This window comes from Eschscholzia californica, unplaced genomic scaffold, assembly GCF_041429995.1.
Source record: "Eschscholzia californica isolate CP2 unplaced genomic scaffold, dmEscCali1.0.p SCAF_3, whole genome shotgun sequence".
Taxonomy (NCBI): Eukaryota; Viridiplantae; Streptophyta; class Magnoliopsida; order Ranunculales; family Papaveraceae; genus Eschscholzia; species Eschscholzia californica.
The window spans coordinates 56618966-56679913 of NW_028238420.1; the positions used below are offsets into that span (position 1 = coordinate 56618966).

General features: G+C 36.8%; 7 protein-coding genes and 1 non-coding gene across 13 annotated transcripts; all 8 read right to left on the minus strand.

Moving 5' to 3' along the window:
- Positions 1 to 10153: 10153 nt before the first annotated feature.
- Positions 10154 to 15787, minus strand: LOC147552214 (glutamate receptor 3.4-like). 4 transcript variants are annotated; one of them, XR_015238401.1, is made up of 8 exons: positions 15374 to 15787; positions 14650 to 14982; positions 12945 to 14293; positions 12559 to 12836; positions 12154 to 12185; positions 12021 to 12052; positions 11640 to 11926; positions 10154 to 10797 (listed from the first exon to the last, which is right to left on the minus strand). XR_015238401.1 is itself a non-coding variant. In XM_086671276.1 (7 exons), the coding sequence occupies exons 2-7, from the start codon at positions 14963 to 14965 to the stop codon at positions 10387 to 10389; spliced, it is 2799 nt and encodes a 932-aa protein (XP_086527402.1). In that variant the 5' UTR covers positions 14966 to 14982; positions 15374 to 15787; the 3' UTR covers positions 10154 to 10386. The 4 variants fall into 4 exon arrangements, 3 of the variants coding, with proteins under 3 accessions (XP_086527402.1, XP_086527404.1, XP_086527403.1); XM_086671276.1 differs by having other exon boundaries at positions 11640 to 12052; XM_086671278.1 differs by having other exon boundaries at positions 11640 to 12052; positions 12945 to 14321; positions 15374 to 15619.
- A 424-nt stretch (positions 15788 to 16211) lies between these two features.
- LOC147552215 (glutamate receptor 3.4-like) lies at positions 16212 to 21994 on the minus strand. 2 transcript variants are annotated; one of them, XM_086671274.1, is made up of 7 exons: positions 21740 to 21994; positions 20709 to 21067; positions 18930 to 20278; positions 18548 to 18825; positions 18074 to 18105; positions 17561 to 17970; positions 16212 to 16719 (listed from the first exon to the last, which is right to left on the minus strand). In XM_086671274.1, the coding sequence occupies exons 2-7, from the start codon at positions 21043 to 21045 to the stop codon at positions 16270 to 16272; spliced, it is 2856 nt and encodes a 951-aa protein (XP_086527400.1). In that variant the 5' UTR covers positions 21046 to 21067; positions 21740 to 21994; the 3' UTR covers positions 16212 to 16269. The 2 variants fall into 2 exon arrangements, with proteins under 2 accessions (XP_086527400.1, XP_086527401.1); XM_086671275.1 differs by having other exon boundaries at positions 18930 to 19753; positions 21740 to 21973.
- Positions 21995 to 23534: 1540 nt separating this feature from the next.
- On the minus strand, positions 23535 to 31598 carry LOC147552216 (DNA polymerase I A, chloroplastic/mitochondrial-like). 2 transcript variants are annotated; one of them, XM_086671279.1, is made up of 12 exons: positions 30950 to 31598; positions 28762 to 29644; positions 28469 to 28664; positions 27594 to 28285; positions 26636 to 27041; positions 26315 to 26410; positions 25954 to 26046; positions 25667 to 25861; positions 24922 to 25014; positions 24607 to 24822; positions 23917 to 24006; positions 23535 to 23809 (listed from the first exon to the last, which is right to left on the minus strand). In XM_086671279.1, the coding sequence occupies exons 4-12, from the start codon at positions 28205 to 28207 to the stop codon at positions 23648 to 23650; spliced, it is 1965 nt and encodes a 654-aa protein (XP_086527405.1). In that variant the 5' UTR covers positions 28208 to 28285; positions 28469 to 28664; positions 28762 to 29644; positions 30950 to 31598; the 3' UTR covers positions 23535 to 23647. The 2 variants fall into 2 exon arrangements, with proteins under 2 accessions (XP_086527405.1, XP_086527406.1); XM_086671280.1 differs by having other exon boundaries at positions 30496 to 31344.
- A 515-nt stretch (positions 31599 to 32113) lies between these two features.
- LOC147552217 (putative serine/threonine-protein kinase PBL23) lies at positions 32114 to 34776 on the minus strand. Its single transcript, XM_086671282.1, has 5 exons — positions 34173 to 34776; positions 33688 to 33866; positions 33305 to 33494; positions 32807 to 33198; positions 32114 to 32580 (listed from the first exon to the last, which is right to left on the minus strand). The coding sequence occupies exons 1-5, from the start codon at positions 34294 to 34296 to the stop codon at positions 32356 to 32358; spliced, it is 1110 nt and encodes a 369-aa protein (XP_086527408.1). The 5' UTR covers positions 34297 to 34776; the 3' UTR covers positions 32114 to 32355.
- Positions 34777 to 34884: 108 nt separating this feature from the next.
- Positions 34885 to 34956, minus strand: TRNAW-CCA (transfer RNA tryptophan (anticodon CCA)). The gene has a single exon. It is a non-coding gene; the product is annotated as a tRNA-Trp (tRNA).
- A 640-nt stretch (positions 34957 to 35596) lies between these two features.
- On the minus strand, positions 35597 to 38237 carry LOC147552219 (protein FATTY ACID EXPORT 5-like). The gene is made up of 3 exons (XM_086671283.1): positions 37915 to 38237; positions 36737 to 36824; positions 35597 to 35893 (listed from the first exon to the last, which is right to left on the minus strand). Exons 1-3 carry the CDS (start codon positions 38111 to 38113, stop codon positions 35818 to 35820), a joined length of 363 nt encoding a protein of 120 aa, XP_086527409.1. The 5' UTR covers positions 38114 to 38237; the 3' UTR covers positions 35597 to 35817.
- Positions 38238 to 40486: 2249 nt separating this feature from the next.
- On the minus strand, positions 40487 to 44365 carry LOC147552220 (purple acid phosphatase 18-like). The gene is made up of 5 exons (XM_086671281.1): positions 43675 to 44365; positions 42426 to 43094; positions 41387 to 41575; positions 41202 to 41290; positions 40487 to 40932 (listed from the first exon to the last, which is right to left on the minus strand). The coding sequence occupies exons 1-5, from the start codon at positions 43822 to 43824 to the stop codon at positions 40710 to 40712; spliced, it is 1320 nt and encodes a 439-aa protein (XP_086527407.1). The 5' UTR covers positions 43825 to 44365; the 3' UTR covers positions 40487 to 40709.
- Positions 44366 to 54339: 9974 nt separating this feature from the next.
- LOC147552221 (uncharacterized) lies at positions 54340 to 55452 on the minus strand. The gene has a single exon (XM_086664896.1). The coding sequence runs from the start codon at positions 55435 to 55437 to the stop codon at positions 54601 to 54603; it is 837 nt and encodes a 278-aa protein (XP_086521022.1). The 5' UTR covers positions 55438 to 55452; the 3' UTR covers positions 54340 to 54600.
- Positions 55453 to 60948: the final 5496 nt, after the last annotated feature.

Consider the following 60948-nt stretch of genomic DNA (forward strand, 5'->3'; position numbering starts at 1 on the left):
TCTATAAACACGATTGGGTATATATGGGTTTTGGGCACATACATGAAAAATAGCACTTAAAATGCACGTAGTGGATACGAACTCAAGTCCTCACAATCTCGCCATCACTCCAACCCTCACATAAACCACTAAGTCAAAGCCTTCTTTGTGTCATTTTATTACATCAGAACATAATTATTTATATATACTTATATATATTAAGAAATAAATTACTACTACCATAATTTTTTTAGGAGGACCCACAGGGTGCAGCCGCACCCCCTCGCACCCCTATGGATCCGTCCCTGCACGCGTACCATCTTTCTATAGTCTATATAATAAGTGAGGAAAGTATTTTTTTTTAAATACACTATTTCAATGGTTAAGATTACATCACACAAACTTATCTCCAAACTTTTTTTAATGACTAAGATTACATCTTCCACATTTATCTCAAAGAGTTGAGGTTATACCTCCCAAACTTATCTTCAAACTCTCTCTAATAGTTAAGATTACACCTCTCAAATTTGTTTTCATACGTTGAATAAAACTGTTCGTGCCCCCACTGACATGGGTTATATGTACAATATTTTATTAAAATTACAATTATTGTTTGCAGGCTAGAAATGGTTGGTGAAACAATAGTTAATTGAAAAAGAGTAGTCATACGCGTCTACCTGCCCTATGGGAGTCTGATATTTCTTTATATTTTATATGTTTTGAATTATAATATCCAACTTCAACCCAACACCCGTCTAGGTATTAGTCAAAATTAAGTTCTAGTTCATAATTTCAATTTTAATATGACCAACAAACAAAGTTCTAAAATATTAAAATTAGATCGTTTAAGATTGCAGACACTATTTTTTGTAATCTTAAAGCTACATATAGTTAAAGTGTAGAAAAAGTTTCTAATTGATTATTATTTATTTTATATTTTGAAATTTATAAATGTAAAGAGAGATTTTGATTAGATATTAATTATGCTCAACAATTTAAGTAGTTAATTAATTAATTAGAGTAAATTAGGATTAGTTGTGGGTTGCACATTGAGAAAAAAAATTGGAGGGAAGGATGGATAGGTTGACACATAAGGCCACTGGCCACCTAACTTCACATAAATTGCATATATTAGAAAGCCTAGATAGGGTTGGTCATAGGTGATATTTGTCTTACAAGCTAGGTAATATTAATATATGGTTAAGTAGTTGTATAAACCGGTAGTTGTGATGTCTAAAAAGTTTAGGAGATATGAGTCGATGTTCTTGAATTGTTTACGACTTTACATATCGATTTTACGTGTCTATTTATACCACTTGATTATGAAAACTGTTTAAGACCTCAAATTGACTAAGGACGGTGTTTTCGTTTTTTGAGATTGGATTCCAAAATTCATTACATTTGATGTTATTGATTTATCATGATTATAATATATAATACATCATGAATTTGGATGAGCACCATAACTGCTAATTAAGACATCTTGAGCCCTAAAAGACCTATAAAGACCCTTAAGGTCATCTTAAAAGACCTGAAAACCAATTTCTTTTATCCCGATTTTATTTTTTACCTAAATTACATAGGATAAATCTCATAATAAACTACTTCCACTAAGATTTGATTTCACGACTTCATGGACTTGAAAGGATGCCCAACTACTGCACCAAAAGGTGGTAACGACTAAGAACAATGTTGTGCTAACGTCCCTCTTGGTCTTTTTTGGACCGTGTAAAAGAAAAACTATATGAACTCTATTAAACCTCATGTATTATTTTTCTTCAACTTAAATGTCATTTACGGAATGGATTCTGAAACTGAACGATCAGAATATCACAACCCTTATTATGAGCGTACATGTTACACCAAGTAAAATCATATAGCAATTTGCAAAATCATATTACATTTCGTGAAGTTCTATAAGAATATGAGTTGTAATAATACAATATCTAAAATCTTATTACGGGATGTCTTGTTCTTCAATTTGTTCTATATCTTAAACAACTTTAAGATATAGAACTTTATTTGTTTATTTTGACTTTTTTGTTAAAATTTGTTTCTTTTGGTAGTAACTTATGTTATACTTAAATTGAATATTTCATGGGAAGATATAGGCACAGATATTTGAAAATAACAAGACTAACAATAATTGAGCCAGACGATGTCGACGGATCATCCGAAATCTTAAACATGGGATAAACTATTAAAAAGATTAGCATTGCCTATAAAACTTCTCAATACTTTATCATGTCATTCTGCATAGGAAGCGTAGTTCCACTGGTGCGGAATGGCACAAGATTGGTTAGATTTTATAAGCTTTTACGATTTTGGGAGGAAGGGTTTGTTTTGGGATGAAAAAGAGAATGAAGTCCTTAACTGTTAATTAATTATAATTTGCGAATGTAAAATAATAGGACTTCAGAGTAAAGGAACTAACTTTACAGTCCCAAATAACAAACCCTAGCACCAAAGGCCCTTCAAAGTAATATATTAGTACAAGAAAAGGTGGGATTTAACCTCAACTTTAGTCTAAAGGGAGACAATGCCTTAACCACTTATCAATTTTTTTTTTTTTGTTGAATTACCACTTATCAATTTAGGTTAGCATAAATATCAACAATTACTATAGAGAAAAGGGAGAAACATACTTGATACCTACCCGAAGAAATATTTCATTGAACATGAATAAATGTTATTTCATGCAACTTCATTTGAGTGTTGTTCACTTTCACTTGTCATTTTCTTTAGTTTGTTATTTGTTTCATTTTTCTTTTTATCCACGAATCTATCAAGTTCATGAAGCTAGATGAACCGCTTGGGCGCCGTGTAGTTATGTGCAAATTTTCTAATTCATCCCCTCTGGTGTACGTAAGATACTGCCATAGTATTTTACGGAAGAATACAAGAAGAGCAAGGATACATGATATACCACATATCACGAAGAGCCCCCAAAAGCTTTTCAGTGAGAGTCTCGAATCAACTTCTTCAGTCAGACACCCGGTATCGGGTAACCATTTGTCCAGGATCCTTTGTAGCTCACCGCTTTCGGAGAGATGAACGATTGCCGTCGAGAGGTCAACTGCAAGTGGTGAATCCTTCTGCACTTCACAACATTGGTTTAGATAACAACTCTTCACCAAAACTATGGTGGACAAACTGAACAAAGAAACAAAGAAATAAAAATCTCATACTCCTTAGGATTTGAACAAATCCTAGATTACCAAAGGCTGAAGAAGATAACCACAAACTAAATTGCTTCACAAGATTAATAATCTTCTTTTCTTCAAACCAATATTCTTCTCTTTCAATCTCTCTTGAAATAACCACTTCAGAAATCTCTCTTTCTCTGACTTCTCTTTGTCTCGAAAGTTGTTGTGAATAATCTCTTCCCTTTCATTCCCTTTTATAATAATAAATAGGGAGGTTTCTTTTACCAATAGAAATAGGAATTCTTTTTTAGGCTTGAAATAATAAAAGTTTTTATTTCTTCCCCAAACAAAGAATAAGGGAAATCCTATTCCAACTAGGAGTCCTTTTATTATAAGGGGGGACTCCAACACAAAACTCCCCAAAAGAAATTTAGTTTTTTTTTTTTGTTTCTTCTTGTGTCTGGCTAATATCTTCTTTTTTTGTTTTTTCTTGGGTCTGGCTAATATCTTCCTTTTTTTTTGGGGGGTGGGGGGAGATTATTAGGACTACAGGAGAGAATCTACTTTGGGGTTTTTCAACAAAAACAACAAATCTAGTTTTTTTTTGGGGGGCTGGGGGGGGGGGGGGGGGGGGGGGGGGGGGAGATTATTAGGACTACAGGAGAGAATCTACTTTGGGGTTTTTCAACAAAAACAACAAATCTAGTTTGGGTTTGATATGATTGAAAATGAAAGGCTCAAATTTAGTAATAGGATTGTATGTGAATTAGAACAAGTGCTATAGCCACTAAGCCACCCAAATTTGGGTGTCAGCCATTTAGACTTTTTTTTTTCTTTTGAAACAATAGAGCACGTAGATTAGTAATAGTTTGACATATCTACCTCTTTATTTTGACATAAAGTGATTCCTACTCAATAGGCCTCTAGCGAGTCCAAGAAATGACCGAAATATTTTGATTTACATATTTTTCAAAAATGAATTTAGTTACTTTCTCTTGCATAGTAAAATAATTAAATTTCAAATATTTTGATATAAATGATCAAAATATTTTCATTTCCGCACCTACTCTTGAGTGAGTCTACCACACTACTTCCACGTCAGGCATATACAAGAACGTCACAATTTGTGTCATACTGCATGAGCAATATTACCACCAAAGGATGATAGAAATATATTCAGTATCTAAGTAAAGAAATATCTTTTTCATTTGACATGAATGAGCGTAGGGTATTTACTTGTGTTTTACACAGTACAACTATCTATTTAAGCACCCTAACAAGAATCAAACAAATATTCATAAACATCAACAAAATGGGGTCTATTAAGTGAGATAGTAAAAACAGTTCTTTTCTTATTGCTTTGGTGGTGGTACTAGTTTCTGCCATGCTAAGGGAGTGTTCATCTGATTATATTGAAAATTAGAGAATGAAAATGGAAAGAATAATGTGAGAATCTTCAAAAATACTTATTATGCAATTAACTGAGGGTATTATTGTAAAACATTTCAAAATTACTTAATATGCAATTTACTTCTGTTTTAGTACGCTATACAATACAAGTACAGCTATCTATTTAAGCACCTCACAAGAATCAAACAAATATTCATAAACATCAACATCAACAAAATGGGGTCTAGAAAGTGTGATGGTAAAGACAGTGCTTTTCTTATTGCTTTGGTGGTGGTTATTGTTTCTCCCATGCCAATGGAGTGTTCATCTGCTTTACTTTTTCCTAAAGATCAGGTATATCACGTTCATCTACAAAATGATTTATCAGACATTACAAAACTATATGTTCATGGGCGCCTCTATAGGCGCCTCCCCGAATTGCTGTAGGGGCCTCCCAAGAGGAGTTGACAGTCCGACCACTTTAGGCGCCTCCAACTCGGGCTGGCAAGTCCGAGGCCCAAAGTATGGTCTCGGACTGGGCCAGCCCGAGAGAATTAGGACTGCCTAGTCCGATTGGTCTCGGACTGGGCTAGTCCGGGCCTTTGCTTTGACCCACAGACTGAACCAGTCCGAAGGCTACGGACTAGCCATTTTGTGAATCTTGAAGCTTGAAGGGATGAAGTATTTGGCGTTCGTGGGGGAAGTCTGTGTCATTAAATTTTTAGTGGGGTACTAATTCTCCTTGGTAAAGGTAGCAACAACAATCTAATACTACTAATTTCATTGATTTGTCTCTTTAAACTTTCTTGTTAGATAGATCACTAGAAAGAGGAATTTAGTTTATTCTCTCTCTAAAACTTGCTTTCTCTCTAGTCAGTAATCGTTCTTCGATGGTCTTGATCTTGTTAGTGTGTGAACAAATCCAAGAAGCACTTGTAAGAATTATCAAAGCATCAAGTCTTTCCATAGCTGGTTCTAGGGTTTTAGGATTTGAAATATCACCAATTAATATTTTTTCCCCTCAAATGATGGATCAATCACTTATTCTGATCTAACCAAACCACTAACCTCAAATTTGTTTAATCTTTCTTTCAAGAACAGTAAGCATTTTAGATGAATCTCTCATTTCTTGGAAGTAGAGAGAGAAAGAAAAATATGAAAGAGGAAAAGAAGAAGAAGCGATGGTGGAGCGGGAGGAGTCTTTTGGTACGGTAAGGGAGGCGCCAACAGAGGGAGGCCCCTACAGCCATTGGGGGAGGCGCCTATAGAGGTGCCCTATGTTCATTGCCAATCAAAAGATAACAGACTTTTTTTTTTTGTTGAACTAAAGATAACAGACTTTGGTAACATCAACTTGCATGAGTTTTTGGAATATAAATTCAAAATAAAATTTTTTGGGTCATCAAAGATTTGGTGTAATATTTGGTGGACGGACGAGACTTGGAATCTAATTAATTATAACTTTGACCTATTTGATGCAATAGGGGATGATGGCGTTTGTGTTAAATAATGTAAATGGTCGGCTCGTCAAGATGGTTTATATCAATACAAAGAGGAGCGTTCTAAGACATTTGAGTTAATGTATCGTTGGGGAGAGTGATTGCTTTTAGCACAACTGCAAGCTTCTATACAGATATTTGATTGTAATTTTATGTTTTTCTGTTGTTATTTTTGTATTAGAAGGAAATGAAGTATACCCTGCAATACATAGATTATGAATTTGGTTAGTTATTATTACTTTTCCATTAATTTTGCAAATTAGTTTTTCTACAACTTGAAATGGTGATTTGTCAGCATGCCTCGAACCCTTAAGCTCTAAAGTAGAAGACTAAACCTCTTTACTATTCCAACCAAGGGTTGTTAGCCTTGAAAGGGTGACTTGAATTCAAAAACTATATCTCGCTGAAAATATGCATTGAGTGTTACTACTTATCCAAACTCCAATCGAACACCACCTTCGTTACCGAGCACACAACCCTCAATGAACAGAGTACAAACCACCTCTTCTCTCTCTCTCTATTGGTAGTTGATTATCAGAGATGGTGGTGGTGCTCATTGTGAGAGATAAAAACTTTTCCACGACAAAATCCTGGCCAAATATGTAAGAAAATGTGCAGTCTGCATAACACCGCAATGTGGAATTATGGATTGTAGGATTGGCGGTGTCTATAAAAGTGAGGGTGTGTCTTTGGGCTCTCTCCATTTTACTCTGAGGTCCCTTTCACTCTTCGTGTCCCACGGATTAGGGCAATCTCATGGCACTCGGACCAAGTCTCAGCCAGTTCGAGACTCTCAAACTGCTCTCATATGCGGGCTCTCAGTTTCTCCTGTAGTGAGCCATTTGAGCTCCCGACCCGCATTTTTGGAAAGGTATCTGCTCAGTACGATGCCCACAGACAGTGACAACTGCCAAGAGAGGCATAGGCTAAGAGCAAAAGGACCGGACATCTTATAAGCCCATCTTTTATACGAAGACTAATTACCTTTGGCTGCTCTCGTTCGGCATTGACTTCCACACATGCGTATGCCATTCGTTCTTGTCATTGGGTGTGGCTGGCAAGCATAAGAGGTTTACCAATAACGCTAGCAATTTGACTAATACCCTTCGGATTCCAAAAAACAAGTGGGATATAACGCAAATTTATCCGCATCGGGACTGTTTTCATTTCCTGTAACTCCCTTTCAATATGTAATCGCCAAGGCCGAACAACAAACAATCTCCCGGCAATGAAGATAGGCTCGTGTTCCATTGAAGAGAACTTGATCACAATGGTCGAATTTCCATGAACGGTAAGTTTGAGTCCTCTTTTCTGGTTCCATCTTTTGACAAGCACATTATGAACCAGACCATAACCTAATCTTTCACCAATGAAGCTTCCGATAAGTACGTCTTCAAACGACTTAACTTGATCTTCATAGTCAGCAATATCAAGTTCAGCAATCCTCTCTCCATTTACTTCTTGAGGAGGGTAATAACATAGTTGATCCTTTGTGTGTGAAGCTGTTTTCTTGAAACGCGCCCAAGTTTCACTAGAATCCATATGATCGACTTGATCAGCAAAACTTGAGCTGGCCGGAACCCCACTGTCATTTGGAGTCTTACCCGAGACTAACTATAACTGTGGGTTAGGGTTAAAGACCCCATTTTCCTGCTGCTTCTCTAATGGCTGTCTTAAAATACTTGCAAACATATTGTTTTTAATCGAATCAGCCAATACATTATTGTTGTTACCTGACCGATCAAAACCTTCTCTTCTTACTTCCCGATTGACTGATCCAAGTATCCTCTAAAAATAATACCCTCATTGTCGCCTTCTCTCTCTGTTGATAGTAGGGCGGTTTTGTCAGCAGCCATCAATGGAGACTCTTCCTCCATCTCGTCTTTTTCCATTAGGGCTAGTATTCCCCGTCGCCTTCTCTCTCTCTGTTATACCAGTGGAGGTATCCTCTCTAACAGGTTGTCTTCTCAGTGACATTGTTAAAGATCGACGTACGCTTTGGTACCAACTGATGCAGCGCGTAGTAGGCAAATATTAAAAGTATACAAGTAATATTTTGAAACTACTAAAACTAAGAAAATATAGAACTCGAAAACTACTAAAAATAAAAAAAAATTCCTCTAGGTCATCCAATCCCAGACTTGTCACGGTCCCACTTAGCATAAAACCCAAATGCTATTTTGTCAGCTGCATCAAGAGGACAACAACGATAATGTGTCACCTTGAAGCGGTTTTCAAATGATGAACATGGGAAATGGTGAAAGGCCTACTACGGAGAAGAAAATGGTGACGAGGAAATCTGGTCCAAGGAGGAGTGCTAGCTCCATCCTAACAAGAGAGAGAACTGATAGCATACATAATGACTTCAAATCTCAACATCCTTTTTTCACTGTTGCTATAAAATCAGCCTATGTTCATCACAAATATCTGGTGAGGCTCGAATCTTATTGTACGTACGTATGTATGCATATGAGTATATATCTACATACATATGTCTCCCTTAGGAAGGCCAAGTTTCGAATCTTACTATAAATATGACTTGTACTTGTGTTTATTTTGTGCAGCCAATACCAACAGGATTCAAGGGGAGATATATAATGGGGAACATGAGAAGTATACAAGTTGAGGTTGCAGATGGTCGATCATGGCCGCTCTCAATCCTCCCGAGTGCAAGAGACATCAGGCTCAGTAGAGGTGTCGTTGATTTCATCAACGGCAATGAGCTAGTGGAAGGACACATATGTGTTTTTGAGATGATTGTGAAGTTCTCTTGAATGTGTGTTGAAAGCTCACATTTACCATCCTTGATCTACTTCAATGGTTCAACGCCACTAACTTGCAGTTTCAATTAGTATTTCGTAATTAGTTTCTTATAACAGTTTGTTGTGATGATTCCTGGACTTATTTCACGTTGTCTGTATTATTTAGTTTGGCTAGGGTTTGATCGTTATGAGTTGAAGTTGGTAATTACCTAATCCAAAATCAAAGTTCATTGAAGATAGTACGGCCCTGTTTGAAAAATATGTTTCTAAGCGTTGGCATCATTCATTCTGTGGCCTGAGTGCGTTGCGGGAGCAGTATACCCTACCACGAATTCTGACGACCAAGTCTTTGTTTGGTGCTCTTCGAATCCTCTCGGACTGCAAATGAATCAACCAAATGATAATGAAATTTGAGTTAGTAATCGCGTTTCATTTATGTAATGTTCTTAAACTACTGTTCGGGTAAGCAGTTGGGGGCAGGATCCGCTCGGGATCAGACGTGGTTTTATACTATTCCTGGCACTTGGGATGGGGTAAAAAGGTTCGGTTCTTTGAAATCAGCAGTTACTAGCCTGGAACAGCTACCTGGATAGACTCGTCTGTGATTACCATTTGATTCTACTGTACATATAAGGTCTGTCTTTCTAATTTAGAGCTTGAAGATTCCTGGGTTTGTCTCTGTCTTTCTAATTTAGAGCTTGAAGATTCCTGGGTTTGTCTCTGTCTTTCTAATTTAGAGCTTGAAGATTCCTGGGTTTGTCCCATTGTAGATTCGAGTTAATCTCGTTGACAAAGAACGATATGGGGTTTCTGACCTGGTGTTCAATTTGTTGTGTCATTGTCTACCAGAGAACCTGACCGAGGGCCATAATGTTTACACGAGCCAAGGAGAGGGGTAGGTGTGAAACCAATCGGTATGCCATTTTTGCAAATAAGCCTCATAGTTGCAAATAAGCCTCATAGTTGAAAAACACCTATAATATACTATCTTTTCGAGTCGATTTCTCATCCACTTCAGGAGATAGAGTTCCACATATTGAAATTCTCATAAAACCGTAACGAAAACTACCAAATTCTACTTATAGAATCCCTGATTTCGTTGGTATTGAGTGATATAAGTTTTCTAGAGGGAGAGAGAGATAAAAAAAACCTTGATGAAGTCATCGTGATTTTCCAAAACTACAATGACAATCAGAAATCTAGTTCCATAACCACAATTAAAACAGAAAACTTGGTTCCGTCCGTGCTGAATGATACAAGATAGTTAGCTTTTAAGATTTTGGGAGGTAGGGTCGTTTTGGAATGAATAAAAGAATGAAGTCCTTAACTGTTAATTAATTATAATTTAGGGATGTTTTAAAATAAAAGGGCTTCAGAGTAGAAGAACTAACTTTTTAGTCCCAAATAACAAACCCTAGCATCAAAGGCACCTTCAAAGTAATATATCAGTACAAGAAAAAGTGGGATTTAGTCTAAAGGGAGACAATGCCTTAACCACTCAGCTAAATAGGCATCCACTTTTATATACAAAACTATCTCCTTTAACAAAAAAAAAATATACAAAACTATCTATCAATTTAGCTAAATAGGCATCCGCTTAATTAGGTTATTTCATCCAATTTCATTTGAGTGTTGTTCACTATCACTTGTCATTTTCTTTAGTTTGTTATTTGTTTCATTTTCCTTTTTATCCACGAAATCAATCAAGTTCATGAAGCTAGATGAACGGCTAGGGTGCCGTGTAGTTATGCGCCAATTTTCTACTTCACCCCCTCCGGTGTACGTCCGGTACTGCCATAGTATTTTACCGAAGAATACAAGAAGAGCAAGGATACATGATATGCCACAGATCAAGAAGAGTCCCCAAAAGCTTTTGAGTGAGAGTCTTGAATCAACTTCTTCAGTCAAACACCCAGTATCGGGTAACCATTTGTCCATGATCCTTTGTAGCTCACCGTTTTCGGAGAGATGAACGATTTCCTTCGAGAGGTCAACTGCAAGTGGTGAGTCCTTCGGCAATGCCTGTTAACACAAGAGGAAGTATGTTATACGAGGAACGTAGAAGCTTATTTTGAGGATGACATTGGATATTTAACATGTTTTGTAATGATGTCACAAATTCTGTCAACAACATGAAACCTATGATAAACGATAGATGTTGGAAACATTCTTGGTAATGAGGCCCGTTGGATACATCACGTTCGACCCAAGTCATAGAATATATTCCTGCAGTGAGATAGAATATGAAAAGTCGGATTTCATGAGGGGACGGAGAGGGTCAAAATCATTCTAGGGATGTTAAGTTAAAGTATATGTATTTAGAGGGACGAGAGTAGGATTTTGATTATTTAATGGTTCTATCGGTAGCAGTGTTGATTTTGTGAGAATAATCCCATATATAGACCAAGAATATAATATTTAGGATCTCTCCACTCACTACAAATTGGTTTTGTCAAACGTCTACAAGCTTAACATGGTATTAGAGCTAGGGCCACACATGATAGGTAGACTCAATAGTCACACGAGAAAGTCGAGTTATGCTCAACCAATGCCACACATGAGAGGGTGTATGAGAAAGTCTCACATGGACAGGGGTATTCTCATTACCAACAATCTAGGATCTCTTTCCTCAATGCTAATTAGTTATGAGTTTTGGATGTCACAAAAGTAAAAAATCCAGAGTTTTCAAGCTTCTAATGTAAAAGTTAACGTGAGTTTATAAATTGATGGTATCCGAGGGTAGATGACAATTCATCACAGATCCATCTTGTTGTTCATAAGTTCTTTATGCATTCTGTAGTTCTAATTCTATTCAATATTCTACACAAAATGGAAAGAGACGTGGGGTAGTTTTTGGTACTTACAAATCCCCATCCGCTTAATTTGGTGAACTCCTGTCCGACAATCTTGAACTTGCACTTGGCGCCGGCCAAGAAGAGCTTGACGTAAGGAAGTTCATCTACAATAGCAGCGACTCCACCAGCATCTGACCCTAGATGAAGGGCATTAGTATATTCTTCTTCATTTTTTAAACTTTTAATCCTCGACTCGGGTATATTGAGCTCTTCAATCAGATAACGCCTTGCAAATGACCCGTCCTGGATTCCAATTGAGTCTTTACTCAAGATCAAGCTATTGATTCCATCAATACCTGATGAGAGTTGTTGGACAGTGAGGATGGAGGTCAAACTAGCCGTGTAACTTGAATTGATAATTAATACCACAAAGAGCCATATAAGCAATACCAAACGTCCAAGAGTACTTAAGGTGTTTTCTCCTGCAATGGGTCAAAAAGCCCAATGGACATTAGCATCAAGACCTGAAGCACAATGAGGAGAATTCACCCAACAAAACTGTAAGAGAGGAGGTTTTACTCACGGTGCAAGAAGAACATTGTTGATAAACTAAACCTACAAGAAGTTGAATAAAATAATTAGATGACAAGAACAAAATGTCAAAAATCCTGACAGATAAAAGTATTGACGCACCAAAGGCGTCGAGGGGCAATAGGAACACATTTCCTATTATAACGAAGCATCATATAATTTACATATGCACTAAGCCTTTTGGGTGGGCTCAGCGTCTAGGTTAATTCAATAGGGTACCTGGGGTGGTCTAGAACTCTAGGGCAAACCCCACACTGAGGAAAAACCCAGTATCATATGAAACTGGGTCGGATGGGCTTTGGTAGCACCTAAATCAGGGGCAATAGATGTAAATGTACATGATTTAAACATGCCAAAGTGTACCGGGTGGGTCTCGTGCAAAGTATGAGATACTAACCAAAAAACTGTAGCGAGTTGCTGGCACGGTGGGCCACGGAAATCAGTGTTAACCCGATGCTCAAGGACCCAGACAACAACTCCCACTAGCAGAAAGAAACATCCCATAACTAACCACATTTGATATGAAAATGGCTTCGCAAAAGCCCAAGCAGTTGAGTCCAGCTTCTTTACTGGAACAACCACAACAAGGCCAGATCCGGCATAAGGCTGAGTAAAATCTGCAATTCTTGTTCTATTTGTTGTAATAGAAATGTCCCCAACAGCTGCATCAAATATCTGAAAAATGCGGAAGAGAAATATCTCAGTACCAGAACAGATAAAAAAAAGATTTAGGTGTCAAATATCTATTTGAACCGTTTGCAAATTCAAAAGCAAAATACTCACATTATCAGCAACCATTTGAACTAGATCAGTATAACTAGGATTTCTCAAACCGTCACCAAACAGTATATATGTGTGGTTGACTGCATAAGGCAACAAGCTAACTGCAGCATCAAACACATCAATACAGAATCCCTTTACGACATTTGGGGCGATTTCTCTCCCAACAAATTCCTTATAACTAACTCTATTAGGAACCCCAATTCTTAGAGACTTCCCATTGTTAGGAAACACCCACCCACGTGGCTGTTTCGTTGTTTGACCAGGCCATATTACACTATAAAGTTTCTGACCACTCGAAGAAGTATTTGGAGGTTTCTGGTATAAAATTTCTGGAGCAACAACTGAGAGACCCGAATAGTTTGACCAATATCCGATCCTGCGAGATCCAGAACCACCAATATTGATAACATCATATGCTGGATGAATCAAGTTCTTCTCCAAGTCATATTGAAACTGACCAGTTAAACCTTTAAATCTTGTCGTCTTCAATTTGTGGAGTAAGCTCGGGCCTCCTTCAAATACTCGTAATGCTTCTAAGAAGTGTCGAACGCTTCCGTTAGTGTCGTGCTTTTGGGGATTGGTAGAGAAAGATATACTTCCTCCTTCATTCAAGAATTTATCAATAGCCCGAGCAACTAACCAAACAGAATCATAAGCATAAAATGCATATGAATTCAAGCTTGAACTAGCTTCTCTGTTCTGTCTCATGTTGTTCCATCGAGACATAAAATCGTTTCTAATATCTGAATCTGCAGTATGATGGCGAAGTGCAACTACCCCTTGTACGAGATTCATTGTCTCGAGGCCCACGGGCATGGATGAATCTAAAAAAGACGGAAGCCAATCAGTTGCAATCCAGACATAACCACTGCTCATCATGCCGAGCAACTTTGCAACAGAAAAAACTGTTAGTCCAGAATCAGGAGTTACATGTACGACATAAACTCGAGCTTCCATTGAATTTACATTAACGAGCAAATCACTAATCGTGTTTCTGGTAGCCCCAGGACTAAAGGCAGCTCTATAAGAGATCTTGAATTGTTTCTTTGCTAATGCATCACCTAGAGCAGATATACCGCTTCTTCCGTAGTTATTATCTACGTAAATGGCAATCACCTCTCTCCATTTATAGTAATAGACTAAATCAGCGACAGCTTGCATCTGAAAGTAGTCACTTTGTGTCGTGCGCAGAAAATAAGGGTATTGTAATGCAGAAAGAGTAGGATCAGTAGACCCAAACGATACAAGCGGGACATGAAGTTCGTTAACAACATGGGAAATAACATGAGCTATTCCTGATGATATTGGACCAATTATTGCAACAAGATCTTTCTCCATGGCTTGTAAAGCTGTACAAGGAAGCCAATTGTCAAAACCCTAAATGAAATACAATTGTTTCAGTGTCAACCTATTTGTTCTTATGATTCCCTAATTATCGTTTTTTAACCAAGATAGATATTAGTTCATCATTGAGTAATAATTTAAAGTCTAAATGAAACGATATAAACTCATGATGTCTCATTTGTCCCTAGAGGGATTTAATATTTTAGAATCTCCTTTTCCTCGTGACATACAACAATGTTTTAGAACTGATTTTATTTACTTTATCGTACAAATTCAAAGCTCTAGGAAGACTTCAAACTTAATAAACTCGATGAAGAATACAAATCTAACTTGTATGAGTGATAAATCCGAGAAAAGTTACCTTCTATTGTTCCAAGAAATTCATTGCAAACTGTATCTTGCATGATAATGTTTAGTTTTGTCCCCGACAGAATACTTCTATCAGAATTTACATCATCAACTGCAGCTAAAATTGCAGGTTTCGCCACTTTTCCAATGGTTGAATTAAATGTAAACAAAGCACCCACATTCACAAAACTCGGTCTCGATATAGAGCTACCATTAATGGGAACCAAAAGACAGAATAACACCAAAAGAAGTAGTCTTATAAAGTATAGATTGAATCTGGGCCAGATCATCAGTTGGAGTTCCATAATTGAAAAGATTGATAGTCTCATCAATTCTTGAGGTTAATCTGTGCTAACAAAACAGATATCAATTATCATTATGAATTTTTAATATATCAATCAAATCAATAAATCTAGTTCAATTTTGAATTGATCAAGAATTAGAACTAAAATGTGAACTACCCACTCCCAGACAACCTTATAATAGAGAAAAGAGAGTATGAAACTACACAAGGACAGTAATCTAAAACTAAGAAAGAGTTATTGAAACCATGAAGATAGGTCAGCAAAAGAAAATGGCATAAAGAACCATTATAATAACTCTGATTATCACTATTCTTCAACTCAAGTACAAAAAATCAAATATTTTTTTAGAGGAAATTAGCAAAAACTTAGGGTAAGAAGAAAGATAACATAAAAAAGTTGTGGGGAACCCATTGAAAAAGAAAGTTAACTAACCTTCATATAAACCTTGATAGAATAATTGAGGGTCCAATTGGCCAGAAAAACCCCAACCATCTATTTTTCAGCTTCAACACCTAAAGAGTGAGAAAGTATAAGAATTACAGACAGTAACAATGTTATCAAATCTTCTTGTTCTCCAGGTAAAGAACAAAACTCCCCAAAAAGAAATTTAGTTTTTTTTTTTTTTTTTGTTTCTTCTTTTGTCAAAATAATATCTACTTTTTTTTTGTTGAAGAAGGTAATATCTACTTTTAGGGTGAGGGGTTTAATAGGACTATAGGAGAGTATCTACTTTGGGTTATTTCAACAAACACAAAAAATCTAGTTTGGGTTTGATATGATTGAAAATGAAAGGCTCAAATTTAGTAATAGGATTGTATCTGAATTAGAACAAGTGCTATAGCCACTAAGCCACCCAAATTTGGGTGTCAGCCATTTAGATTTTTTTTTTTTTTTGGTAAAAAGTAGAGACCATAGATTAGTAATAGCTTGACATATCTATCTCTTTATTTTGACATAAAGTGATTCCTACCTACTCAATAGGCTTGTAGCGAGTCCAAGAAATGGCCGAAATATTTTGATTTATATATTTTTCAAAATTTTCCAAAATGAATTTAATTACTTTCTCTTAACATGGTAAAACAATTAAATTTTGGAATATTTTGATCTAAACGACCAAAATATTTTCATTTTCGAACCTACTCTTGAGTGAGTCTACCTACCACACTACTTCCACGTCAGGCATATACAAGAATCATCACAATTTGTGTCATATTGCATGAGCAATATTACTATCAAAGGAAGAAAGAAAGAAAGAAATATATCCAATATCTACATAAAGAAATTTTTGTTTTCATTGGACATGAATGAGTTTATTGTACAAACTTTCTTTAAGTAAGTGATGAAGATGGAACTTCATCAGAGTGTTGTTTAGTATCACTTGTTTTCTTTTTTAGTTTGTCCTTGATTTCATTTTCCTTTTTATCGACAAAATCAATCAAGTTCTTGAAGCTAGATGAACGGCTTGTACCTTGTGTAGGTAATCGAGAATTTTCGAGTTCAACATCTTCTACTTCATCCCCTGGGGCGTACCTACGAAACTGCCATAATACTCTACCAAAGAATACAAGAAGAGCAAGAACACATGATATACCACATATCAAGAAGAGTCCCCAGAAGCTTTTTAGTGAGAGTCTTGAATCAACTTCTTCAGTGGATTTCGTCGAACACCTAGTATCAGGTAACCATTTGTCGTGGATCTTTTGTAGATCACCGTTTTCGGAAAGTTGAAGTATTGCCGTTGAGAGGTCAACTGCAAGTGGGGAATCCTTCTGCAATGCCTGTTAACATGACAGAAAGCCTGTTAGGCAGAAAAAGAAGCTCAATTTTGAGGATGGCATTGGATATTTTAACGAGTTTTGTGATAATATCAAAAATTTGGTCAATGATAATTACTATGACATGAAAAAGCTATGATAAATGATAGATATTGGAATTACTCTAGGTGTCAAGGCCGATTGGGTACATTTGGTTCAACTTGAATCGTCAAATCGATTCATGCAGTAAGATAGAATATGAAGAGTCGAATTTCATGAGGTGTCAATAACATCTTAGGTTGTTATGTTAAAGAGCACATTGTTCTATGTTAGAAAAATAATATTAGGATTTGATTATTTAGGGCTTCTGTTGGTAGTCCATAGTAGTTTTAATTTTATGAGAATAGTCCCACATAGATCAAGGAAACACTTGTGACCAAGAATATAATAGTTTGGACGTTGTTCACAAACTTAACAAGGTATAAGAGCTAGGTCAACTCGACAACACGTAATAGATTCAACACCAGACAAGCCATAAAGACACTTGTTGGGCTCAAAAAATGCCATATGGGAGAGGGCGTGTGAGAACACTCTCATTACTAATGGGGCTTGAGATAGATGTCCACAAACTTAACATATTTAGCAACTTGCTACAGTTTGTAATTTAGAAGTTACTATGAGCCCATAAATCTACAAGAGGTTACCTATTAGTTTTATGGAGTTCAGAAAATTCCTTTAGTAATCATAATTTTAGCGATTTAGTGTTCCAAGGTAGTAATACAAGTTCTTTAAGCATTTTCTTTTGCTGTTTCTGTTCATATACTCAGCACAATAAAAAAGAGCAAGGGTAGTTTTTGGTACTTACAAATCCCCATCCGCTTTTAGTGAACTCCTGTCCAACAATCTTGAATTTGCACTTGGCGCTGGCCAAGAACAGCTCGACGTAAGGACGTTCATCCACAATAGCAGCAACTCCACCAGCATCCGGCCCTAGCTGAAGGGCATTAGTATATTCTTCTTTGTCTTTCAAAGTTTTAATCCTCGACTCGGGTATATTGAGCTCTTCAATCAGATAACTTTTTGCAAACGAACCGTCTTGGATTCCAATTGGGTCCTTAATTGAGATCAAGCTATCGATCCCTTCAATATGTGATGAGAGTTGTTGGACGGTGAGGATGGAGGTCAAACTAGCCGTGTAACTTGAATTAATAATTAACACTACGAAGAGCCATATGAGCAATACCAAACGTCCGAGAGTACTTAGGGTGTTCTCTCCTGCATAACGTCAAAAAAACGAATTAACATTAGCATCAAGATTCAAACCACATAGTAGAAATCATTCAACAAAACCGTACGAGAAGAGGTAATATTTACTCACTGTGAGAAAAAAACATTGTAGAGAAACTAAACCTGCAAGAAGTACAAAAAAGAGATGATTAGACAACACAATAAAAATATCAAAATGTTCACCAAAAGATGTATCAAGGCCCTGATATTGCATACGAGGACCTTCCGCCTTATACGGCAGCACGGTATAATCTACATATTTGCTAGGCTATTTGAACGGGCTCGCCACCTAGGCCAATCAGATAGGAAATATGGGGTGGTCTAGGCCCTCTAGGGCAACCCCGTACTGAGGAAAAACCCAATATCATGTGGAATTGGGCTTAATGGGCTTTGGTAGTGCATAAATCAGGGACAATGGTATTGGATGGTTGTTACATCACCAAAAAACTTATCTACTTAAATGAGAAGAATTTTGAGCATTCTCAGAAAGGAAATCTACATAATTTGGAAATAACGACAAAATAAATACCTCTGACGGGTCTTGTGTAGAGTTTGAAATACTAACCAGAACACTGTAACAAGTTGTTGTCTTGGCGGGCCGCGAAAATCAGTGTTAATCCGATGCTCAAGGAGCCAAACAACAACTCCAACGAACAGAAAGAAAGATCCCGTAACTATCCACATTTGATACGTAAATGGCTTTAGAAAAGCCCAAGCATTTGAGTCCACCTTCTTTACTGGAACAACCACAACAAGGCCAGATCCGGCATAAGGCTGAGTAAAATCTGCCATTCTTGTTCTATTTGTCGTAATAGCAATGTCCCCAATTGCTGCATCAAATTTCTGAAAATGTGGAAGAGAAAATTTTCAGTGTCAATACGGATCGAAACTATTCATGTGTCAATATCTATTTGAACCATTTGCAAAACCGAAAGCAAAATACTCACATTATCAGCAACCATTTGAACTAGATCAGTATAACTAGGATTTCTTGAACCGTCACCAAACAGTATATATGTGTGCGGAACTGCATAAGGCAACAAGTTAACTGCAGCCTCGAATACATCAATACAGAATCCCTTTACGACATTTGGGCCTCTTTCTCTCGCAACAAATTCCTTATAACTAAATCTATTAGGAACCCCAATTCTTAGAGGCTTCCCATTGTTAGGAAACACCCATCCACGTGGCTGTTTCGTTGTTTCACCAGGCCATATTACACTATAAAGTTTCTGACCACTCGAAGAAGTATTTGGAGGTTTCTGGTATAAAATTTCTGGAGCAACAACTGAGAGACCCGAATAGTTTGACCAATATCCGATCCTACGAGATCCAGAACCACCAATATTGATAACATCATATGCTGGATGAATCAAATTATTGTCCAAATCAAATTGGAATTGACCAGTTAGACCTTTAAAGTTTGTCGTGGCCAATTTCTGGAGTAAGCTCGGGCCTCCCTTAAAGACTCGTAATGCTTCTGAGAAGTGTAGTACACTTCCGTCTGTATCGTGCATCCGTGGATCGGTAGAGAAAGATATGCTTTCTCCTTCATTTAGGAGTTTGTCTATAGCTCGAGCAACTAACCAAACGGAGTCATAAGCATAAAACGCATAGGAATTCAAGCTTGAACTGGCATCTCCATCTCGTCTGAAGTTGTTCCATCGAGACATAAAACCCGTTTTAATATCAGAATCTGCAGTATGATGGCGAAGTGCAACTACCCCTTGTACAAGTTTCATTGTGTCGGGGCTCACAGGCTCGGACGAATCTAAAAAAGACGGAAGCCAATCAGTTGCTATCCAGACATAACCACTACTCATCATGCCGAGAAACTTTGCAACAGAAAAAACTGTTAATCCTGAATCAGGAGTTACATGTACGACATAAACCCGAGATTCCATTAAATTTACATTAACGAGCAAATCGTTGATTGTGTTTCTAGTGGCACCAGGACTAAAGGCAGCTTTGAAAGAGATCTTGGATCGTTTCTTTGCTAATGCATCACCAAGAGCAGATATACCACCTCTTCCATAGTCATTATCTATGTAAATGGCAATGACCTCTTTCCATCCATAGTGATCAACCAAGTCAGCAACAGCTTGCATCTGAAAGTAGTCACTTTGTGTTGTTCGGAGGAAATAAGGATATTGTAGGGCAGAAAGAGTAGGATCTGTTGACCCAAACGATAAAAGTGGCACATGAAGTTCATTAACAACATGGGAAATTACATGAGCTATTCCAGATGATACTGGACCAATTATTGCAACAAGATCTTTCTCCATGGCTTGCAAAGCTGTACAAAGAAGCAAGATATAAATGACCTAACATTTCTATTAATATTGATAGTAATATTCGTGTAACGAGATATAATTGTTTAAGGATCATAACCTCTTTGTTCTTATGATTCCCCAATGATTGTCTTTTGCTTAAAACACAAGACGTTAGTTCATAACTGATTGATAACATAAGGTCTTAATGAGACAAGATAAAGTTATGACGTCTCATTTTTCATCCTAGAGAGATTAAATCTTTTAGAAACTCCATCATTTCCTCTTGATATATGGAAATGTTTTAGAACTGATTTTGGGCTTTTAGTCCTACAGATACAAGGCACTCGTAAGGCCTCAAAATGGTTAAAATACATTGTTGGAAATAAATAACCTTTAAACTCGAGGAAGAATACGAATCTAACTTGTTAGAGTCATAAATCCCAGAATAGATACCTTCTATTGCTCCAAGAAATTCACTGCAAACTGTATCTTGCAAGATAATGTTCAGTTTTGTCCCCGAAAGAATACTTTTATCAGAATTTACATCATCAACTGCAGCTAAAATTGCAGGCTTTGCCACTTTTCCAATGGTTGAATTGAAAGTAAACAAAGCACCCACATTCACAAAACTCGGTCTCGATAAAGAGCTACCATTTGTAAACTGAGCTTTAATTTCTACTGGAACCAGCAGACAGAATAACACCAAAGGAAGCAGCCTTATAAAGTATAGATTGAATCTGGGCCAAATCATCAATTGGAGCTCCATAGTTGGAAAGATTGATAGTCTCATCTATTCTTGAGGTTCATGTGAGCTAGCAAATCAGATACAATTATCATTATGAATTTTAATATATTAAGCAAATCAGTAAATATAGTTCTCTCAAGAATCATCTTTAACTCTGCAATTTAAAGTACACTCCAAAATCACAAAACCATTGAAAGAGAGCATTGTAAAAATACAGATGAACAGTAACCTAGAACAAAAATGTGAACTACCCACCTCCAGAAAATCACAAAAAGAAGAACAGAGAGTTCTAAAACAATAGAAAATACAGATGAACAGCAATCTAGAACAACAAATTTGAAATACCCATTTCCAGAAAAAAAAACACAAAAAGAAGAAAATGGAGTATTGAAACAACACAGAAACATATGAACAGTACCCAATAACTAAAATTTGAACTACCCACTTCCAGAAACTACAAAATGAAGAAAGAGAGTACTGAAACAACACAAAAACAGTAATCTAGAAATGAGAAATTTAGTAACAAAAGAAAATAGCATAAATGAGCATTATAATAAGTTAATAACAAATGATTGTCAGTATCTCTCAACTCAAGTACAGATACTCAAATTTTTTTTTTACAAGGAAATCAGCAAAAGACTCAGGGAAGAAGAAAGATAATATAATAAAAAAAGAATTAATGAATAAACAAATAACAAGTCAAATTATAGTATAATGCAAGGAAAGTTTAACTAATAACCTTCATATAAACCCTGATTGAGTGATTGGGTATACTTTGTTCCAATTGCCTTGGGAAATCCCAACCATCTCTACTTGTGCTTCAATTTCAACTTCATATAGTGAGAGAAAGTATAAGAATGACAGACAGTGGGAATGTTATCAATTCTTGTTCTTTAGGTAAAGAATCAAACTCTCAAATTTTATTTTTCTTTTTGTCCAACACAAACATGTGTTTTGTGATTTTATCTACTTTGGGTTTAATTAAGGGTTAATTCTGTTTTAGCCCCCGATTTGTGACCAACTGGCCGTTTTGGCCCCGAATTGTGTCCGGCAGTTCGTTTTGACCTCAAAATATTCCTAAATGGCCCCAAATTTTTTCAACCTCCCAATTCTACCCCCATGGCATTTCTGTAATTTTTTTTTTTCTTTTTCTTTGTCCACCTCATCTAACAATTACCACATCACTCTGTCCACCTCACCCTTCTTCTCCGGCGAAAAGTCGCCGGCCGGAATAAAAAATTCCGGCCGGCCACCTTTACCAAAAAAAAAAAATCTTCATCTTCTTCATTTCTCTCTCTTCTTCATCTCCTTTTTTTCTCTCTCTTCTTCTTCATTTCTTCCTTCAAGGTCTGGTTTCCGGCGAAGGGCTCCGCCCCTTCGCCAGATTATAGAGAGAGAGAGAGGGGTTAGAGAGAGAGAGGGGGTTAGAGAGAGAGAGGGGGTTAGAGAGAGAGAGGGGTTAGAGAGAGAGGTAAAGAAAGAAGAAGAAGAGGGAGAAAAAAAAGGAGATGAAGAAGAGAGAGAAATGAAGAAGATGAAGTTTTTTTTTTTTGGTAAAAGTGGCCGGCCGGAATTTTTTATTCCGGACAGCAACTTTTCGCCGGAGAAGAAGGGTGAGGTGGACAGAGTGATGTGATAATTGTTAGATGAGGTGGACAAAGAAAAAGAAAAAAAAATAATTACAGAAATGCCATGGGGGTAGAATTGGGAGGTTGAAAAACTTTAGGGCCAAAACGAACTGTCGGACACAATTCGGGGCCAAAACGGCCAGTTAGTCACAAATCGGGGGCTAAAACGGAATTAACCCTTTAATTAATTAATTGAAAATGAACGGCCCCAATTTAACCACGGTTAAGTTACACACTATGGTGGGACTCATTTGCCACCGAGATCGAATCTCATGACCTCATGGGTTTAAGAGGAGTTTCCAATTGTTGCACTAAAGGATGGTGGGCTTATAATTTAACAATTGACGAAGAAATCTCAATCTTTAAAGAATAAATCAGAGAGGTGTAATCTAGACCATTGAAGATAAATTTTTGGAAGTATAATATTACTTGGGAGGAGTAATCCTAGCTATGAAGAAGACATTCTACAAAAAAGATACTTTTATCCCTTATTATATAGCTTATATGCTAATTAGACATAAGAAGTTATTGAGACACCTACCCCTGTTAGCGGGGTCCAAAAGATTATTAGTAGCAATTTGACATGCCTCTCCATTTATTTCTGACATTAATGACACCTAATTATCTAGTGGTTCACAGTAGGTTTGCACCCATGGGTGACCCATTGACGTCGAGTGGTGAGTCTGCCGCACTAGGTTCACGTCAGACATGACCAGTAAGTGTTGTAGTAGCCATATAAAAAACATCTCAGTCCAATTTGTATTGAAGGCAGAGCTGGTTCCCCCCGAACGAATGAGCCCACTTAGTCGGTTCAATAAACGGGAGGTATCGGACCCTTTTTAGGATCGACATGGCCTGTTCTGAACCACTACTCTAAATGACAAAAAACTGTTAGTTGACCATATCTTTGTAAATATCATTATCATATCAAATAGGGTGAGTATGCCTTTAACACATTATTACATCAACAATGGACTGTCTTTGGAAGTTAAATAAGTCAATATAGCCACCATGATAAGTTATTTGGCAGCAAACCAATTCTGCACAGATTTGACATCAACGGATAGATCTACCTTGAGAAAGTTTGAGCCATGGAAGGGTTTCGTCATACAATGAACGATAATACCCTTCGCCTCTTCTGCAAACTCTGTTGGTCCTTCCAAGATTAATTCATCGTGAATCTGTTCGGGGTAGAGAATTAGAAATGTTTCTTTTGTTTTACCGTACAACCGAATTAGGAGCTCAAGGGGCAACATAAATAATATACACCAGAAATCGCGACATTCACCTGCAAAAGAAGCCTCCACCCCAGCTCTTTCAAGCGAGCATTACTCGATATTTCTAGCATGGCACACATAGCTACATCAGCAGCACTGCCCTGTCAAATATAATAACAGAAATTTCAAGTAGAAAATTTTAGGTTTTCGTGATTCGATTTTGAATTCCTTATATATGATATACCGAAATAGTGGTCCATAAACCACGTTGAAGTTTGGTTTGACAAAGAAAGGCAGAGCCCCAACTGTAGCTCTCGGGCAACATGCCCGCAGTTCGACGGGTTTTTGGGGTTAGCTCGCCCTTGCGAGATAGGAACCCTTTGTCCCAGCTAATGTAGCAATGTGGTCACCGAGGTGAGGGGCATGTGATGTCAGCTTCACCTTCCAACGTCTTATCACCAGCAGTCCGTTCAGGGTTCTAACTCAAAGATGACAACTGAACACCAGGGTTCCACTCATTGAGGGACTTAACCCGAGATATGAGACATACTCAATTAATAATACAAGAAAACGGCCAGATGGGTTGTTGGAATCCAAGAATAACAATTGAACACTTGAAGAAAATTAAATTTGTTGTGGAACCTCTAGACTGGCTCTCTTTCTGGGAATGTTCGCCCTCAGTAGGTCGAATATTATAAACCAAGTCGTTCTATTACGAAATTCAAAGAACAATCAAACGAGGAAATGCACCATAAGAATACCTGAACAGGGGTATTAATAGCTGCTCGTTCAATATGACTTTTGTGGGCTCTAGTAGCAGTTGTAGCCATTGATGGAAAAGTACGAGCTCGACCTAACAATGTGTAAACACGGTTGTCAGTAGTGGCCTCTTTCTTCCGCTCTTTTTGCCAAGACAAAACTTCTTGCCTCTGCTTATACCAGAGATGAACTGTTTTTCTAGCTTCCTGCACAGAAACCTGAGGAGAGGCGGTAATGAGCAAACCCGTGTCCACTATTTTACTTCAGTTGAAGATACGCAAAAACTGCAGACAGAGTTAAGTTAGTAGCAGATATACCTTCCAGTCCCGAGCTAGTCCAACAGGAGTTTTGCCATATGCAATGGAAAAGTTGAGCATTTTTGCCTTTCTTCTTTCGGATGCAAAAGCATCCTAAAGTTCATTGAAAACATAGATTATCTATTAATCAAATGATAAGGGTTTGGTTGTCTCAAATTAAACTCAAAAAGAAATGCTAACTTGTATCTATTTCAGTTCATCAAATTAACCACCTAGTTTATCAGATTAACCACCTAGTTCTTTCACCATTTATACTATTGTTTTCACACCAATATAATTTCCCAAAATTTTCTCTATAGATTGTGTGTATTTGTTTCGTAAAAAACAAAAAAATATTTTCTTCTGAACAACAGAAAGAATATAATGAAAGTGCATACAAATACAAGAAAAAGCTTGAGGATTCACGAAGAACCCGGAAAACACAAAAAGCGCATCCCTATCGCAATGTTGCTATCAGATCATTCCAATTCATCACAATATTATTATAGCAAACGTTCTTGGCCCTATGTTTCCTTCACAATATAATGTTTCTAGAAAGCTAAAATTTAACGACTCAAAATTTAATTTCATGTTCTTCAAATTTGCTACATTTCTTCCTTTCCGCACGATCCAAATTGACGCATGTTATTAATGTCCAAATTTCAGGACCTGTTATTGCCAAGGCAAAACACCAGAGACACCACAGAAATGGTTGGGTACTAGAACTCTCAGTACGCAAGTGCAAGAAGAAGTTGCTGATTATTACCTTTAATAGAGGAACTGGAGGTATCTCTTCACCGGGCTTGGGGTGCCATTCAAGAAGCACTTGTTTGTTCTCTACAGCTTCACGAATATGTGGGTACATATTCATGGCTGTCCTTGAATGGAAATCTCCACCAGCTTTGAAGGCCTCCAACATGCTTTTACAGTTTGTAAGATGTGCTAAGATTCTAAGTTCTAACTGTAATTAAACAAGCAAAATCAAATTGATTATAAAAGCAATCTTGAAGAACCAGATTTTACAAATAAAGGGATGAGTTTTGAATCGATTACCTGCCCATAATCAGCGATAATGAGGGAATTTCCAGGTGCAGCTACAAATGCCTGGCGGATCCGGTATCTGTCCTTCTCTAAAGCAGGTTGATTCTGAATTGCCAAAATCATGAAGAAGAAAGAAATATGAGCTTTTAGAAAGAGATGACCTTTAGCCCCCAATTCAAGCCTATGAATTGAGTAGGATTCTAAGTGTGATCTTGTTGTAACATGTACATTTTACTAAAGAGGTTCTACGTTTAAGTTTTAACAAGTACATTTTATTGAAGAGGTTTTAACATTTCTGAATCACCAAACTTATTCTCGAAAGTCAACATTATTAGAACTGGCGTTTTGACCATAAATGCAATGAAGGATCAACCTGTAAATTTGGCCTCCTTGCTGATAACCGCCCAGTCTCAGTATTGATATTTAGAGAACAATGGATACGCCCAGTTTTGCCAGATATGTTATTGCTCTGTGCCCATCAGGAAGCGAAAAAAATATCACTTTGATCAGTTGCAATCAATAGAATACGGGAGACCCTTGTATGCTTCCGAGCTAGAGAAACCTCATCTTTATTAAGAAATGAGGTGAAGCTAAATGATGTAAAGACATACACAACACAAATAATTTTGTTTAAAAACATGTTCCGTTAAGATACTAATATAGAACGGCGAATATATAAATCATAAGAGATCACCTGCAAGGGGAGAATGAAGTAGGATATTAAAGAGCCAATTGAGCAGACTTCACGTAAAGCAGCTATGGCATGGCAAGCTTCCCTTCCCTCCTTGCCTCCTCCGAAGGCAGCATAAGCTGTTCCATATGATAAGAAGTCGCTCTCATCCTTGTGCAATGTGGGATTATATATCTCACCATTCCAATTGTATTCTGAGGACACCTTGCCTGCGAGAACATTTAAAACATCTACACTAACTGAAGGCCAACCAGTGGCTGTAAACACTTCAGTTTCAATCCGCTCACCAATTTTACTTAATGTAATATTTCGAAATTTCATGGCAACCTTTTTACCTTTCTCAATCACCTTTTCAACATTAGGCACCTTAAAACTCTTTTCTTTGGGAAGCGCTTTGGTTTCGTCGTTCCTATCAAAAGGCAACCAAATGAAATGTAACTGAATAAAATACACTCGACAATTCTAGCTAACCATGGCATTTATTGATTCACTCTAAAATGTTGACCTTAAAAGTTGTTAAACTTTAGCAATTTCTTCCAAGCAAATACTTCAATTTTCCTCCAAATTGTAAAACAATCAAAACCCATATTACTGAATATGTTGATCTGTCTATAGAGATAATAACAAGTAGTAGTCAAACTAGAAACAACATGTAAGACTCAAAAATCTTTAAGTACATAAAAGAGAAAGAGAGCGCTAAAGGAGAGAACAAAAAGAGAGAGAAGGGGGCGTCTAGGTTTCGACCGGAGAACGAAATGTGGGTCAAATTACCATGCACTTTTTCTTACTTGTTAGATACATAATACATAAACTAGAATAAATAGAGAGACACATTTGAGTATATATATATATATATATATATAAAAGGTAAGAATATCGAGAAATATATATATATATATATATATAAATATATATACACTTAATATGCTGACAGAAAAAGAGGATGATATTTCTAATTTACCTGTTAACCATGCCACCAAAAAAGAGTTGCCGTAGTTGTGCGTCACTTCCTACATTCATGTACAAAGCGTCATGGCAGTACCTAGATGCCCACTTACGAAATTTATTTCCAGCTACTTCTCGTTCTGAAACGGCCACCTTCTCCACTTCTGCAAGATATGCTCGATTAACAAGCATTCCCTCGGTTTCAACTTTGACTAAAAGTTCACCAAATGGTCTCCAATATTGCTCATAGAAATCGTACATCGATCCTCTGTGACTCTCATCTAGGTTCCAATGCATTGCCATCAACTTGGCTTTCAAGCTCTCAAAAAGCTTTAGAGTGCTAATTGAGTCCAAGGCAGAATAACAAATCCATAGTAACCTTTCTTCTCTTTGAAGCTCTTCAACAGGAGCAATGGTAATAATTTTACCCTCGTCTCCATCTTTCTTTAATTTTTTCTTGCCAAAGATGGTTCTCATTGATATCTTACCAATCAAATCTCCTCCCATGGACATTACCTTCTTTTTTCCTAGATCCTTGCCAGACATAACCTTTGGGTCACTTGTAAGTGCTTCAAGAGAATATCCACCATTAATTTGTCGAGATGAATCCCACAGCCGTGCCATATGCATCGTGTCAGCATGAAATCCAGAAACCTTTAGCCCGTAATTCTCTATAATGTGACTATCAAAGCTATAGTTGTGCCAAACCTGTAAAATCGAACACACATATTTTGATTCATGTTTGTTTACTAAATTCAAAAGAACAATAGTTATGGAGACATTAAAAGATGCAGCATCTATGCAGAAGAGATAAATACATGATTATCTTCACGTTATAACAAGTTCAAATATTCACTTGGGGAAAACTCCAAAGTCCAAAGAACGGTACACTTAACTTTTTGATAGATGGATTTTCAAAAAAAGGAGCAAATTCCATGAGAATTTCCCTGCCACCACCATCTAAAACATCCACCCATATACAGAACTTCCCACCGCCAAAATTAGCTCCTTCTCCGGAAAAGATGCTGAAACATATCATTTCTCCATGGCCAACAGGAGTTTCATGTCTGGCATCTATCTTAGCTACCTGTAGGTATTTCATACCAGCAACTACAGTAAGCTGGTAGAATCTTATACTCATATAGCCACTAAATAAGGTACATTAATTAGAAAATAAAACCTGCCTCAGTATCACATGCATGCACAAAATGCCTGTACTTTGTTATGAGCAATTTAACAATTTCTTTTGCCACTGAGATGTTGTCAACTACAAGAACTTTCTCATATATGCGACTTAGCCTTTTGCGATGCTCGGCCTGGCGAATAATACATTCTTCTCCAGTTAATATTGGTTCAATGTGAGTTTCATTGAACGCATTCAAGATGGCATTAGTTTTCGCTTTCGGTGAACTGATTTCATCTGTATCATTGGGTAGATCTCCAGATAACACCGAGCATCTTCCTTGATCCTGTCTGGATATATAGCTCCCTATCTTAGAATTACCATTGCGGCTTCTCAAGTGTGGACCATCAGTTTTAACATGTGAAGCAAGAACGTCTTTACTAGTAAAAGGTCTTTCTTGTTTGATTTTGTCAGCTTCTCCAACCCAATCATTTCTGTTTCCTTTGACTCCAGGAAAAGTACTATGAGGACTCCAATAATTTCTGAACCTAGAAACGGAAACATCTTCGATATCCCTTACCAAATCTTCACGGAAGTATCTATTGATTGTTTTATTTTCTTGGTCCATAACTTTCAAACGTACTGATCCACCTGAAGCGACCTTTTGGGCATAAACAATCGACCTTCGGTGCTGTTCTAGTAAAACTCTTTTCAGATAGATGTAACCCGGTAACATGCGATATGGTGATCTAGAAAGGCTATTTTGCTCCAACCATAAAGCTAGCTTGGAATAAGTAGGTGATTGATAATCTTGTCTTCCACCATCAATGTATCTAGCATCCTCCGTAGAGAATGATCTACTGCAAGTAATTAAACCTCGACTTCTTAATAGGGTGATCACGGGAGAAAGGCTATTTGCTCCATGGAGTAGGTGAAGGTCCCTCCTACCATCCAAAAAATATGGAATTAAAAAAGAAATATGATCAAGTAAGCTAAGGATGAATAAGAAGTTTTCGATATTAAAAACGGTAACAAAAATGAGACAAACACATGGAAAAAGGTAAAATCAAGGACGTAGTTTTAGTCTAAAAAACGCTATGAATCCTTATACTAGCTGATTAAAGTGATATGCGCTAAGAATACTAGTATACTACAGCTCCAATATTTACATAAAGCTTCTCAGAACAACTCCAACCCAAGGTGGCTGAGGCCCAAAATTCGAATTTTGGGCCTCAGCCCCTTGGGTCCAACCAGGGGCGCTTGGGGCTTGGCTGAGGCCCAGCCCCAAGACAGGCCGTCGACTCTACTTGACTCTACAATTAGAGTCGACTGAGAGCCTTCCCCACATGACCGTTGGGGTTTCAATGGTCATGTGGGGAAATCCCCTGGCCGTTGGAGCTAAATCCAGCGGCCCAAATTGGGTTGGTTCTCTATTTATAGGGAACCAGCCCATAATTTCCAAAAAAAAGGAAAATTTTGAATTTAAAAAAAAAAACTAGAAGTAGTTCATGCGAAGATCACACACGTCTTTCGCACACCCACAAAAAATCCACACACGTGTTTCACACATGCACAAATTTTAGGCATAAGCCCCTCTTGGGTTGGAGTTGATTTTTGAGGTGGAGCCCCTTGATTTAATTATAACAAAAAAAAATGGTTTTTAGGCATAAGCCCCTGGAGTTGCTCTAATGATAAACAAACAATTGGAGTAACAAAAATCACAATTCCAAAAATTATATATTTCACATTGTCCATCTACTACCCATAATCCATTTCAATCTAAAAACATTGATACCTCAGAAACTGTGAGGTCCCAAGTCTTTGCAATTAACGATATTGTCCCCACTTTTCGCACCTCAGAGGTTTGGTGTTTTGTTCTTGGCAAAGACTCCCCGAACCTCCTCCCCCACCAAAAGGCCTGGCCACTTACTGATGTTGAGCGTTCACCTATGGCCCAGGCTCCGAACAGATGACGGACTATCACAATCCCCCACCCTCAGCGAAGAGCCGAGGAACCACTTGTGATGCCTCAAGCCTTAGCAATTAATATTAATGAGTAAAAGCACAGAAGAGCTGAATTTTGAAATATTTCCCACAAACTTTATTAAGCTAAAAACACAGGGGAATTTTAAAAAAATATGCGTAGAACCTTCATGAATCATGATCATACTAAAACACAGGGGAATTTTAAAAAAAAGTAAAGAAAATGGTAAAGAAAAAGAAAGTAAAAATAGGTAGAAAAAAAAAACCTGTGGAATGGTTTGAGGGAGAAGGAGAATGGGTGAGAAGAGGTTGAGGAGGGCACAATCGGTTGTGTCATGATAGGAGGCTGAACAAACCAAAGAGGGGAAGGAGTGCAAGGCTTGAAAGGGTTTCTTTCAGTGGAAACCCCCATTGCCATCTCTTCTGAAACTCGAGAGGAGCCGTGGGTGTGGCTTAATGGTTTGATATCAGTTAGGTAAGAGTGATAGTATCTTCCAAGGGATTATCCCAGTGTTTTCCTCTGTGACTCTAAAGCAGAGCATTTCGAGAAGAGAGAGATAGATATATATAGAGGGAGAGAGAGCTTGTGATGGGAGACTTGAGAGAGAGAGAGAGAGAGAGAGAGAGAGCTTCTCCGAGAAGATTGAGAGAGAGAGAGAGATCAGAAGTCTAAAACCTCTTGTTGTTGTTGTTCAGCTCAAACAGGCATTTATATGGCGGGTAAAGCAAAAGCAAACCTGTCATTGATGTTTTTACCCAAGCAACCGTGCTACATGTCCCCAAAATCATGCCCCAAGAATGGCTCAATGTTGTCGTAGCTTGCTCATTTTCTACTTGAGGGATACCACGTCGGCATTCGAGTTATGCACCAGCATTTCGTGCGGAAAAATGAACCCAACCAGACAAGTGGGTGGTGTGGTCCTTGGCCGAGATTGGCCAAACAACTTATCTCTTATGTGTTTGGCCAATCTCGACATACCAGTATGCCACATCAACCGTCATAGGCTATGATCGGTTCACCTTTCGAAACAAATATCACGGTTGATCTTTTCTGTAATTTTTAAGTTAATCGGGGAATTGCCTCATTTATGTTAATTTTTTGTGATTTTCCTTTAGCCTGATCCGTTAAACCAAGTACGTATATAAATAATGCTAGCTTCCACATCATATAATTAGTAATATTCTATTTGACCGTTCAATTCTATGCCACTTATAAAACCAATAAACAATACGTCCCTATACATACTACCAATTTAACTATCTAAATAGTGAGATTAAGTAACTAATGGAGCTGCGACCTCAACATGTATAATTTATCACATTGATGTAAAGAAAATTATAGTAGGAATGAAAAACTGAAGTGTTTATCCGCCTTAATGTTTCATATGATCGTTCGACATATCCTAAAACAATTAGTCATTAACATGTTCTTTATCATACTTCTAGATCTTTTATATATGAACTCCAAAACCATAAATCCATTTACAAAATTAAGTTTTGAAAATGAAGCAAAAAAAAAACAGTCTCGATTCATTGTGCAGGTCTATTATCTATATCCTGCAACACTTTGTCTAGACTTCATTATATGCTACAATTCATTCAAACCAACATGTACATGTTCCTTGGCCATCAAATGTATGGCTACTTTTATCAAAAGGTGGTTTTGGGAGTATTACTCGAGCTTCGGGCTTTCTACTTCTTCTCTTTCATCCCTTTCCGATAAATATTCAAGAGCCGTTACAACATCGCTAATCAAAGGACGGGTACTAGCTTCTTCTTGGAGACACATAGCTGCAATTGCAATAGCTTGGTAGAGACCTTTTATTGGGTAATTTCCTTTTAGCAATGGATCTGCCATTAGAGTGAACTTGTTTTTGTCTTTAAACATTGGTTTTGCCTGCAAGAACAAAATGAGAATCGTCGTCAAGACACCCCAACCGAAATTCATGAAAATATCACTAGCTGCTCCAATACCCATATTTGTTTTCTCATTATAACGATTGATCTTTTCTCGTCCATTTTAGGAATGTTTTCACTTGGACTTAGTTTTTCTAAAGTATTGCATTATTTGTTATATGAGATTCGAGCTAATATTGATGAAAGATAATGATAGAGAAACATACCCAAGTAACAAGATTCTGCTCGTTTGGTGGTCGAGAAGTATCAATAGCTCTTCTTCCTGTAATAATCTCAAGAAAAACGACTCCGAAACTATAAACATCAGACATGGTTGTCAATTGCCCTGTCATTGCATATTCAGGTGCACAATATCCATAAGTTCCCATAACTCTTGTCGATACATGAGTCTTATCACCTGTGGGGCCTAACTTCGCTAGCCCGAAATCCGAGAGTTTTGGATTATAATCCTCGTCTAGTAATATATTTGATGCTTTGAAGTCACGATAAATTACCGGGGGATTAGCCTTCTCGTGCAAGTATTCGAGCCCTTTGCCAGCTCCTAGAGCTATTCTCATTCTATTATACCAACCTAATGGCTTCTTATTTGGAGGTACACCTACAAAAATCAGAGGGAGATTGAGACAACAAGAAAAAAGCTATTTGAGGTCTTGAAATGATCTACATTGTATGAAACTCTACTTCTAACTAGTTTAATGGCTTACCGAGAAGATGATCCTCCAAAGATCCTAATGGCATAAACTCGTAAACTAAGATCCTCTGATCTCCATCTGCGCAATAACCGATAAGATTAACAAGATTCGAATGGTGAAGAAGACTTAGCATCAAAACTTCTACCAAGAACTCTCTATTTCCTTGTAATCCATTTCTATCAAGTTGCTTAACCGCTACAACCTGAAAAATCACAAAAATCAAACACGTAGGATTCGTATCAGTACGCGGAACCATTTGGCCCGACAAACTAGACAGACTTGGGTCGAGAATGGGTACTTGATTTTGCCAAAGTGTCTGACCCGATTAAAAAATTGGTTAGTTTTATGTGAAAGTAAAAGAATAAACTAAAGAAAAAGAGAATTTGAAATAACACTTGATTTATGCCATCAATGCATCCTTTGTATACTCTTCCAAAGCCACCTTCACCAACTAGACATTCCGGTTTGAAGTTCTTCGTGGCAGTTGCTAATTCTCGAAATGTAAAGGTTTTCGACTTGATTTTTCCATTTCCTAGCTTCTGTATCTCTTCCTTAATCTTCTGTTTTCCACTGTCTATGAAACAAAAATACATATATATGAGCTTGAAACCATGATATCGAAAAGAAAAGTTGTAACGACATAAAGCTAGATAGAATCTTCCCCAAGAGGATAACACAAAGGAGGTTTCAAGACTCATTTCAAATGAAACCCCGAATTCGCAATAAACCAATTTTGTTTAGGATAATTAAGATATCTCTTATGATAATCTTCCCATAGACATTATATCTAGGGTTACTTAAGCAAAAAAAATTGGTACTACATGAAACCCAATTATGTAATGAAGAAAAATGAAATCGTATGATATTTCCAAATACTTACTAGATTTGAAAGAGAATTTCTCAACAAATGAAACTAACGAATTCTTTTGTCTTTGTTCTTTGTTCTTCTTCGAAGATCTTCTAATTCTTATTTGTAAACTGCAACACCAGAAGCATCCAAACATCTTCCCTTCTTCTTGATCTTCTTCTTAACCCAAAAGTTACAGGCTATTTGTCAAAACCCCATAGCCATTAGAACTATAAAAAGATAGACCCATGTTTAATCTCTCTGATTAAAACAACACGAACCCAGATCCAAAAATGAACCAAAGAAATATGGGTAAGAGTTGAATTTTAATTTCTCAGTAACCAGAAAACTTTAGCTCATTAAAGAACAAAGTTTTCTGGTTTCTGAGAAACAGAAACAAGAAGAAGGAAAACCTAAAAATACCCAGAGAGTTTTCTGAATTTGTTGATCTGTCAATAGAGATAGATAATAACAAATTAGAATGAAGATATATGAATGATGTAGAAAAATGAGCTAAATTTAGTAATATGGTTTTTTTGATTGTTTTAGAATTTGGAGGAAAATTGAAGTATTTGCTTGGAAGAAATTGTTAGCTTTTGACTAACAACTATTTGGTTTATTCGTTCCAAAACCAACCGTTTTTTGAAAGGAAGATACAATTAAAGGATTTTATGGATAAAGGATCAATTAACTAAACTAACCGTTTTTTAAAGGTCTGGATTTGAAAAATTAAAAAAAAAAAAATTGAACCTGACGTGAATCGAACACGCAACCTTCTGATCTGGAGTCAGACGCGCTACCATTGCGCCACAGATCCAGTGTTGTTAGACATCCTACAATTAAAAATAAAACCTAAAAGAAGGCTGACTTCTAGAAAAAGATTTAAGCCCAAGAAGGTTGTTCACAAAATAATTAGGAGTGAAATGACTTCCGGTCAACAATGCTCATGTCAAAATTTGGTATCAGTTTGTGTTGAATATCGATCTTTCTCTTCACGTTCTAGGGGGTGAAACCTGCAAGAAACTCGAGAATCTCTCCAACGCTCAAGATAGTAAGAACGCATGCAGTTAAAATAATGAATACCAAGTGAACCTTGGAGGGTTACTCGTTTGATTGGGAGAGTTGGTTCCTTATTTTGCTCGTGTCTTCTTCGAGGCAAGTTGATTACCTTTTTATAGACTGTTTTGACCAACGCTACAAAGGCGTTGATGATGAAGCAGTTGAGATTCACCTTGTTGGGTTGAAACTGCTATTTCTTAGTTGGAAGATATTAGAGGAATATTTCTTAGTTGGAAGATATTAGGGCTCCTATTTGAGGTTATACGGCATCTTCGATATTTAGGAGATACTTTTCTGATTGATCATTTGAGATGATGATTTGATTAATTAGGGTGGGTTTTCGAGTTATGTTAGGTTGTTAGGTGTGCATTAGAGTGAAGAATTGAAAGAGAAATAAGTGAAAGAAACACATTGACCTGTTAATTTTTGTGGTAAAGTGATACAAACAATGTGATCCATTTATGATCAATAATACCCCTGGAAAAATCCCAAATACAGATATCTGTTACTATTGTAAACAAGAAACTATCCCCAAATAGAAATTTTGACTAGGGTAATGCCCTGATGCCCGAAAAAGCAATCCTCCCAAGTATCAAAGTTTAGTAATCAAAATATATTATCACTCTGCCTTAGGCGGAGGGATATGGTTGCCGCCAGTTGCAATCTTGTATAGATAAAACATGGTCATAACAGCACTGCAACAAGAAATTATACATCATAAGAACCTTCGACCAAAAATATCTCCGCGAATGCGAAAAGAGAAACATTGCAAATTTCACAGAAATGTACATGGTTAACATTAATTTTGCTATTTGCAGGAACATAAAAAGGGTGTGTAATATTGCACAAAGTCAACTAGTTCAGCCTTGCATTATCAAATCGAGCAAAAGCTTGAAACAATATACATCTCTAAAATTTACGTATATTTTTAGGGAGTAGATGTAGATCTCAGATATGTGCAAGGTTAGGTAACAATATGGTGGATACCCTTTATGGTATTCTTTTAACATGCTAGATATTCAGATACTTGTACATATATGGTAAAGCACATAGACCTGTGTGAACATATAGAGAAATTACAACACCCACACAAACACACACACACACACACACACACACACACACACACACACACACACACACACATATACACAAAAGGATATTGGTTTTCAAGAAAACCATTCAAGTCGACATCTATGACGAAAATCAGATTAGAAACAAGATGAAACATTGTTGAGTTTGTAATTATAATGATTTAACAGATAACCCACATTCACGAACATACCGGCAAATGTTATCACAGTGTGTGTTTATATATAGAAATATCTTAGTGTTCAAGCACGTAATTTACATTAGTATCTATGACCAAACCCATATTAGTTAATGACAACATTAAGTTTGTGAGTATAATGGTTGAGCTAGAACTATGGCATTAAACAAGTTTAATAGATACAGGTAGTAAAAACTATGGTACTTATATATTCACTCGAAAAGCATTTGAAGATGACAAAAAGATAGGTCTTAAGCCTCTTAATTACCTGATCGCAGCAACAATTCCTGCCGGCATTATCTTTGAGGATTCCATGTACCTTTGCCCCATAACCCATGTAAGTGCACAAGCAGAAACTGTTGAATTCCAACATAATATGAGTTCAGCAAAAGAATCTAGCAAAACCAAGTCTGGGATTGCTTTTTCGAAGTATACAAATACTTATTTCTTTTCTTTTTATTCTTTGATAGACGTTTGGTAAGAAAACAAGCGATTTTGGCGCAAAAAATAAGCAACTTCTTTCAAAGCAGAATAAGAGAATCAGCTCTTGCATGTTTCTAAAGGCTATTCACTTGTTATCTAAACATCAGAGTCAGAGAGGATGATTAGCCAAACGGGGACTGAGACACGAGCCAGATCCTAATGCGACCAGTAGTACGGAAATTTCTTCATATGCACTGGCAGACACAACCATCAAAGATGAAGCAAATCTTTCATTTCCAAACTGTCAAGACCTTCGCTGCCACCCCACTGGCCCACTCTAAACAAACTGAAATACTTCCTAAGGCTCTGTGCCCATAATCGTCTTCCAACCATGAATCATCCACACCACATAGGCACGTACACATTACGGCAGAAAACTTCTGCCCTCTTTGTCTTTTGCAAATGAAAATGTTCTTCATGTGCTTCGAGACTGGACAAAAGCGAAAACTGCCAGCCAGACCAATGCCTCGTTTACGTGGAGGTAGAAGGCTCACGGATGTTGAACTACATTTCTAGGAGAACATATAATTATATGAAAATCTTACGCCGATAACAAACTAAGGTGGTGCAGTTTTCTTACTCATTGCCTTAGCTGACTAGTCTGAATATGAAGATTCAGTCAGAACCCAGACGAGTCACCCATCACGAGTGGCGAATGACAAACATTCTTAGCGTTTAACCAAATGGAATACGTATTTATTATGCTTACATATAATTATTCATAACGCTAGATCAATTTCTATAAATTACAGATCAAATTGAAAATAATTAACTCATTCTTAGCATAATTAGAAATTACTAACTAAATTTCTACATCAGGGATCTGAAATCAGCAAAAGTAAAGACTACCCAAATTCTAAATCTTATATAGCAAACTTACCCCATTAATCCAACAAACTAGGGTTCCTGAAATTCCACAGAAAATAATGATATAAAATTTATGGAACAAAGAAATATTCATACCCGTTTCAATAATCAAAGCCAGATAAGAATTCTTCCTTTTCTTAAAAGCATTGAGACTCAGATAACCAGCAATTATGAGCAAAAAACCAGTACCCAAACCACCAGCCAAGGAAGCTGTGCTTCCTTTCTTAGCAAATCCAATTAGTCCTCCAGCAACTAAAACCAATCCATATGGAATTGTAAAGCAGAAATCATGCATCTTGATCAAATGAGTATCTTCTCAAAAACCCTAAATTTTTCAAATGAGAAACTAGGGTAATCAGAGAAACCAAGAAAAGTTAGGATTTCTACTCTGAAAAGTTAGAAGAACATGAACATTTAAAGAGAGGAAAATTATAAGGCCCAAAATTCGGGTCAAAATATCGAATGAAGCCCAACCCGGAATAATAATGCAAAAAAAACCCAAAATTTAAAATTACAAAACATTCATGAAAATTTCTGAACAAAACACAGTTTGCTCTTAACAATTTTGTATTTGCTCTCAACAATTTTGTAAATGTATGAACAAATTTGTTTTTGTTCACACATAATTATATATGTTGTCACAGTTTCAAAAGTGTTGTAACAGTTTCATAAGTATTGCCAACAGTTTAAAAATTGGGTTTTTTTTACATTATTATTCCTGAGTGGGTTTTTTTTCGTATTTGGGCCCAAATCTTGGGCTTTTCTTACATAGTTCCGACATTTAAATTGGGTATTATGGTCAACCGTTCCACCCGTCAGAATAGAATTCAGACTTCACTTTTTAATAATCAGATTATAATTTATACGAGTAGACTTTAACACATTATAAATACGAAATATTCTTAGATCTGTCCTAGAAGTGCTAATAGACACTCATTCACTCCAAAAGTTCATCCTAATTAAGATTAATTATTTATACTCTTAATGACAAAGTTTTGATAAATCATAGATTATATAATCTCCAATAAATTTTTACTTCAGTTTCGAAATAGCACAGTGAGTATCTAACCAATACACCAATAAATGGTAGAGACTTCCTGCTCTATCTCACCAACTTCGTGTTCCTTGTAATTGCTCTTTTTGGGATGCAAAAATGGCAAGCATATCCTACGATTTCACATAAGATGATCCTGCACTCTTTGAGGGGGGTGAGTTTCTTTCTTAGAGCAACTCCAACCCAGACTGTCTTAGGTCGAAAAAACTACTTTTTTACCCAAAATCTTTTGCTTCGGTTCAGCCTCAAAAATGCAGCTCCAACCTGAGCCGCTCTTGAGGCCAAAAATTTGTTTGTGGGAAATGCTTGTGTGACGTTTTTGTTGGTGTGCGAGAAACGTGTGTGGTTTGTGTATATACAAAACACGTTTTTGAACTATTTTCGAAATAATATTTTTTATTTCCAAGGTTGAAAAATTATTCGGAGACCGACACTTTCGTTCAATGTATTTTAATATTTTAATGCAAAAGGCGGTTTGTATTAAAACGACTCGGTATTGTTAAAAAAAGAGGAAGCAGAACCAAGTCAAGATGATAGGGATCAACCCCCTCTTCTTGCGCCAAAGATCTTATCATTTCCGAAGGAACTGGAGCTAACATTTGAATAAGTTTGATTCTTTATCGGATCGTAAAAACTCACTTTACGAAGATCTCTTCCTTCTCTTCGGGATCGAACATCAATTGCAACGATTCGATAGATGGTGATCTTCCAATATGCTAGTTTCAACAATTCTCGTTCTTTACATTTCTTCCTAGCCGCTTGGCCTATTATTATTATTAATGTTGGTTTTGATTTTTAAGTTATTTTTTAAGTTATTTTTTATTTTACAAAAAAGAAAGAGGGAGATCTGACCATTGGATAATCCAACAGCCAAGATCAGACCCAACAGGACCGTTGGGAGTCCCCAACGGTCCTGATGGGGAGCCTTCAGTCGCCCCTAATGTTAGGGGCGACTGAAGCATCAGCTGGGGCGGATGCCGTTGGATGGCCTGGCTGAGGCAAAACAATTTTTAAAAAAAATTACCTCAGCCAGGCCCGCATTAGAGTTGCTCTTAGCTCTTTCTTACTTCGACACCGACAAACATTGCCAAGGAGATAAGAAAATAAATTCATGTCCCATTTGGATGGTGGAAGGTTTTTAGGTGTAATCTTTAAGGCAAATGTATGAGCTTCTCCTGAAATCTGAATACTACAAATGTTTGCTGTGACGGAATAGGATTCAATTCTTTTTTTTATCTCTTTGGCAATTTATATATTCCTTCCTCTTATGTTAAGTCGGATGTTCCAACCTCATCCTATCAAAAGATGCACCTGACAGATCAAAATAATTTTCGGAACTTACAGGTGTTGCCCGTTTTTTTGTTAATCTGAAAAAAATAATGTGTAATTTACTTGTATAGTTTGAGTGCTTGCATGAATTTACTCTCTAATCAATTCACACCTTAAAACAAGTTTTCTTTTCAAATTCAAACTTGTTTTGAAAGTTGAAAACATCAAAAAAATTGTTTCAAAATCTTAAGATAAAAGCATGCAAACATATATAATTATATCAGATTCAGATCTAAACAGAGGGCACCTAAAACAAAAACATTTTCGCGAGTCTAGACATTCCTAGTTAATCGTGTTAACCATATCATGAAAATTGATCACTCCAAATACACGTATTTTTGTTTTAAGTGATGTTTTCATGAAAGAAGACTAAACAAACAGAGAATTTAAATGTTAACTGTCTCATAGATTTAACAGTTAGAAAATATGATCAAAGTATATTAGCATATAACTTCAAGATATATATATATATATATATATATATATATAACAGAACTGCTGTTCACTTTCATGGTGTTCTTAGAATCTTCATTAGTTCATCATGTCTCTTATCAGCTAAACACCCAGAACTAGCTAATGAGGTAATCCACACCTGATCTGATCTTACTGGTTCATCATCGTCGTTCCTATGCCATGTCCATAATGCATGAGTTGAATTTACGACATTGAGTTCACCATGACCGAAGCTTGCTTCACGAAAGACTGACCATTCTGGCTTTTGATTAATATATCTGTCATTCGATTTACCACTCTTCAGAACGAATTTTTTAAGATATGATAAAAGAAAAAAAAAATCGAAGGAATTTAAAGTTCTCTATTTGAATCTGTGGTAAGGAGTACCACTACCAAGTCAAACACTCAAACTGTAATTAAATGTTTTCTGAAGTAAAAGTAGCAAGACGAAGAAAAAATTGAAAAATTGAAACACAATCATAGTCTCTAATAGAATAATCAACAATCTATAGGATACAAATTTATTTTGCAAGAATTAGTGTATTACCTGTGAGCTAAGCCTTCGCTGTTGCCTCCATCTCCGATAGTTATGTGGACAGCTCCACAGGGGTCTGATTTTCCGTTGTTAACACGTTTCTGCCATTTGAAAAGCCATATCTTAACACGCGTATTTATATATATTATAAGCATATAAAAGAAAGAGGAGATTCCTGCTTTCCCAAACTAGCTCACCGTTCGTTCATAAGCATGCACATGGCCAGTAAGTACGATATCAACTCCAGCAGCATAAAGCAATGGTTCCATTGAATACATCATACTGGTACCTTCACCTTGATGTGCCTTATTACTGTTATACCATGGGACATGGAATAGAGCTAGTAACCATGGTGTCTGTTTTCGATCAACTTTTGAAAGATCATCCTGTAAAACAAACACAAGCAAACTCTCTTTATCAGAAAACAACTTGAGCCTTATTTTGTCTCCTTGGTTTATTTTCTTTCATCAACTAATCAACAACCAAATAAAATGTTCAAAAGATGTTTTGGATCTTGCCTTCATTTCTTTTAATGCCAAATTCTTGGTGGAAGCTGCAGGCCTGATCTCGGCCTTTCTTGCCCCCAAGTGATGTAGGGCCTCTCTCACGTCAAACGCTATCTCTCAGGGTGAGAGAGGCCCGAGACCACACTCACAAATGGTATCAAAGACCAGGTTTACCGAAGTCTTCCAGGTCCCATTGTGGAGGGAGAAGATAATCTTCCAGGCCCCAATGCGTGAAGGGAGAGATTAATGAAGTAAACCCACATTGGATTGAGAGAGTGTGGTCGTCACTTTGTAAGTGTGAGGGAAAGCCTCAAATTTGGGATAGCTTTAGGGGTGAGAGAGGTCCACAACCACTTCAGGGACGACGAAGGTCCAGAACCACATCTACACAAGCACTTTATAGTAGTGTTTTGGTACAAAATGGTTCTTGGCGTTGTCAGACAGGAAACTGATAAAAGAAGAAGGAAATCAATAAGACATCTTACTCCGAATCAGAACACTTGATTTTTCGATTCGGTTAACTTAGCTTCTATTTTCTTTAACTCATACATAGAAGGATAAATGATTGGATGTTGTTGAGATAGTTTGGTTAGGTACTAAAAAGATAGATTATTCCCTTCTAAGTTAAAAAAGAATTTATACCAACATCCAGTGAGAAGTTCCAACAGTAGCTAAAAGGATATTAAGGCAACAAATCTTAAATCTAGAAAAAAAAAAATGAAGAACTAACCTTCAACCAGCTATATTGTTCCGAGTACTGATCATGATCTGCATAGGAACCGAGCATGATTACATGAACTCCTGCAACTTCAAAAGAGTAATATAGATTCGAGCTCGACCCGCTCTCCTCAAAGGGCATCTTCCATCTTGCATTATAAGCTTCAAACCCATCTTTGAGTAATGGTATACTTTCTATTTCATGGTTCCCTTCTGTTACCATCCACGGCCTACTACTCGCTTGTGGTTGAACTAATTCACCAAATGTATCCCATTGATGTTGTCGATAATTAGCATATGAAAGGTCCCCAGGGAGTAAATGCATATCATATTTGCATTGCCCTATATGTTGAAGAGTCGAAGCTGTCCAGCCCGTTTGACCCAAATCACCAGCCACAGCAAAGGTAATAGGGAACCTAGATGGAGGGGTCTTAAGTTTGAACTCGGGGCCTTGTCCGCTACACCGATAATAGTAAACTTGGCCATCTTCGAGAGGCCCGATAACAGTGTGATGTATCTTTCCCGAGGTATAGAAAAAGTAGCTATAGTATGTGCTTTCTCCTTGAGACGAAAATGTATAAACTCCTGGTGATTTTCCATATTCAACTAGAGATGGAGAAGTGTTGTCCTCAGTAATCCATGAGACACGCATATGCTTATCTCTTGCCAACGAGATATGAACCTGAAAACACCATTAAACAGATCGAACAATATAATATGTTTCGAACAATACCACAAATCCACAATGACGATGAATAAAAATTAACAATTGAAAGTCATAAAACATCAAACTTTCCAAACCAAAGAAAATCGCTACACTTTTATACCAAATGAACCCAATTCATTCTAGGGTTCTAAGGGCACATGTTAAATCATCATCTTTACACATTTAACAAGTTAACTTCGACTCCACTCAGTGATTTATCAATTATAACATTTCTCGGTTAAAAATAGAAAGAATTGATGTTATATCGGTCACATACTAGGAAATCATTTATTTTAATACAACCCTAACAATCAATTTTGTTTCATGTCATTAAATTTCAACAACTATGATGTGATATATATAATTGGAATAAAACAAATTCGCGCCAAAAATGATGATGATGGAGACTAATAAAACTCATTACTAGAACATTCAAACCTGATTAAAACCTAAAATTCAAGGTAAGTTTCACACAAATTAAGATGGAACTAGAGAGATAAAGTTTTCATAAGTTAAAAGAGAAACAGAGAGAGATTTGATGAAAAGTAGTAGTAACCTGTTGAGGATGAGAAAAACCCTTGGGCTTCCATGGAAAGTTTAGGGTTTTACGAGGCTGAGGTCGAACATAGTCAGATTTTATCACAGTTGATGTGAAAACCACATTCATGAAAACCACCATCAACGTGAAATTAAAAAGCTTCTTCATCTTTTGATATCTGCAAATTCTAGGACCGACAAGAGTCTTTCAGATTAATACTCTAGTATTTAAACAAGAAGAATAGGGATGTCTATATACGCCCAGCCTAATCACCGTAGGCGCCCTTTCATGGCCAACTTTTGAGGAGATTTTAATTTTTACTAGGGTATATCCTACTGCCGGCACGAACACTTGAGAGGGAGATTTTAATTAGTTATTATTTTATTGAGAGAGACATTTTTATTAGTTATTATTTTTTTGTATTACATTTTTGTTTATTTTCTCTTAAATTAGTTATTATTTTATTAAGAGAGAAATATTTTAATTTTTTTTTAACCCTTTAAATTTATTTTTTTTCTTTTTTTTCTTAAATTAGAATTTTATTTCTAAGAAAGAAATGATTATTATTTTTTAAATAGGTAATTTTATTTCTACGAAAGACTATATTTTAAATTTTGAGAAAGACTTCTAGACGATATCTTTTATTAAAAAATGATGTTTGTCCGAGTCATTATTTTCCCTTCTGTTTTATATACCGTAATAGATGTGTCTACATGGTTCAATTGGTAAGGTGAAAAAGAGAAAGGCTCTCTCCTGCCAATCCTTTGAACTTTATTGGAACCGTCTCTCTCTCTCTAGTTTTCTTAAGGTAAATCGTCAAATTGGAACCCTTGCCGGCTCCGGCGAGGGTTCCTCTCTCCCCCTTTCTTGTTCCTCTCTCTCTCTTTCTCCTTCTCTTCTTTTCTCCTTCTCTCTTTATCTCCTTCTCTCTCTGTACTTAGTTGATTGTATGTGGTGGTGTGTTGTGATGTTGGTGGAGACAGATCTGGTTGTGGCGGTTACCGAAGTGGTGGTGGTAGAATTCGGATCTGGTGGTGGAGAGATTTCATCTATTGATTGAATCTGGAAGTGGTGGTTTGGGGTTTCAGATCTGGTGGTGGTATAGGGAGATGTTTGGTGATCGGATCTGGTGAGGTGGTGGTGGTGGCGGTGGCTGGGAGGTGGTGACGGTAGGTTCTATGGTTTAGTGGCTGGGTGGTGGTGTTTGCGTGGATTATGATGAAGATGAATGCGATTATGGTGATGGCGGTGGTGGTGGAAAAGATGGATGTAGTTCTTGACAGTGGTGATGAAGTTTGTGGTGTTTTGTGGTGGTGGTATGGGCTTGGCATTTAGTAATGGTGGTGTTTATGTTTGGTATATGGTTTGTGGTAGTGGTACAGAGATATGTAGAAGATAAAGGATATTTAATTCTTCTCCGGTGATGCGACGGTTTCCGACGATGAAAGCAGTTTTTCCGGCGACGATTTCCCGGCGACGATTTTCCGGCGACAATGGCGGTTTTCCGGTGTTGACGGCGGTTTTCTGGCGACAACGACGGTTTTCCGACGAAAGCGATGGGGATTTAACTTTTTATTTTCTTTATTTTGTATTATTCAATATTTTGTCGACCTTTAGGGTCTTTTTATTCGCGACCTTTAGGGTCTTCTCATTCACGACCTTCAGGGTCTTCTCATTCTCGACCTTTAGGGTCATTATATTGAGTCAGTGTCTAGTCCCATTTCTTTCTCTTCATGAGGCACTTTGCATTTAAAGGTATGTAACTCTCATCAAGTTTTCAGATGAAAGAAATAACAATTATCATCCTTGTATCATTGTGATTTTATCACTTATTAATGGATATGTTTCCCTTGGATTCAAAAAAAAATAGATGTGTCTACATTAATTATTTTGGGCGCGCTTGAATCTCCCTTCACGAGAGTGGGAAGCGAGAAACAAAAGTTGTTAAAGGGACCCAGTAGCTAGAAAACGAGGATCCATAATTAATGGGTCTGTTAACCTTTTTGGTTTTGGAATCGTTAGATTTGTGGATATAGTAGTAGGTTAACGGCAAGTATGAACACGAGGATGGTGAATTTATTAGTTATGTCTTATCACTTGGAAATATGGGTAGAGCCCATCATGTGTTTTTCACTTTACACTTTTGACAATCTAAGGAAGTCCCTCTCATTTCAACAAAAAAAAAAAAAAAAAAAGGAAGTCCCTCTCCTTTCAGTTCAACAAAAAAAAAAGGAAAAATGGGTGAATGGCCCAAAAAGCACTACCCTATTGTGGATAAGATCCACACCCATTTGAAAACTAGTTACAGGTCCAATTAGTCAGTAGTGGGTGGGCCCAAAGACAAAAAGTACAGCAGCAAATGTGTCATAATTTATTAATACCCCTAATACCCTCCTTCCCTTTATATCGCCTATTCACATCTCTCTCTAAAAGTCTTCAGCATCTCCCTCGTCCTTCTCTCTCTAAAAGAAGTCTACACTTTTCTCTCTCTCATCACAATCTCTCTTAGAAACTTTTATAAGATCTTATTTTTCTTTTATTTCTGAATCGCAATACAAACAAATCTTTAATAAGGAACTCTAATCCAGATTCGTTGAGTCTTTGAAGTATGATGAAAGGTCAGATTGGGTGTTCTTTTGTTTAATGGTGAAAAGTTAGATCATTGATTTCAAAGTAACATATCTAAATAGGAATAATATATCCAGATTCGATGAGATCTGAAAGTAACATATTTAGATTTAGGGTTCAACATATTGGATCTTGGTGAAAGAGTTAAATCGACGATTCAAGACGTTTTACCACGCAGATCGAGGAAGTTGTTACTCTGTTTTTCTTCTCTCTATTTGTGAATCCTAAATCCAGATCTAGAATAAGAAATCCAGATTCTTTAAACTTGAAAGTATGTCAAGAGTCAGATTCTTTAAACTTGGAAGTATGTGAAGGGTCGATTCTTTAATCTTGGAAGTATTGGATCTTGTTTCTTTTTCTAAATTTTCTCTCTAAAAATTTCAAAAAGTGTATATGACATTTCCTCATCTTAAAGATCTTCAATATTGTTAGATCTAAATTTTTTGTATTAAGATGTAATAGTTTTAGATTTGAAGATGAATTAAGTTTTTTCATATGCACAGTACATTATATGTTGGTGAGTAAATACGAACATACACTGGAAATCTTATAGTTCTGTAATACTTTAGTCAAACTATTTGTACTACACACAAGAAAATGTTCTATAAATTTTTAGTAATGTACTTAACGTTTTGGAATGAATGCGTAGGAAATTTTATCATGTATGGTACATAACAAAATGTACAAGACATTTTATCATGTACCGTACATAACAAAATGTACAGGACATTACAAAATATATAATTAGAATTTTTCGAAAATCCAATTAGGAGAAGGATATGTAAACCAAGTCAGGACATTCTAATATGTACAGTATTTTTTTTTCTTTTGAAGAATATGTACAGTTAGAATGCTTAAGTAGGTTGCCCAAAGTTAATGTTATATGAAATTTTTTAGATCCCGAAAATTGTGAATAAAATGAGATCTATTTCATTATGATATAAGAAATTTTTTAAATGTGGTTTATCATATTTAGTTTTCCTGAATCTGTGAAATTTGTTTTTTTAATGTAATCTACAGTACTGGACATTGGATTATGTATTGTACATAGCAAAATTTCCTATACCTTCTATTAAAAAAATGTTAAGTACATAACAAAATGTCAGTACATTATAAAATGTCCAGTACATAACAAAATGTCCAACGTATTTTCATTGAGATAGTTTTCTTTTTGGAAGTAATGTATAGGAAATTTTATCATGTACCGTAAATAACAAAATGTTCTATAAATTTTCATTGAAAATAATTTACATTTTAGAAAGAATGTCCTTAAATGCCCATCATATAAGGAGATAATGTTTGAGAGAAGGAAAGTTGTTAGGATTGGAGAGAGAATTTTTTTTTTTGAAGGAAAGTAGTTAACATTACAACACACTACTCATACAACAAATTTGTATACCAGAAAATTTATCACTCTTCCAACCTATCATCGGCGTAAGGTGTGTTTAGTACAACCTAGTACAACTTAGTATACAACAACCTCCCATTATAAAAGTGTCAAGTACATAACAAAATGCAGTACGTTATAAAATGTCCCGTACATAACAAAATGTCCTACGAATTTTCATCGAAAAAGTTTACTTTTTGCAAGGAATGTATAGGAAATTTTATTATGTACCGTAAATAACAAAATTGCTTATAAATCTTATTATGTACCGTAAATAAAAAAAATTCCTACAAAATGTCTCGTACATTTCAAAATTTTCGCTGCGGGATCTGATGGCCTGTTCTTTAGCTCTGTGACAATTGACCAGGTGGGTACTTGAGGAACATGAGGTCTATATGACTTTGTTTTCTTGCTCTTGGCCTTGCCTTTAGATTGCAGTCGGCTGCTTTCAGCAGGGGCTCCCTGGAAAGAATCATATGCACAGGAAATGTATTTTTGTACAGTTAACAAATACATGTATAATGACTATACTTGGGTGCTAGGAAGAAATTACTTTGTTACTTTGGTCGAGGCCTGCTTCAGTAACTGTCCCCTTTCCCTTCTTTTTGGCTGGTACTTGGGTGCTTTCGACAGGAACTTCCTGTAACCATTTTTCGGGTAGTTTATAATTAACTTGTGCGTATCTCTGGAAATAATCATATGCACTGAAAATATATTTTTGTACAGTTAACAAATACATGTATAATGACTATACTTGGGTACTAGAAAGAAATTACTTTGTTACTTGTGTCTAGGCCTGCTTCAGAAACTGTTCTCTTCCCCTTATTTCTGGCTGGTACTTGGGTGCTTTCGACCGAAACTTCCTGTAAGTGAAAACCATTTTTGGTTAGCACATTTTTTTATATTAACTCAATGAAATATACAGTAAATAATGATATAAACTGCACATATAATTATGCGCTGGAAATATATTTATGTACAATGAGGAAATTATCTTAGTACTTGGTTGTGGGGCTGCTTCACTTGCTTCCCCCTTCCACTTAGTTTTGAATGGTGATTTGTTGCCCTCAACAACAGCTTCCTATCATTGAAGACCATTTTTTGGTTAGCACATTTTACATTAACTCCATGAAATGTATAGGAAATAATGATATGCATTGGAAATATAATTATGCACTGGAAATATATTTATGTACTGTGAGAAAATTACTTTAGTACTTGGCTGTAGGGCTGCTACACTTCCTTCCCCCTTCCTCTTAGTTTTGGCTGGTGATTTGCTGCTCCCAACAACAGCTTCCTGTCATTGAAGACAATTTTTTGGTTAGCACATTTTACATTAACTCCATGAAATGTACAGGAAATAATGATATGCATCGGAAATATAATTATGCACTAGAAATATATTTATGTACAGTGAGGAAATTACTTTAGTACTTGGCTGTAGGGCTGCTCCCCTTCCTTCCCCCTTCCCCTTAGTTTTGGCTGGTGATTTGATGATCTCAACAACAGCTTCCTGTCATTGAAGACCCTTTTTTGGTTAGCAGATTTTACATTAACTCCATGAAATGTACAGGAAATAATGATATGCATTGGAAATATAATTATGCACTCGAAATATATTTATGTACAGTGAGGAAATTACTTTAGTTTTTTGTTGTAGGGCTGCTCCACTAGCCTCCCACTTCCCCATAGTTTTGCCTTGTGATTTTGCTGCTTTCAACAACAGCTTCCTGTCATTGAAGACCACTTTTTGGTTATCACATTTTTACATTAACTCGATTAAATATACAGGAAATAATACTGTTACATTACTAAGTGTCCATTCTACTCGTTGAAGTGTTCAGGAAGAAATCATATGCACTGGAAATATATTTATGTACAGGTAATAAAAACATGTACTTTGACCAAACTGGGGTACGGGAAGAAAATACCTTGTTACTTGAATCTAGTGATGCCTCACTAACTTTCCTCTTGCCTTGTGTGTTGGATGGTGCTTTGCTGCTCTGGACAGCGGCTTCCAGTAACTGACCACCATTAATTTGGTTAGTACATTGTTTGGTTAGTTTATATATACAGATGTTTAGGACATTAGACTATTTACCAGAAATATAATTATGTACCTAAATGGACTTTTAAATCCAATGAAATTTGTTTATGTAAGAGTACAAAACTTGTTTTCTGTAAAGATTTTTTTGGTTTTCTTGTGCAAAAGGAGTCCTCAAGGATCCTCTTGTACAACCAGAATGCACTTTGGGAATATGTACATGAAATAAATTTATGTACAGGGAATACACTTGTGTACTGAAATGAAATTTGTGGACTACTTTTAAAGAAGAAATGTAATGTCAAATTTTTCATGTAGGGTGCAATGTTTTATGTACTGTAAAATATTGTAAATAAAAGCAAGACTTGCCTTTTCCTTTCTGTTGCTTTTTCGTTTTCCCCTCTGTTCTTCAATATGATCTGATTTTGACAGAATCTTAGATCTTGTAGTCATTGGTTCAATGATCGTTACCCGTTTCGCCGTCTTTTTTGGAGAGTTAGGGTTTACCATCTGCATGAAGGAAAGGCAAAATAGAAATCCGAAACTCAAAAACAAACTCAAAAACCCTAAAAACAGAAACCCTAAAAACAAAAACAAACTCAAAAACCCTAAACTCTGTTACGAAAAAAACCAAGAACAAGATGTAGAAGTGAAGAGGCTACTCACTGTTCCAAGCGAAGATGATTTTGAAAAAATGAATGAGGATGCTGTTCGATTTTGGGTTCCTTTTGGTTTGGGATTAAGTTGTTTTGCCCTAATATCACTCTGAACAAGATCTTTGAAGAAGAAATTTTGTTTAGAGAAGAAAGATTTTAAGAGAACAAGAAATTTTTTTTGAAGAAGAAAGTGGTTCTACTTTTGTTTCTCACCCAAGAACAGGATGAAAGTAAAGAGATTTTTGGGAAGAAGAAAGGTTTTTAGAGAGAGAAAGAAAAAAAGGAAGGCGTGGGTTTGATTGAGGGGATGGGACGGTTGAGTGTAAATCTGGACGTGCGTCAGAGATTTGGGAGAGATTTTGCGCGATTTTTTTCATTGGGTTTTTCGTTATTTCTCGGAAAGCCTTTGCCCTTTTCGTAATTTATATGGCCACTCTGCCAGAGAGGACCTGCCCCTAAGAGTTATTCTGACGCGGGCCTGCATCTTATTGATGCTTTGTTTTTGGGCGTTTTGCCCAAGCCCTCAAAAAAAAAGTCCCTCTCCTTTATTTTTTCGTGATTATATTCCCATTAAGAAACTTACAATAGTTAAACACAAGAAGGTTATACATTTCCTATAAAAAAAAAGGGTTTTACATTTGTCCACGATCTTTGGGTGCAGATAAAACTTACAATAGTCGAAACTAAAATGAATGGCATGATAACTATACAGGGCCAGCCCAAGTTGATTTGAAGTCCAAAGCGAATTTAAAAAGGTCACGGCTTTGGGGAATAAAGATAGGTCTCCGGGGCATAAAGACACTTTTATTTTAGGTCCATAAATGTACTTAGTTATCTTTTACTCCCAAATTTTGATTTCTCTTTTCTTTTCGTTATCTCCTTCTATCTAGGCGTCTCTCTTTCTTGCTGCTCTCTCTCTCTCTCTCTCTCTCTCTATCTGAGATATCAAGAATTTTATAATTAAACGGTTTACTTTTTGTAGTTGATGATCGTGATTTGGATTTCATTTGTGTGGGTGGAAATGGTGGAATTGTTAGTAAATATGTAACCTTATACATGCATATAACCATATACAAATACCATTGAATATGACATGTATAATCTAAACTACACATACCTCCACAAGATTCAAAGAGATGAAACTTAATCACGGAAGCGTACCTTGATCCATAGCTAAAAGATGGTTGGGTAGGGTTGATCTTCCACTTGGTTCTTCTTCTCCTTAGAATCTCTCTTGTGATGAAGGGATTTCACACTTAACCAAAATGTTGAGATTAGGGAAGAAGCCCAAATGGGGACCATAACCCTTATTTATAGATTTTTATTTCTAATTTGGCCCCTCATCAAATTAGAAATCACTTAATGGTCTCTACACGTTCATTCCATGACACTTTGATACCTACTAGTCAAGTCAATCCATATTAGACCACTTTACGACTTGACAATTTACTGAGATAGCCAAACACATGTCTATACATATGTGAGCCCACATATATTGGAATTTCTTCCAACAATCTCCCACTTGGGCCACATATGCTATCTAGAAATGTGTACATCCTTATGAGCTCAAAATGTGCTATCAAATATTAGGTATCCCAAACAATCTGGTCCATCAGTTGTGCTAGTATGGGATTAAAGGGACTTTCGTAACATTCAATTGTCACTAAATCCATCAGTAGTCACACATACCAACATAACCAAATGACATAGATCAATCATGGACGCGTAGCATGGAAATTACATGCAATGTGATCTTACCATGTCTATTTCCAACTGGTCCTACCGAAACTTTATTGAGATCGACCTTAACATAATATCACAGAGTGTAAAATAACTGAATACCTTATTTCTGCAGAAAATATCCAAAACATAGAGCAATGTCTAAATAACACCAAACCATATGTGTACAAACTCCCACTAAACCTTATTACCATATAGTGATATAACACCAATGAGAACAATGTTCTCATTAAACACCTTCGGTGTTAATCCCTCAGTTAGCGGATCCGCAATAATGGAGTTTGTCTTAATATGCTCTATAAGAAACCCACTCTATGTTCTTTTATTCACAACCGAGAACTTTAAATTTTAGTTCTCATTGTTGTTAATATGAATCAGATGCAAAATAATTGTCACAATATGACTTTAATGGTATTTTAATACCCTTAGAATGACATTTTTAGTGACAAAATACTGCAATCCTAATCCAAAATTGGATGCCTTAAAACTGCTACAAGTTCTATTACATAATCCAAAAGAAGCTATGAGTGTTTAATTAACACTCTTCCTAACATAGCTCTTTCAGTAAATGGATCCGACTTCTTGTATGTGAGCATATAATCTTTATTTCTCTGTTAGTATCTGAAAACTATTTTGGCTGCTTTCCAGTGATCCATTCCAGGATCACTTAAATATTTGTCTAACATACCGACAATGAATGCTATGTCTGGACGTGTACAAACTTGAGCATACATCAGATTCCCAACTGCTGAAGCATAAGGAATCTGTTGCATTTCTTTAATTTCCAGATTGGTTTGAGGGCACTGGTTTAGACTGAACTTGTCTCCTTTAGCGACCGGGGTGTCTCCTAGTTTACATTCTTGCATACCATATCTTTTAAGAACTTTTTCAATATAGCTCTTCTGTGATAATCCAAGAATACCTCGTGCGCGATCGCGGTGTATCTGGATTCCTAATACAAATGAAGCTTCGCCAAGATCTTTCATATCAAATTTCTTTGATAGAAAATTCTTAGTTTCATGCAACATTTCCTTATCATTGGTAGCAAGTAGTATGTCGTCGACATATAAAACCAGGAATACAAAGCTACTCCCACTGAACTTGTGATACACACAATCCTCAACAATATTTGTCTCAAACCCAAATGAGACTACGACTTGATGAAATTTGTAGTACCACTGTCAGGAAGCCTGCTTGAGCCCATAGATGGATTTCTTTAATTTGCAAACCATATTCTTTGGATCACCAGATACAAATTTTTCGGGTTGCACCATATATATTGTTTCATCAATGTCTCTATTGAGAAAAGCCGTTTTGACATCCACCTGATGTAGCTCAAGATCAAAATGTGCAACAAGTGCCATAATTATCCTGAAAGAGTCTTTCGATGAAACCGGAGAGAAAGTCTCTTTATAATCTACGCCTTCCTTTTGAGTGAAGCCTTTAGCCACAAGACGAGCCTTATATCTCTCCACATTACCTTTCGAATCCCTTTTAGTTTTAAAAATCCATTTGCAACCAATGGGTTTCTTACCTTCAGGTAATGGGACAAGATCCCAAACTTGATTGTCTTGCATTGATTTGTATTCTTCATTCATGGCGTTGATCCATTTTTCAGAGTTAGAATCCTGCATGGCTTGACGAAAGTTGATTGGATCATCTTCTGTCAATCCACCAGTGTCCTCATGTTCTTGGAGATATACTACGTAATCATCCGAAATAGCACTTCTCCTCTCTCTGTTGGATCTCCTTAATGACACTTCCTCTTGAGGTTGTTGAGTTTGTCCTTCAGGAACAACTTCCTGAACTGGAGTGGGGAGTTGTTCAACATTGTCTTCTAAGGGTTCCAAATCTCCTTCTTCGACAATCGTACGCATGAAGATTGGTACATTGTCAGAAGTAGTACTAGGGATCACAATCGATTCCTCCTCAAAGACAATGTCTCTGACCTTATTTCTCCCCCCAAACTCAACATCCTCAAAAAATACTGCAGTTCCCGTCTCAAAAATAGACTTTCTTGTGGGATCATAAAATTTGTAGCCCCTAGATCGCTCCGAGTATCCAATAAAGTAGTTGCTTATTGTTTTGGAGTCCAAATTCTTTTCGTTCGGCCTATAAAGCCTTGCCTTAGATGGACATCCCCAAATATGTAGATACTTTAGACTTGGCTTTAGCAACTGCTTTAGATGGTACTCTATTAAGGATTTAAGCTGGTGTCTTTAAGGATGTATAGCTTATCATAAGCACTTAGGGAACCAGTACCACACTTATTTGAATTTAAAGAAAGACTAAACTGATTGTTTCCAAATGAACAATGATAACCAAATTTGTCCAAAATAGAAACTGAAACCAAATTTCGTCTGAATGACGGTACAATAAAAGTGTCTTTCAAATCCAAATAAAAACCAGTTCCTAATAATATCCTGAAATGACCCGTTGCCTTGACCTCTACCGCCTGCCTGTCTCCCACATAGATGTATCTTTCACCATCAATTGGCTTTCGGTAGCTCAGACAACCCCTTCTTGGCACGCCAAGTGGCATACTCGGTACATTCTTTCTTCATATGCCCAGGTTTTCCGCAAAAGAAACAACCGTTTTGTTCCTTAGGCTTCTTTTGCTCTGGACCCTTAGCAGCTTCATTATCCTTATTCCTTTTCTTGCCCTTCCCTTTTGAGGTACTGGCCAAATGAGCACTTTCAGAGTTCTCATGCTTCACTCTTTCCTCTTCTTGCACACAATTTGAAATGAGCTCATTAAGAGTCCACTTCTCCTTCTGACAGTTGTAACTGACCTTAAATTGACCAAATTGTGCAGGAAGAGAATTCATTACCAAATGCACGAGTAAGTCCTCAGACAGCTCAAGCTTCAGTGCCTTAAGTTTGGAAGCTATATGAGACATCTTCATGATGTACTCCCTTATGTTTCCCTTGCCTTTATACCTCATAGAAGTCAGGTTCGCCAAAAGCGTTCCTGTTTCTGCCTTATCGTTCTTTTCATACCTTTTTTCGATTTCGGCAAGGAAATCAATGGCCTTAGTTACCTCAGCAGAGATTGCGCCTCGAAAAGCTTCTGGAATGCCGCGCTTAATGATCATGAGACTCATGCGATTGGAGCGATCCCACCTCTCATAGTGTCTCCTTTCATCAGGAGAACTATCATCCGTAAGAGGGGCAGGTTGCTCCACCCTAAGTGCAAGATCCAGATCCATGCAGCCCAGAACGATTAGAACGCTCTCTTTCCAGTCCTTAAAGTTGTTCCCATTGAGAATGGGAATGTTGTTAGCATTCATTGGTATATTTGCAGCAACTACACAGAGAATAGACATAATAAATTTACATGTTCACATCATAACTAAAGTGAGATTTAAAATTTAAACAATAACTAGATACAAAGCAGATTACCGAGCACAACATTAGCATCAAGTCTTTGAACAGTAATACTAATTTGTAACTGGTATCTCTGTTGCAGTAATCAAACATAGACGATAAATCCTGTCAAACAATAAGTCTATCTTTGGACCGACTCATTATTCACATGGACACCTTACAATCATCTCACATTTATCACCGCAGGTGTATATGTAGTTCGGCCAAATATTAAACTACCTTTGGATCGACTTAATATCCGCATGAATTTACATACACACTACCTACTCCAACATTGTCATGGAACTAATCTACATAAAAGAGGTCACTTTGGCGACATTTTACTTCAATTAGTTCTATCGAATGTCGGATATTATTTGAGGGATGTATCAGTTATTAGTTGTTTAAATTTTACAAAATAAATGTTCAAAAAAGAACCTTTAATTTGGTCTGTAATTGACCCAGTCAGATCTGTCTGACTCAATAAGTCAGACCGGTCTAACACACTAAATGATCTGTCTGACTGAGACCAATCAAACATGTCTGACTCAACCGAGTCAGACCATTCAGAACTGTTTGACTCAGCCGAGTCAGATCTGAGTCAGGTCTGTCTGACTCTGTCCGAGTCAGATCTGAGTCAGATCTGTCTGACTCGGCCCGAGTCAGATCTGAGTCAGATCTGTCTGACTCAGTCCGTTGGACTGCCCACGTTCCAATATGGAACGTGGGCACTAATTGTCCCCACTTTAATGTGGGGATGTTACTGTAATAGTAACCCCACATTAAAGTGGGGTTGGGTAACGCACCCCACTTCATATTGAATTTCCCCATTGATAATGTTGGAATAACTACAAGAATATCTTGGAACTTGATGCTATTTTGTTCGTTTTCGATTTCTTTATTATCATCGCCATCTTCATGGTGGTCGTCTAAAGCCGGATGATCATTTCCATTGTAGAATTGCATTGGAGATTTCCACTGTGGGGTTTGATAAAAACTTGAATTCCATTGATTTTCTATGACATCCATAACCAGATTTCAGTCAAATTATTGGTTCTCAGAGAAAACAAAGGAAGAAGATGAATAGAAGGAGGAAGAAGAGAAGGTGAGAGAGAGGGGTATATAGTCATCAAATCACCATTTTTGTAATTAATTACTAAAAATTATGAGGTTCTTTGATTTGAATGTTCTTCCACTTCTCTCTCTCACTAGGATAGGTCGATCTCTCTTTTCTATCTCTCGTCTCTTGAAATTGTAGCACCGACTTCGATTGAAGCACTGACTTCGATTGATTCGTGTTCTTGAAATTGATTATGGCTAGGGTTTCCGGGTGTTTTTCAGATCTGTTTCGTGTTCTTCAGATTGATTAAGTATAGGGTTTCCCTGTGTTTTTTATTCGCATTTTTGAAACCTATTTCGTGTTAAACTTGATTAATCTTGATTTTGTTGGACAATTTAATCGGGAGATTCGAGTTTTCAGATTTCAAGAGAAAGATAGTGATAGAGAGAGACGAACATGAAAGAGAGAGATGAAGTTTAGGGGGTAAAATATAACAAAACTAATTTTTGGATTAAAAATGGAAATGTCAAAAAAAATTTATTCCCTTGAGAATTTTCTTTATTCCCCGAAGCCGCGGCCTTTAAAAATGGGACCTTTTAGGTACACAAGGAAAAGTAAAAGGGAGATTTGCTTGTTTGGACTCCCTTTCCTATAATCGACTTGCTGTTTGGACTCCCTTTTTCTAGAGTTGCATTTTGGATTCCCTTTTTAAAAATAAAAGGTTAAATATAACAGTTTCAAAATAATAATAGGTGAAAATACTGTTTTACCATCTTCTTCTATTCCTCTTTCTTTCTTTCTCTCACTAGAATTCTCAAATATGAATTAGATTGAAGATGTAGAATTGGAAAAGACCAATTTTCCAAATTAATCTAATTTCTATAATAATTCATTAGTATTGCAAAGATGAGAATGGAGATGGGACGAAAGACACATCATGTGGACAGAAAATTTTGGTTAACTAAATATTAGCCACGAAGTATGAACCAAATTGACCAAGGAAAACAAACATGGGTTTGGACCGTTTGGTTAGTGGTTCAATTTATATACAAGTTTAGAGAGAGAAAGTGTGTGTTTGTTTTTTTTTATTTCATTAGCTAGGTTGAGTGATGAAGTTTTTTACAGACAAGTTTAGAGAGAGAAAGTGTGATGTTGGTGAAAGTAGGGTGATGACTGTTAATGGAAGAAGAGGTATGTGGGATTTAATGAAAAACAATCTCTGAAGTTCTTTAGTTTCAGTTTTGGGTGTATGATGGATTTAATGAAAATAATGGAGTATCCCATCTCCATTATTGAACACTGAAGTGTTAATGTTGAACAATTCAATTTTGATTAAGTTTAGGTGTCGTTTGGCAACCAAAAGTATAGAAGTCATTTTACTTGTAGTAGAAGTTCTTTTGCTTTAAAAAAGTAAAAAAGTTTCAAAAGTATATTTGACAAAAATGTTACTTATAAGTACAAAAGTCAAAAAGTTAGTTTGGTAACTCAATTTACTTTTGATAATTTTATTTTTCTTTCTCATAGAGATACTTGATTTTAATTGAATTTGTTTATGATTTCCACGATTACTCTCGTATACGAAGTAGTGGTGATATTGGTTGTAGTGGTGGTGCCATGAAGGTATGGTTATGGGATATGGTGGTTGAGGTTTGAGCAGGGACGGAACTAGGAGTAGTAGTCAAGGGGGGCCGAACCAAAAAAAAAGTGAAAAATCTAAGTCTATGTGCTCGAACCCAGGTCTCTCACGTCCAAAACTCGGACCTCTACCATCTCACCCACGCTAAATATATGTTATACCTATGACTCGAACTTTATTTATGCGATAAATCAGAAAGCAATCAGCATTTCTAAAACAATTTACGGCAAGTCAAGGGGGGGCCATGGCCCCCTTTGGCCTGCATGTAGATCCGTCCCTGGGTTTGAGGGTGGTGGTAAAGGTATGATGGTGACAGCGGTGGTGATTGTGGTGGAGGTATGGGTAGTGGTGGAGGTATGATGGTGGCGCTGGTGGTGGAAGTATGGTGGTGGTGGAAGTACGATGGTGGTGGATAAGGTATGCGAGTGATATTGACGGTGGTAAAGGTGGTGGATAAGATATATAGGTGGTAATGATGGAGGTATGGTGGTGGTGGTGGTGGTGGCGGTGAAGGTACGGTGGTGGTGGTGGTGGTGGTGGAGGTACCGTGGTGGTGGTGGAGCTACGGGGTGGTTGTTGTCGAGGTATGGTGGTGGTGGTGGTTGTTAAGGTGTGGTGGTGGTAGTTGGGGTAGGGTGGTGGAGGAGGTGCAATGATTGTTGTGGTGGTGGTGGGGGTAGAATGTATGGTAGAAGTTTAGTTGTGGTAGTGGAACGGAGATAGACAAAAAAAATCATAAAGTAAAATTCATGCACGTCTCAAAAAAAAGTTACTTTACTTTGAAGTCAAAAGCTAAAAATTTTAACTATAAAAGAAAGTCAAATTTTAACTTAAATGAAGTCGGTAATTTTTGCGTACCAAACTAACTTTTCGCCTTTTCTACTTAAATAAGCAAAAAAATAACTTATTTTAGTGTTGCCAAACGACACCTTAGTGTCATGCCTGGTAAGTGTTTTAGTGGATTCATGGAAGAATCACAAGTTATGAAATTATTGTTTTTAATGAGCCAAAATTGATATTATCCATCATAATTAGCCATCCTCTTACTTTATGGTGATTGGGTGGTTTTGGGTATTAGGGTTTGTATGGTGTGTGTTCTTAAATGGAGGAAGAAGATGAATTAATAAATAAGGGAGTCCAAACTGCAATATTCATAATGTAAGGACAAAGTTGGAATTTTTTTAAATATAACTTTAGAGACGGAATATTCCTGGATGATTCCGTTAAAAGGGAGTCCAAAATGCAACTCTGGAAAAAGGGAGTCCAAACAGCAAGTCGATTATAAGAAAGGGAGTCCAAACAGCAAATCTCCCAAAGTAGAACACAAAACTTCATCTTGTTTGAAGGCGTTTTCGATCCTCTGTCCATCACCACAAAAATTAAGTTCCAACCAACTGAGCTATAAGTTATTTTTTATTCAAAGTCTAGTTCTAATTTTATCTATTTGAGTCAGAGAAGCCTATTAAACTTAGAAGTAAGAGGTCTGCAAGTATGTCGGGGCCCAAAGCAGCCGCTTTTACTTTTTCTATCTTAAATTCATTAAAAGGAAAATAAGAAGCTGCTTTGGGCCTGGGCCGCTCCTGCAACTATATTAAAATTCTATTAAAATGTTTGTGTTTTACGCTTTTACTTTTTCTATCTTAAATTCATTAAAAGAACAAATTAGGTGGTGTTTAATTTTCAATAGAGATATATATATATTTCTATCACAAGTGTGAAATTTTATTTTAATGTTATTTGTCTTAGCACTTCTATCATCAACAATATTATCTAAGTAAGCATTGGATGAGAATGTTCCACTTGTGTGCATAAAATACTGTCACCACCCCACTTCTTTTTTTTGTTGCAATTTGTTCCTTTGTTTTTTGTTTTTATTGTTGAGATTTGTTCCTTTGTTGATAGGCCACACAAGCTCTAAATTAATCCATATTTTTGCATTGCACTTGTATAGACAACACATACCAATAGGCATAATTTTATTTAGTCCTAGTGTTATATGACAAATACCAATAGTTATAGGTTCGTTGATGTTCATCTCAATAAAAAATACAGTACGTTTTTCTAGTACAAGTTATTGTGTTAAGATAAGATATATTCAATGTAATATATTAATAATAGGGTTATTTTCCTAACGGCCCCCAACTTTGTGACCAGCTTCCCGCCTGACCCCCTACTTTACGAGAAATACCTATATGGCTGCTCCCTTCCGATATAACACCGTTACTCTCTCTCTCTTCCATTTCTTTTCTCTCTCCTTCAGCATGTTTTCTCTCTCTGCTACCTCGTTAAACCCAGCCACATCATCGTCTTCACCGGCAGGGTCGCCGGCCAGCGACCTTCAAACTTTTTTTTCTCTCTCTTCTCTCTCTCTCTCTAAACTCCGGCGAAGGGAAACCTCCGCTGGAGCTAGGTCTGTTCGTGATGAACAGACTTGGGTCTGTTCATCAAGGACAAACCTCTGTTCATCACACAGACCCAGATCTGGGTCTGTTCATCACAAATAGACCCTGATCTAGTCTGTTCGTGATGAACAGACCTAGCTCCAGCGAAGATTTCCCTTCGCCGGAGTTAAGAGAGAGAGAAATTTTTTTTAAAAAAAATTTTTTAGAGAGAGAGAGAGAGAAAAAAAAAAAGTTTGAACGTCGCCGGCCGGCGACCCTGCCGGTGAAGACGATGATGTGGCTAGTTTTTACGAGGTGGCAGAGAGAGAAAACATGCTGGAGGAGAGAGAAAAGAAATGGAAGAGAGAGAGAAACGGTGTTATAACGGAAGGGG

What these genes read in the sequence shown, in the direction of transcription:
- LOC147552214 (XM_086671276.1), bottom strand. Translation starts at nt 14,965, where the DNA reads ATGAGACTATCAATCTTTTCAATTATGGAACTCCAACTGATGATCTGG. An exon ending in ATTTCTTGGAACAATAGAAG is followed by an intron (nt 14,294 to 14,649) that starts GTAACTTTTCTC and finishes TTCCTTGTACAG; the next exon opens with CTTTACAAGCCATGGAGAAA. An exon ending in AATTAAGCGGATGGGGATTT is followed by an intron (nt 10,798 to 11,639) that starts GTAAGTACCAAA and finishes TTGTGTTAACAG; the next exon opens with GCATTGCCGAAGGACTCACC.
- LOC147552215 (XM_086671274.1), bottom strand. Translation starts at nt 21,045, where the DNA reads ATGAGACTATCAATCTTTCCAACTATGGAGCTCCAATTGATGATTTGG. An exon ending in ATTTCTTGGAGCAATAGAAG is followed by an intron (nt 20,279 to 20,708) that starts GTATCTATTCTG and finishes TTCTTTGTACAG; the next exon opens with CTTTGCAAGCCATGGAGAAA. An exon ending in CTAAAAGCGGATGGGGATTT is followed by an intron (nt 16,720 to 17,560) that starts GTAAGTACCAAA and finishes TCATGTTAACAG; the next exon opens with GCATTGCAGAAGGATTCCCC.
- LOC147552216 (XM_086671279.1), bottom strand. Translation starts at nt 28,207, where the DNA reads ATGCATATGGCACGGCTGTGGGATTCATCTCGACAAATTAATGGTGGA. An exon ending in TTTGGTGGCATGGTTAACAG is followed by an intron (nt 27,042 to 27,593) that starts GTAAATTAGAAA and finishes GCCTTTTGATAG; the next exon opens with GAACGACGAAACCAAAGCGC. An exon ending in TTATCGCTGATTATGGGCAG is followed by an intron (nt 25,862 to 25,953) that starts GTAATCGATTCA and finishes GTTTAATTACAG; the next exon opens with TTAGAACTTAGAATCTTAGC.
- LOC147552217 (XM_086671282.1), bottom strand. Translation starts at nt 34,296, where the DNA reads ATGTTTGGATGCTTCTGGTGTTGCAGTTTACAAATAAGAATTAGAAGA. An exon ending in GCATTGATGGCATAAATCAA is followed by an intron (nt 33,495 to 33,687) that starts GTGTTATTTCAA and finishes GTGATTTTTCAG; the next exon opens with GTTGTAGCGGTTAAGCAACT. An exon ending in TTTGGAGGATCATCTTCTCG is followed by an intron (nt 33,199 to 33,304) that starts GTAAGCCATTAA and finishes TGATTTTTGTAG; the next exon opens with GTGTACCTCCAAATAAGAAG.
- LOC147552219 (XM_086671283.1), bottom strand. Translation starts at nt 38,113, where the DNA reads ATGCATGATTTCTGCTTTACAATTCCATATGGATTGGTTTTAGTTGCT. An exon ending in GGCTTTGATTATTGAAACGG is followed by an intron (nt 36,825 to 37,914) that starts GTATGAATATTT and finishes GGAATTCAACAG; the next exon opens with TTTCTGCTTGTGCACTTACA. An exon ending in GGAATTGTTGCTGCGATCAG is followed by an intron (nt 35,894 to 36,736) that starts GTAATTAAGAGG and finishes TTCTTGTTGCAG; the next exon opens with TGCTGTTATGACCATGTTTT.
- LOC147552220 (XM_086671281.1), bottom strand. Translation starts at nt 43,824, where the DNA reads ATGAAGAAGCTTTTTAATTTCACGTTGATGGTGGTTTTCATGAATGTG. An exon ending in GTTTTTCTCATCCTCAACAG is followed by an intron (nt 43,095 to 43,674) that starts GTTACTACTACT and finishes TGGTGTTTTCAG; the next exon opens with GTTCATATCTCGTTGGCAAG. An exon ending in AGCGAAGGCTTAGCTCACAG is followed by an intron (nt 40,933 to 41,201) that starts GTAATACACTAA and finishes ATCGAATGACAG; the next exon opens with ATATATTAATCAAAAGCCAG.
- LOC147552221 (XM_086664896.1), bottom strand. Translation starts at nt 55,437, where the DNA reads ATGTCTATTCTCTGTGTAGTTGCTGCAAATATACCAATGAATGCTAAC.